Genomic DNA, 72089 nt, shown 5'->3' with positions numbered 1-72089 from the left:
TCTGCAAACTTCTGTGAGATTTTTGGGACACATCATCGAAGGGGGTGGAGTTGCTGTGGACCCTGAAAAGGTGGGCGTCATTTCCCGCATGACCACGAGTGATCTTATGGAGGATGACGGAGTTACCCCTTCAGTAAAAAGAGTTAAATCCTTTCTTGGGATGGTCTTTTATTATCAGCATTTCATATCAAATTGTTCTGCCATTGCCAAACCATTGTTTGCCCTCACTGCTGGTCAGAAGAGGAAGAGTAGAGGAAATGTTGCAAAAAAAGCTGGTACTTTTAGAAAATTGAAGGCCTCCGACTGGACAGAAGAATGTGACATGAGTTTCAGTGCTTTGAAAGAGAAGCTGTTGAATTGCGCAGTCCTGGCGCATCCAGATTTTTCAAGACCCCTGATATTGTCCATTGAGGCTTCTCTAGATGGTTTAGGGGCGGTATTGTCTCAAATACCTCTGGGCGAAGACAAAGCAAGGCCCATCGCTTTTGCGAGTAAAACACTTAGTGCTTCCCAGAGGCGATATCTAGCTCATCGTTTAGAATTCTTGGCCTTAAAGTGGAGTGTTGGCGAGAAGTTTAGTCATTGGCTTAATGGACACACATTCTCTGTCTGGATGGATAACAATCCTCTGACGTATATAATGACTAAACCGAAGCTTGATGCCTGCGAACAACGCTGGGTCGCGAAACTAGCCCCTTATACCTTCGAGATGCGTAATTTAGCGGGCAACAAGAACATTGTGGCTGATGCTCTTATCCAAGACCCTTTTTCAAAGACAATCAGCCATAGGCTGCTCAGTGAACAGTATGAGAGTTTGCTGTCTGAAGCTGATGGAGTCAGTGAGGCAGGGATGCAGGATACCTTTCGACTGAAAGTTCAATGTCAGCGGCAGGGGTCGGAGACTGACCCAGAAGAGATCTTTCCTGTGGCTAGCTCAGGTATTTGTAGTATTGGTGCCGTTCATGCTATTTGTGAAGCTCACGACAATTGGGAGCTGGCAGCAGAATCGAGAGCCGTGCAGTTGATCCAATCTGTTCAGCAGTTTACACCATCAAGTCTGGATATATTACAAGAATTCTCCCTACTGGAACTTCAACAAAGACAAGAACAAGATCCTAACATATGTGGTTGTTCCTTTTGTGATTCGCAAAAGAAGGCCTTCTAGACGTGAGAGAGCAAACCTCAACTTAAGTGCACTTTCTCTCAGCAAACAATGGGAGAGACCTCCCTTCCTGGATGGCATACTCAATTGAGTAATCAAGGACACACTGAGTAAGCACAAGAGATATCAATTTGTGCTCCTTCAGAGTCTTAGAGCCGGAGCGTTGAGTGGCATCCATGATCTCGCTGGACATCAAGGGCAAGCAAGAACGCTCCATTTAGCAAGGCAGGGATTCTATTGGCCAAAGATGGAGCAAGACGTCAAGTCTTATGTTAAATGTTGCCAAAGATGCATTCTCGGTAAGTCGCCTGAGCCATCTGCCAGAGCCCCGTTGGAGAGTATCAGATCCTCCGCACCCATGGAATTGGTATGTTTGGATTTCTGGAGTGCAGAAGACACTAGGCAGAATTATGTTGATGTGTTGGTGGTCACTGACCACTTTACAAAATTAGCTCACGCTTTTCCATGTGTTCCATCAGACAGCTAAGCAAGTGGCCAGGAAGCTGTGGGATCACATTTTCTGCATCTATGGCTTTCCTGAACGTATACACACCGATCAGGGCGCTAATTTTGAGAGTGGTTTGATCGCTGAGCTACTTAAATTGTCAGGAGTGGCTAAGTCACATACCACAGTATATCATCCAATGGGCAACGGAGGAACTGAGTGATTTAATAGGACTCTAGGAACTATGTTGCGTTCTTTGCCCTTCAAAGCTAAACATCAGTGGCCCCAACAAATTCAGACCCTGACATTCGCTTATAACGCCATTGTGCATGAAACAACAGGTTTCTCACCTTTTTACCTCATGTTTGGCCGTGTGCCGAGACTTCCGGTAGACGTGATGTTCAAACAGGTGCTCTGAGATCCTGTGGTGGTTGATTATGGTAGTCACGCCAAGACACTACTCTCTCATCTCCATGAAGCAGCAACTATTTCGCAGCAGCATGTTGTCAAAGAACAGAAAAAACAAGCTCAGGGATACAACAAGAGAGTAAAAGGCACTCACCTAAGCGTTGGAGATTGTGTGCTGATTGTCAATAAGGGAGAGAGGGGGAGGAGAAAACTCGCCGACAAGGGGGAGTCAACCCTCTATGTTGTCATCAACTGGAATCCCCAGACACATACCTACATGGTACAGGATGGAAAAGGAACCAGGAGAGTTGTACATCGCAATCTCTTGTTGGACATCAGTTTCTTTCGAATTCAGATGGAACTCGGAGTGGCCAGTAACCTGTATCTCAATGACTGTGATTATGATGGGGAGTCAGTTGCTCATCTGCAGCCCGAGGATCTTGCAGATTGCTTGGAGAGTGAAAGTTCAGAGAGACGGACAAGCCTCTGGGGATTAGATAAAACGGAACATTCCCTGGTCAAAGCTCATTAAGTGAAACTGGATCTGTGCAGTTCCATACTGAGAGAGAACAGCAGAGTCAAGATGGTGATTGTTCTGAGAAGTTTTGTGATGATGACAGTCATATTACAGAGCCCTGTAATGTTCAGACAGACTGTCTTAGTCTTGATGGTGACAGAGCCACTTCCATAGTGGAGACGAGACATGCCCAATACAGAACAGCCTAGTCAAGAGACTGGAAACCGAGACACTTGGGGTGTAGAAAATAATCAAGAAAGAGTTACACGTGCTGGGAGAGTGGTTAGGAAGGTCAATCGTCGTATCTATGGTGCAAAGACAGTTAAAGATTAAATCACTTACAAACACATTGGGTAGAAAGTCCCAGTCATTACTCACCTTGTTTTAAGAGTTATTCTATAGCCCAAGTTCATATGCTCTGATACACTTGAGTATTATCCCTGTGGCTGTAAAGCAATCTGTTTAATGTGATTTATAGATGTTATACATTTGACTTAAAGATTTGTGGTTTAAAACCTGGTATGGTGTAAAAGGCATCATTTTATTCTGTGAGTTTTTTAAGGCTTGATCACCCTTAAATTTCTCTCAACCTTTTAAGAAGGTAGCATTTTCAGGCTGAAATGGGTAAAGAGACATTTTGGAGACCCCAGTCAAGTGTATAAGTGAAGTTGGTTGAGTCTTTTGGATTTTGGTGAATTCAGAATGGGGTGAATGTAACAGGTATTAATTGTAACGTGTTTTAATTTAGATTCACACAAAATCCTAGTTTTTCTACTACATATGTGAGAAAAAAGAAAATGTATTTTTTTGTGTCTTTAATGAGTTTTGCGGTCGTCGCAGTTGTGACGTCATTGGCGCGTCACGCACGCGCTCTCTCAGTCCGCGGGATGTCTGAGCAGAGCGAGGTATGCATTGTGTGCACTCCTGCTCAAACGAGTGTTATAAGTGAATATAATCACTAATTAACTTATCTGTTTCGTTAAAAATGTAAATGAGTATGCACAAGTATGTAATCTATCCTCTTAAAGGGGTGGTAAAACACATTATTTCGAAGGCTTGATTGTGTTTGTGGGGTGCACTGTAACGTGTTCATGCTTCGGTTTTAAAAATTGCATTATTTTTCATATATTTTACCTTTATTCTACACTGCTCTGTCCCTCCGTGTAAAAACGGTCTGATGGTTTCGGGGATTGTATGAAGCCAGTCCCTCAAAAATACGCAATGGGCTCAGATTGGTTAGCTGGCCCAGTGTGTTGTGATTCGCTAACTGCCTAGTGCACATTTCTCAGAAATGTCACGCCCCTTACCTTCACCAGTAGCCTGTGCTTTGGGTAGTACAATGGCGTCAATAAAACCATACCAATTTGAGCCTGAATCAGACCCAGACAATTTTAGTGAAGATGATCGAGCAGAACCTGTTCAGTCCTCAAGAGTAAAGACTGCGGATCTATAGTGATCGCTACTGAATGGCACCGTTACTTTTGTATTTTTAGAATGATTATAGCCAAATATCTGTCGTAAGAACTATTAACCCAAAGCGAACACTAAACATTGGCTTTACTAGTAGCCAAATCAAACACAGAACCATGTTTAGCATGCCTGTAGATAAACAACACATAAAAGCTCTAATCAAAGAATAATTTACACTAAGGCCAAGTTCACTGTTGAGATTTTAAAAAGTTTGTAACATTAGGTGTTTGTCGGATAATGTTAAGTATGAATGAGCATTTAACAAACTGGTTTGCAGAGCCAAACAGCGTTGTCATCTGTGTACTTCCTTGCTAAAATGGACAATTAACAATACAAACTATTACAGGAAAACACATCGACGAAAAATAAATCATACTTACAGGTTGTGGCCCGTAAACAGCTTCTGTTTTTAAATCCATCTTTCAGGACAAGCCGTTGTAAGAATCCTGCATTGAACTCGTGAAGATTGTGGAAGCTTTCCTCTGTGAAATGTGCATTTTCCGGTCTTCTCCTCTGACCCCTGTCTGTCTCATGCTTTGATTTATCTGCTGCAAATGCGACCGTGTTAGCCTCTGTCTCGTACACACATGCATATATCGTTGTATGTTAAACGCACTGCAACACACCCCTGTCCCTAGGAAGGCTGAACAAAGTGGACCTGCAATCTGGATGAAAATAACAGCGTTTCGTCGGCATTGGCAACAACACTCCAGCCTACTAACTAGCCTACCACAACAACTATTCCCCGCGGTGATACAAAATGGCCTCGCCCCCCTTATTTCATATTCTCGGAGGAGGGGTTTATGTAAATATTGGGGCTGGTGATGTCAGAGACCCTGGAGGAATGTGTAGTAGTCCCTAGCGGCCGTTTGCTGTAGTCCTTAGAAATTGATTTCTTTAAAAGCAAATATCTCCCTTTGCTTTGAACTTTGAACGTTTTAACTTTGCAGATGTTGTTTATGCTCAAACAGCAACATTACACACTAGCTAAAGTTAGAAATGTGAAATCGTGGTTTACCACCCCTTTAAAGATGTTTTTCCTGCATAAGTGAAAGTTAAACCGAGTGAATGCTGTGTCACGTTGTACTGTATGTTAGTGTGAAAGTTGGCCTGTGAAGCATGTCTGCTGATATCTTTTCTATGTTTGACAGGAGAAGACTGATTAACTTTTCACAACATTGAATGCAACATATTTACTGCATTTTCCAACTCATGCAGATGGCAATAAAAGAACCTCTGAACCAGCAATTTGACTCCAGTCTTCATTCATTACACAACACAACACAGAGGGGTAGCCAAGCCATAGTGACCGAGACACGAGAGGCCAAGACCAGCTACAGTAGCATGTGTGTAAGACTGCGATAACATTATAAATCACAAATACATCTCTCAATCAAGTGTCTGTGTCTGTTGTATATACACCTTTTACACAACATTATATTATTTTCAAATACATTTGATTTATATGTTATTATTATTAGGGATTCAAGCACGAAGTGCTGAAACCCTATTGTAGCTGTTAAATTTCCCATGATGCATCATTCTCCGTCTAAAACTGATCGTAGAGATCAGATCGTAGAGACTTTAAACTTTCAGGGCTGGTAGTACTCACAACGACTACCAGCGTCACCAAGGCACGCCCCGATCGGCCTGACTGGGGCGCTACAGCGTGCAAAAGTACGAAATGTCTCATACCTCCTAAAGCGTTAGGCGTGGGCTCAAGTGTCTTATATTGTGGGAATCCTTGGCTCAAGACGGATAAAATGCATAACTCGGATTGGCTCGCCATTCCGGCACCAATTTCGAGAATTTTTATTTTTTTTTTTAAACCTACTTTTGTGAACTCCTCCCACATTTTCCCCCTAATCGGAACCATACCACTGTAGAAATGTTCTTTGGAGAGAGACTATCAATAATTATGAAAAAAAAAATATTTTTCAATTCATGGTCGCTAAGGGAAACCAAAATGTTCAATGTACCATCACACACCTGTACCATCAAGGTCTTATAGAAACTCTCAGACAGGGGTGTTGAGGCAACTTGGATCTAGACTCTGCAGGATAGTGACCCTCCAGGGCCAACTTTGGACACCCCTCAAACTCAAAATTCAGTGAGATATTTTTAACAAATTTGACACACATATGTATGGACACTCTGAGGACACCTAAAAAAGTGGTGGAGATTGGGCAAGACGTGATGCTATAACTGCCAATATTTTAAACATTTTTATTTAATTTATTTAATTAAAAAATTGATTCCTTAGTAAATGGTCTTTTTTCATCTATAATCTAAGTTTTTTTTATTTCTTTGGATCCCCATTAGCCAATACCTAGAGTAGACAGTGGCTACTCTTCCTGAGGTCCCAACAAGTAAAAATACATGAATCCTTAACAATAAAAAGTCAATGAAACATACAATCCCAAAATGAATTTCAAATATCAAAATCAACAATTTACTATTGTGCCATTAAATGTTCCTTTAAAGATTTTTATTATTATTTTACTTCAAATATGTAATATGCAATGGTAAATCATTCCATATTTCCATTCCTCTATATGTTGCAGTACATTTTTTTACAGTAGTTTTTGAAACAAGTGGAAAAACATCCTTTTGATGCATGCCTGGTGTTGAAATTATGACTACTACTACGATGTAAAAGTTGACATTACAGGACATTAGGAACTCTTGGCAAATTATTTCTTATTAAACAAAGCAGAGAGACAATCTTCAAGTACCTTTAATTATTAATCTGAAATAGTTATTCTAATAGTATATCTTGCTTTGGTGAGTGACATTTCAGATATTACTCTGATTTATGGATCACCAAAATGCTTTTGGTTTTGTCAAGTTTACAACCAACGTATTATTCTGTACCTACTTTGACCAATTACAATTCCTCATTCAAAGCAGTAGACAACTGCTTAATTGATGTTGCAGTTAAATATAATATTTCATCTGCATACATGTCTGTCCGTGCACACTTTAAAATGAGGAAGTTTATTGGTAAAATAGTAGTGGTCCTAAACAACTTCCTTGAGGCACACCACATTGCAACTTTCACATCTGAAAAAACTTCCAATATAAAATACACAATGTCCCCTATTAAACTGATAACTTTTAAACCAATGTACAGAATGAAAAAGTAATTGTAATTTATGTTCCTCAATCTGTGCTAAGCAATCATCTGTCATCTGTGTTAATGCTGTTCCTGTTGAGTGTCCCTCTCAAAGTGCATGCTGAAAATGATTAAACACTTAAATTTTTTAAACTATTGTTTCCAATACTTTGCTGAGAACCGTTAGCAAACTTATTCATCATATTTACGTTCACTTGTTTTAATGTAACATAAAACATTTTCTTTTTCCTATTAATTTCCGTTACATAAATTCTTAATTTGCAATTGACCTCCCAGTCCTCCTTGCTCCTTGCAATTTTCTTGGCCGATTCCGATTTCTGATTTTTTGTTAATGAGATCGGCCGATACCGAAAATCAGTTGCTTATGAAACAAAATATTATAAATAGACCTTTTTCTCTTTTTTACTCATTTTTACGATCACTTACGAGCACACATATTCTGAATGCCTTCGGCAGAATTCAAATGAGCCATTTTAATCTAGATTAATCTAGATTTAAAAAATGTATCTATGCCCACCACTAATATATATATTTTTATTTTATTTATTTATTGAACCATTTACATTGTTTTATTTAATTGTATTAAGTTTATTATTTATGATGATAATCATTATAAGTAAATAAACATTTAAAGGCTGTATGCTGTTTAAAAGTAAACATTGTTTATAAAAACAAAGTGAAAAATAATCAACCATCTAGGCATAATTATTATTATTATTAGTAGAGACGTATTATTATTACATAGAGCCGCCGCTAAATCTACTGTAGGCTACAACAGTAGCCTAATATATTCTGTCAATAAAATTTTTTTTAAACCAAACTTTTATTTTGACGGGTTGCCGTTGCCCTTTAGTGTCTGTGTTCATGATATGACAGTTCTCTCAAATGAAACGGTAAATTCTCATGAAGTGACTGTTTATGCGTTCGGCTGGTCATCCAGCACCATGAAGTCCATAATTTCTATGTAATTGAATGTAATTTCTATGTAAACCAGGAGCCATTCTCTAATAAGAGTGTGGAAGACATTTGTATTAATATGCTTATTTTATGCTTATGGAACATGTTTGCATCTTTAACCCGCTCGAGTCGGCGGTCGCGCCAGTGCGATCGGCTCTCTTTTTCTTATCAGTGCCAAAGAGACTCCAATATCTCTATTATCATTCAGGCAAGTGTTATACATCATTATAATCTGTTAAGTTTCTATTTTTTTATGTACAGTCAAAATAAAAACATGTTTTGCTTTTTGCAAAATAAAGAAAACGCACATGATGCGCAATCTGCAGCCTCTCTCTCGAAGATGGTCTTCAGAAAATGACCTCTAGCTTAGTGAATACTTGTCTCACAAACATGAGACATATGTCTAAAGAAACGCTGAAATGTCAGGTTTTAAACAATGTAAACTAAATCGAAAACAAATATTCTGTGTTTATGTAATCTGTTCGAAAAGCGATACATGTCAGTCACCCGTGAGCTACTTCATTATCCGGTAATGTGACCACGCCCACGGATCGTGCGCTCTATTGAGATTCAAATACTGATGATCCCCGCATCAACGCCCACACATCAACTCAAACAAACACATAAAGTGAAGCGCTGTAACGTTACTTCATCTTCATAATTTTGACACGCGTTTGAGCAATAATCCTGGATTTATTCTCCTCATGCAAAGCTGTTCATTTCTAAGAGAAAAGGACTCCGCCACTGATTGTAAGGTCAGTTCATTCTGTTAGCATCTGTGAATATTAAATGCAAAAAGACCGTTTAAATATGAATCCTGTTGCAACAAATGTCATACACGCAAGACTGTTTAGACAAGATTTATTTGGCTTGTTTTGGACAGCCTAGTGTCACATCAATAAAGCTTTTATTCGCAAATGTCTGCTCATATGCTATAAATATAGTACCAGTCAAACGTATTTTGCTTCATATTGATGTTTAAATATTATAGCCTAATGGTATTTTTTTAATTTAATATCAAAGTTTGTCATAAATGATTCTGGAGTTTTGTTTTGTAAAAAGTGATTTTTTTTTTGCTTTGTATAATTTGTATCTTAATTTTAATTATTTATTATTTAATTTATTTTAGCATGAGACTACTTTTAAAAGCATAAAAAATAGTACAAAAATGTTTTTTTTTTAAATGCTCTTAGTAATTTGTGTCTTGTTTCTAGTCTAAATATTTAAACATTCTTAAATCAAGATGCATTTACTAGAATAAGTACAATTTCAACTAAATAAGAAGAGGATTTTTTTTTTTGCTTTCTCAGTCAGGTATGAAGCTCATTCATTATGCAGCATATGTACACTTCAGGCAGCTTCATATACCACAATGCAACACGATTGTGACGTCACCGCATATCACGTTTAATTTACCCCACCACAAACAACTCATGATATTTTTATTATTTTTAAAAACAACCCAAATACACCTATATACATATAGAATGCTGCATTAAACAATTTCGTAAGGAAAAAAATAAATAATAAATCAACTCCATAGGAGTTAGGAAGTTCCAGTTCAGTTCCAGTTCCAGTTGCAAATGATCCTCCAGTAGTGGGCATTCGTGCAACGTAAGCAATGACGCACATCCGAGTGAACGAGACGGAGGGAAGTTATAGAGTGAAGGGCATAATAAAAATGAACTGGAACGCAGCACTGGTGAAGAAGCTGTGAAGTTGGACATTTTATACTTCCTGTTCTTAAAGGTACACAGTTTATTTACTCATACAAGCAAATTAAATAAAACGCCTGCACTTTTAACTTGCTGATACAATAACTCCTATTTTATTAGACCTGGGGCCATATTTATCAAGCCTCTGAGAATTACTCGCAACATTGCTAAGAATTGATTTAAGAGTAAAAAAAAATCTTGGCTTTTTGATGTGACATTTGTCAAGCATTTGGAGTATGTTTAAGATGATGATGAGTTTCAGGTGTGCGTTATGGAAGGTCAAACAAACTTTTTGACAGTGCTGTGTTGAGCGTGCTGTGCAAGACTGTGTTCATGACCAACCGTTTGTTTTGAATTAAATATATGATTTGTTAGTAGTAAGAAATGAGTCAAATGGGAAAAAGGTCCACATTTACATTTTACATTTATGCATTTGGCAGACGCTTTTATCCAAAGCGACTTACAGTGCCCTTATTACAGGGACAATCCCCCTGGAGCAACATGAAGTAAAGTGCCTTGCTCAAGGACACACTGGTGGTGACCACTGGGATCAAACCAGCAATCTTCTGCCAATGGTGTTGTTTAAATCACTCTTTATTCCAAAAAGGTTCTCTCTAAGGACAAATGTCTTAAATTATTGCATAATACTTTCATGTTACAAGTTATTTCAATTTGACCTGTGATAAAGTATGTTTACGAGCTGTTTAATTCATAGAATTTAATTAAAATGACAACATAATTAATTAAAACTAAATCCATACAATGATGATGGAAACCCCTCAAAGGTTATGAAGCACCTGACAGAACACGTTTAGGTTGTACAGAACCTTTTCTTCTAAAGTGATCGGGCTAGAGATGTCCCCAACTAACTCATGACATGATACAGATTTCAATGAATCGCTATTATATGTCAATAAGGTTTTAACTTTTCCAACACCAACAAGCACTATTGCAAAAGCATTGAACTTTCTGAAGGGGTTGAGAAATGTGGTTAGATGAGAAATGAAAAGGGTTTCAGTAATGCAGACAAGCAACACAAACTAATTTCCTTGCTATAAACACCTGAGGCTGCAAAAGGAAATAAGTTTGCACTGACATGAAGTCACTGAAAAATGTATTTTAGTTTCAGCCCAAATAGTTTTTTGTCTGACTATGTAGATTAAACATAGAATGGTCTGTTGGTCTTTACTGGGTTCTCTAATGGCTCATGGTCAAGTGTGGAAGACATTTGTATTAATATGCTTATTTTATGCTTATGGAACATTATGTTTGCACCTTTTAAAGGGATCGTTCACCCAAAAACGAAAATTTGATGTTTATCTGCTTACCCCCAGGGCATCCCAGATGTAGGTGTCTTTGTTTCTTCAGTAGAACACAAATTAAGATTTTTAACTCCAACCGTTGCCGGCACAGACGTGTTCCACCTACATCTGGGATGCCCTGGGGGTAAGCAGATAAACATCAAATTTTCGTTTTTTGGGTGAACGATCCCTTTAAAGACAGTTGGAAATGTTTGTCTCTTATTCAGTGATATAATTGTATTTGCCACAACAACTCAAACAAAATGATTCTAGCTATTTGCTCAGTTTATTAAAATAAAATAAGCTTAAACAACTTAAATCTTTAGGGTTTTTTTTTACTTAATTGCCAATTTGCACTCAATTTTATTATGTTAAAAGAAATGAAATTTGTTTAATTTAGTTTGTTGATTTTTGGGGTTACCCTTATGGTGAAGTATTGACCTTGTGGTTAGGCTGTGGGTTGCTACATGAAATACGTCTGTTCTCAATGAGCTGTAACTGTATTGGAATTCTCTGTTTTAACCTTAATTACTACACTAATTGTAATATAAATAATAAAAAAATATTTTAAGTGGTCATTAATTGACCATCATTTTTGCACAAATAGTAGGCCTATTTAGTACCAAAATATATCCTCAAAATATTAAATAAATATTATTAAACTAAAATATAGAACATTTATTTAATTGAAAAATAATGTAAAAAGGTGTATGGTCACATTTGATCACCAATAAGTATGAGTGTGATCAATTAGTGAGGAATACCTGAGGACTAAATACAAGAAAATGTTGCGTATATCATCACTCTCCATAATAAAATGATACTGTAAATGTGGTTGATGTAATAATCAATGCAAACTATGCTGTACTGTTTACCAAAACTTGCTGCAAACACCTGTATAGTGATGTGAAGCTGTTATGTATTCAAATGTATCAGCGCAGCTTTGTGTGGAACTATTGAGCGCTCCGTGAACCACGTACGTGACCACGCGCGCCGCTGGGAGATGAGAGCATGTCGCAACTCTTTTTTTCCACGCCTCTGGTTTTAACTGTTATGCCACATTAGTGCCAAAACGCTATATTTATTGTTTGAATTTCGTATTCAATTTTAAAAGCTTAAACTTTGAAGTTTCATATCAAAAGCAGGTTTGAGAGAAAGAGAGAGAGACGCATGAGAGATGGAAAGAAAGCAGGGAAAGGAAATGAACGAAAACGCTGCATGTTTTAAATAGTTAAAAAGTTAATGAATAATGATGCGCAATATGTGGCGGCTGGTGTTGATTCTGTGGCGCACCGCCACAAATTAGTCTAGGCTGTGTGGGAAACACTGATGTTATAGAGTGAGCTAGAGGTGAGTAATGATATATAAAAAAAAATCACACTGTTATGTTTTTTTTTAATAATTGTTGTTCTCATTCTGTATGATATTGCCTTATTAAATAAACTTTAAATAATTGTTTTTATAGTCTGAGTTTCTTACAGTTCATGACTGTTTCATCTCTCAGCATGCTTTCGGATTGGTAATGTAGTATATCATATGGTAATACAAGTTGCCAGGATTTATGAGAAACGTAGTACAAAGAAAAATAAAGGGAAACAAAGGAAACAAATGGGTCAATTTACAACAGCCGCCCCCAAATACAGTCATGTATTTGCTATTAATGATCAATTTCAGGTAATGGGATCAACTTAGCAACTGGACATACATAAGTTTTTCCATTAATAACAATCTCCACTGCTCTAACACGCTTATCCTGACTAGGTAGAAGGCATGCTACCCTGCCAATAGGCCATGATGCTCTTGGGAGTTGAGGATCAATAACTAACACTACAGCGGAGTCATTTAGATTCGGATTTTCTCTATTTGACGAAGCTGCTGACCTGGTAGATCATTTTGAATAAAGGATGCCCAAAACTGATCAACAAGGACCTGACTATGACGCCATGATCTACAACCTAGGAGCTTAGTGTTGGCGTAAATCACTTGGGGTAGAGAAAAATCTCGCCTCCCCATGAAGAGGAGATTTGGGGTAATGGGATCAAGGTCTGAAATGTCAGAAGAGGTGTAACTGTAAGAGTGGACTCCTGCAGATGGTTCAGTCTGCAGGGTTGCCAGAAAACTAAAGAAACGTTATCAGAAAGATGGAAGAAAACTCTACATTTCTCGTCTATTTCCACCCACTGCAACTTATACCAACGATGGAGATAAGTGCAGTTACAATAGCAAAATATGTGGGAGAGCGTTGCTATAATGTGACTATATTGTATTGCAATAGGGAGCACTTGAAAGTCAATACCAAATCAAAACTAGTTAGCACAGTATTCGTAATAAAAAGGATTTAATGACAAAATCTGGTTATGGTTACACTTAAAATAGTTTAAAAATGGATGTATGAGATGATAAACGTATACCATTAATCGTACACAACATGAATACAATGTTACCTGAGAGAGAGAGAGAAAGAGAGAAAGAGCAAGAGAGAAAGAGTGGGAGAGAGAGAGAGAGAGAGAGAGAAGAAGAGAGCAAAGAAGAGAAGCCCCAATGACCTCAAGAGCCTGAGAGAAAAAAGAGAGAGCAACAGTTCCAATCTTCTTTTATCTATTCCTTGACCATGTGACTGAAACCAAATGTATTCTTTTTTTCAGACTGACCAATCAGACCAAACTCACACACTGTAAAGGTGTGATCCCATGTGGCCTACAGTTCTCTCTATTGTCTTCCAGATGGCCCTTCTGATAAGGAAATGGGGGTTGACAACAGTAAAGCAAATGTCTTTGTTGGATTTTAAATATCAAATATCTTTGATTATTATAAATTCCTTCATAACCAAGTGGTTTCGAATTTAACACTCCTTCAACTTCTGTAAGAACTGTCCATAGGACTTCCTCTGATACTGTCTGGCTGCCAAGTACCACCCGCAGAGCTGTTTTAACAGAACGGATCTCTTTCCCATTATCCTCCAAAAATGAGGGGCTTGTGGAGGATTAAACTTGAATTTGATATGCTGATTTTACAATTTGACTTGTAAAAGGGGGAAAGAGTGAAATGTAAAGTGTGTAAATAGTTTGATATTATATATTATTTGTGCGAAAGTCTCATTAACAGTATATGATGTCTTTCCTCCCGATCGCGGGGACTTTTATTTCGGCGGAAAGCAGTGTTTCAGAAATTATTCACACAAATATTTTAAATCTGGATAAGGAATAGAATAGCTCTAAGTGTAACCTTTCATTAGAGCTCAAATGTATGTCTGTACATCAAAGCATTCAAGAATATCAGCATTGTATGTGTCAATGGTTACAAAGGGTCATTTGGAGTCTCCAAGTGTCTTTTTTTGGGAAGCGCGCCTAGACATAAACTTGGATAAGCATGTGCAAAACACTCATTTTCTAAAGGTATAGTTATCAAATGTGGTAAGGCTTCATGCTGTGATCCCATTGTGATTTCCAGCTAATACCTCCCAGCTGTAGTCATATGCAGCCATCTTTTTACAAAAAAAATGTGTGTTTAAAGTTTTATTACTCAATTCCAGTATGACTCAGTGATTCTGACTGTTCAGGGACAAACCTTAGATTGTCACCTTTCAAAGAGACCACAACTATGCATATACTCCAAATGGTTCAAGAACAGCATGCAATTTCTTTGGGTACGCTTTTTTAAGGCTTTTTTTACAGGATTTTTAAGGGGTTAACAGGTTTAGGTTTCAAAGAAAGCTCCTCCTCCACAGTCCTTTATGAAACGCAAAACTGAAAGGAGTTTCAAAATAACATCTGCTCAAGACAGTGGAGGAACAACAAACATCCACGTCATCATTATTCATGGTTAGTGAACGCTGCTTCATAAAATATGCTGTGGTGTAAAGTAACTTTTACAAACTAATTACAAATACTCTCATTACTATAATTGAGTAGTTTTTCTCAGGAATTGTACTTTATTAAGTAGTTTAAAAACAGTGTACTTTTAAGTAATTTTAAGTGCTGTATCTGTACTTTTACTGAGTTATTTTCGCGAGACCTGCCGTCACTACATTATGTTATTTTTTTCCTGTCAACGTGACTGGCTAAGACGAATAATCCGTCCTGTGTCACGCGTGTGACTCCCGAGGCACGCGTGCTTTATGAAAGGGGGTTGTTGCTGGTTACTGTATGATGACTGAAATTGTGAAATTGCCAACAATTACTACATTTTGACTGCAGAATATCACATTTTCTAATACACGCACAAATGGTCCGTATTCTGTTAGCGCAGCACAAGCTCCAAAACTGGGTGTTGGTTAGTAGGCAATTTTCCTTTCAGTTAAAATATGCCATTTTAATATGCAATGGATTATCAAAATTAAAAACTGGTTTTTCAGGTAAATTATGTAGCCTAAAGAATTTATTTCATTTGCATATCTTAAGTGAGAAAAACTATATAAATCCAATTGTGTAGACAAGAGTGTAACTATTTTGTTTTGTGTAAAAACAACAATACAAAAACTTTTTGTATATACTAATAAAATGTCAGAAGATAGAATATTGTTTGTCCGATTACAAAACTACCACAGGTTGGCATTAGTTAATGTGTCTGTATGCCTTATCTGTTCCAAAAACAATAATTAATGTAAATTAATTAATTGACTCACAGTTTTCCAAATGAGTAAAAAAAAAAAGTATTATTACTCACATCATCACTAATTGAAAATAAAAGACTTTTTAGCATTTTAGCAGGAAAAAGCAGCTTCATTTGCTGGCATTTTTCAAAAGGAGACACGCAGAAGTCTTTATCTATGGTGCACACTTGATATGCTTGGACATCGTACAAGAAAATATATAGTTAATAATTAAAACACAAGTAGCCTACTATTTTAAATACTTCATTATAAATTCCTTCATAACCAAGTGGTTTCGAATTTAACACTCCTTCAACTTCTGTAAGAACTGTCCATAGGACTTCCTCTGATACTGTCTGGCTGCCAAGTACCACCCGCAGAGCTGTTTTAACAGAACGGATCTCTTTCCCATTATCCTCCAAAAATGAGGGGCTTGTGGAGGATTAAACTTGAATTTGATATGCTGATTTTACAATTTGACTTGTAAAAGAGTGAAATGTAAAGTGTGTAAATAGTTTGATATTATATATTATTTGTGCAAAAGTCTCATTAACAGTATATGATGTATTTCCTCCCGATCGCGGAAAAATCTGGATAAGGAATAGAATAGCTCTAAGTGTAACCTTTCATTAGAGCCCAAATGTATGTCTGTACATCAAAGCATTCAAGAATATCAGCATTGAATGTGTCAATGGTTACAAAGGGTCATTTGGAGTCTCCAAGTGTCTTTTTTTGGGAAGCGCGCCTAGACATAAACTTGGATAAGCATGTGCAAAACACTCATTTTCTAAAGGTATAGTTATCAAATGTGGTAAGGCTTCATGCTGTGATCCCATTGTGATTTCCAGCTAATACCTCCCAGCTGTAGTCATATGCAGCCATCTTTTTACAAAAAAAATGTGTGTTTAAAGTTGTATTACTCAATTCCAGTACAGTGATTCTGACTGTTCAGGGACAAACCTTAGATTGTCACCTTTCAAAGAGACCACAACCCAGATAGCAATGAGTCGGCGGACCACCGGCGGTGATCCGGCGGCTGTAGAAGCGTCAGAATTGCGTAATCGCAAACACGTTTGACGGCGCACCGCCGGCAGCAGCCGCTTTTTAAAAGCGGCAGCCGGCTTCCTACCGCCTTCGTTCCGCCGCCGGCCCGCAGGCAAACCGCCGTTCCGCCGCCTTTATACCAAAAGGCGGCCCGTCGGAGGCAAACGCTATTTTCGAGCGATCTGCCTCCGCTTATTGTGTAATAAATAATATATATTTATTTATTTATTATTCATATATTTGTAACATGCAGTTTATGATGGATAATAATTGAACAAAACAGATAAATTCCCATTTGGCATTTTTATTCCACATTTCAAAGTACAGTAACTGTCAATGATACAAGATAATATAAATTAAATATAAATAAGATGAAATATAAATAACAGACAATAAATAAGCTTAAATATGCCTATAAATAACAAAAAAAAACATTTTTACTAAACAACCTGCATGTTTCCAATTAAATTTTGGTTTAAAAAAAAAAAAACAGCCTTACAAGCAAATTATAACACTTACAATATTTGTTAATAACAAAGAGGTCAGCTCTGGGATGAAAAGAATTACCATTAAACATTATATCAAATAATGAGGATATTTGGTACCAAAGAATGTGCAGGATACCAAATAAATCGAGGTATAACATCACATTTAACAAGCCATTTCTAACAATAGGATAAATGGTAATAATTTAGAGTAAAGCTCTGGAGAAGAATAGAACAGTAGTAGAACAGACCATTATAACAAGCCTGACTATGGGTTCTCCGGTTTTCCCCGACCTCCAGAATGAGGCAGCGCAAACTGGCTTATCTTCAGTGATTTCTTGTGCGCCTATATAAAGGACAAACAACCTCGCCATCCCATATCTATCCAAGGAGCTGCCTTCAAGGCAGGGTCACAGGGAATAAAAAAAAAAAGTAATTTCCACAGTGAACAGTGTGGTTTGGGTGAGTGTAGCCTGAAACTTCTGGCTTCTTTAGGGGTCTTGATATTACTGACTGCAGGATAAAGAAAGGGTTCCAGGTGTCAGTAGTCAGCCTAGGTGTAAGAGGTCGGCTGTGGGTCCCTCTCAGCTGTGCGGCGTCTTTTTCCACCTTCACGATCAGATGCTCCTTTCAGGTAACGCATAACGTTAACCTGGACCGCCTCATCAGTGGCATCCTGGGTTGCCGGGTTCTTCCGGATGGCTCCTGTAGAAAATACAGATCTGTCATTCCATTTGAATGGCATAAGGCCACACACATCTACTTAAATATATAACAAATTTATATATTTCTATATATATATATTACTTTGAACAATTGTCTTCAGGAACATGTCTCTAAAACATGCTTTATCCCCTACATCCATCCAGGTTGTATTAATGGAAAGGTGATTCGAGAAGATACTCTGAAGTATTCGCCACACGGTTGTTTTTAGGTCCCTCCCACATTTGATTGCCAAAAACCGAAGCTGAAAATACAAAAAAGTGTTACAAATTACATATCTCTGAAGCTTCTCATACATAAATATAAAAATGTGACAGGCTGTGGATTCACACTGTAGAATATGCAGTGTACAATCTTAAATTTTACTTTTAAGATTACCCTACAGCATTATAAACAAAATCAGCACACTTACAAATCGTTCCTGGAGCTCTTTATCCTGCCTCAAACTGTTGTCAAGCAACGCCAAATGGGTTGTCTAGGGGGAGTAACAGACCCCCTGGCAGGGATAACTCTCCAAAAGACACATTGGCACTGAAATGTTGCCGCATAGTGTCCATTTTGTTGTCCATGCTACGCACAACATCGCCAAACTCTCCAAGACGTCGCAGCATTAGGGTCTGATCTGCACCTACAGGGGTTCACAGCATAAAAGAATAAAGCAGTCAGTCCTTTTCCCTCAACTACTAAACTATGACATTTACAACTAGGTCTACTACATGTACAGGTGGCCCCAGTGGGAATTAAACCAACAACAACAGGTGTTGTTTGCAAGTATATATATATACACACATATATATATAGACATACATATATATAAATAAATAAAACACAACAACTAAAGGCACAATTTTCCATACTGTTAAAGTTTCCAACAGCTGCAATTTCCTGTTTGTCCATCTCAACTCCTTTCAATATTCTTCTCCTTATAGCCCAGTAACTAGACATTGTGACTAACAATTTATTTACCTTGAAAGCCGAAACGATTGTCCAACAGTAGGTCTCTTGGATGAAGATAACCGATTGTGCTCTGGTCAAGGTATCTGCAAGAAAATGTGAACAAAACCGCATTGTTAACGTTATATACAGAATATACAGTAGCTATGCTGTGGGGGAAAAAACTGGTCAGCCAAATGTGGAACAGTAAAATGTATTCATTCAGTGTAGTGATTCAAGTAAACTGCTTTGTCCTCAAACATAAAAAGTACAGCAGTTCAGAGAAATAACTCATAAATCACCTTAAATGCTAGAAGAACAGTAGCAACACAGCACATGTTAGCTAACACTTGCTAGAACTGACCTAGCAGCATGCTTGTTCGGACTAACACAATCATTTAAATAACCTATATACATCATTCTGTTTTGTTAGAAAACACCAAAAGTTAAACTTAAGTATTTCTAGATGTAAAGCTTTGGCTAACTTACCTACAGTAGCTAGATACATTTTAACATGTAGAACATGCTTGAACTCAGTGTGTAAAAAAGGCGAAACAGCACGTGTTAGCTAACACTGTGCATTGTGCACTAGACTAGCAGCGTGCGTGTCGGCACAAACAAATTAAAACAACCTACCGGTATATACATCAAAAATGAACATAATATTGTGTTACACAAAAAGGAAACGTACTTACTTAAACGCTCGTAGTCGAGGATATTTTCTGATCTCCTCTCTTCAAATACTAAAACCGTGTGATGAGTTGCCGGCCGCTGTTGGTAAATCTGTTTCATATGTTTTTCCGGTTTGTCTTCCGTCTTTTTTAGGTATACTGCCCCTCTCGGCCGGTGGAGGTACTTCTCTGTTTGGTTTCATTTTATTTTTATTTAAATTAGTACATTTATAGACAAGTACAATACAAAAAGTACAATGAGAACAAAGAATAACAACAAATGTAACACTGTAAATAAAATAAATAATAAAAATAAGAATTCTGAGATAGAAAATACTTTATAAAATTAAGGCAGTCACATGAAATTGAAAAGCTTTCAGGTTTCTGTTGTAAGCTTTTTGTTTTGCGACCTCATGTTTGAAAGGGTTTCAAAGTATATTGTAAAAATCAGCTTTATAAAAGGTAATATTAGAGGGCTTCTTTTGAGTTATTCTTGTCTTATGAATGTAGAATTTTTCCTAAATAATTAATAATATATTTTTGTTTTTCAGAAAAATATGGGTTTTGAAAACAAAGTAAAATGTCATGAAGTTCTAAGTTCTACTTTTTTGTCATCTCTATTTTAAAGTCAGTCCAAAAAGAAATAGAAAAAGGGCAATACAAAAATAAGTGTTATCCTAAAATGAACTTTCAAACTTTCTTAACCCTCCTATTATGCTAAAAAAAAAAAAAGTATTACATCCATTATGGGTCAAATTGACCAACACTGTTTAAACACACTCGACATGCAAATAATCAAGTGAAAATTTAAATGTAATTTCCTAAACCTAACCTTATCATGGAATCAAGAGTCAAGAATCTGTTATAAACCCTAATGGCTTTGGAGCAAAAAAAACTAATATTTGATATAATTCACATATAGGCTATTATGATTTTATAATCGCTTCAAATGTGAGAACTAGTTAAAATGCTGTCAGTTCCACTCTATTTCCCAACAAGCCAAACATAGCCAACGTGGCTGGTCGAATTTGAGAGTAGAAATCCTTGTATTTCAAAGCGGCTTGCAGCCAGCCGGCCGCGGTCCATTAGGCGGAGGCAACCGCCAGAGAAAATGAAGACGGCGGCCCGCCGGCTAGTCGGCCGCGGCATCTCGCAAGAATACGAGTTCGGCTATACGAGTTAAGGTAAAACAAATTCAATTATTAATACACACGAGTGTGTATTTACTGCCTGGGATCAAGAGCATGCACAGTCAAGTTCATTTGAAGTTGTTTGTGTGTGAGTGTGAGCGGTTTTCAATCTGAGATCGCTCCACTCTAGTCTGGCTTTTTTCCTGAGGGAAGAAAGTTTGGCATCTGGGACTGGATAATGCTGTCCCGCTCAAGCTGAGGCTGAGCGTTGGCATACATCATGGGTTCTCAGATGCAGCTCGCCGATCGTCGCGACGATCTGGCGGCTAACGAGACTAAACAGCAAGTGCTCTTAGGGATGGCTGGTGAGAGTGGTATGAATCCTCTCAGCCACCTTGACCGTGTATGCTGAGCTGATGAATGTTATGGAACGTGCTGCGGGCAGGCTGCTGCTGCCATGTTGGCGCGTTAGAGGAGAGATCGCTCGTGATAAATTGCACGATCGATTTCTCCTTGGCCATAAACCATCAGCTCAGATGAGCCTTCCATTCCTTCTTGATCTTCTTATAGAGATCGAGAGGGCATGGAAGAATCCATATTCTACCCAATGTTCATCAACATCAGCGTTTTAACTTCGCTGATGTCGAGGGGATAGGGGAATATGGATATGTGTTGAGGCTACCGACTGGCGAGGAAAGTTTGCGAACTTTTCTCGCATTTCGTGGGCATCAACACTGAAGAGCTCAAACTCTGCCTTTCTAAATCACGTTGTGCTTTAATGGCAGGGGCATTCACGGCAGCGGGTCAGGCTGGTGCTGCTTTTCACACCATGGCGGTGTTTCAGGCGTACCAGGCGGACCTGCTGGAGGATCTCGACCAGGGGGCTGGGCTGTCCCCTGAGGCGGTTGCTGAGCTGCGCCGCACCACAGATCTGTCTCTCCGGGCCACCAAGCAGACTGCTGCTGCTATCGGCCGCTCTATGGCGGCTATGGTGGTTACGGAGAGGCATCTGTGGTTGGGCCTGGCTGATATCGGGGAGAGAGAAAAGGGGTTTTCTCTTCGATTCGCCGGTTTCGCCTACTGAACTTTTTCGGCACCTCCGTGGAGGCGGTGGTTGGAAAGTTCAGGGAGGCGAAGGCGCGCTCAGCGGCATTTAAGAATAAAACATGCATACCGCTGAGATCCGCGCCCCCACCCAGGCAGGCGGGACCTGGTCCTTCACGGTCTGAGGACCGTAGGCAGGACCAGAGTGCTAGCGTCTCCTCTTGTGCCCCCCCCCCCTTGGAGGAGCAGGGTACAGAGGAGATGGGATTCCCGCGGGAAAAAGGATCTAAGGGAGGTGATCCAGGACAAACGTTCTCAACGAAGGCGTTGGTGATGGATCACTTCCCTTAAGGGCGATTACATCATAGCCCTCTCCTTTTTCCTTTTTAATGTCTTTTTATGACTTTTACCCAGGCGCTTCTTACATCAGGCCTGAGGCGGGCCTATGGTGAGTAGAACTATGTTCTGATGGCCCGCCCGGACTTGCTCAGTGAGAACGCCCCTTTCAGGCATTCAAGGGCGGTAGAACATGGTGGTGAGAACCGCACAATGAGTCTTCGCTCAGCATGCCGCAGGTGAGAGTGGTCATTTTTGTGTGTTATACTAAAAATATGTATTTCTTACAGACCCCAGGTTCCTGTATAGAGTTGGATATTCATCAGAGAGAACTGTCTATTCCCCTGCTTAGTTAGGCTTTAACACAGCACCATTATCTGGGCTATGTTTGTGATCGTGTGTTGGCTTTCCCTGGTTGGTCAAGATTGGCGCCAGATAGGCCACCTCTTATGGTTATCAGAAGATGGGCCTCCTCTCATTTTGAGAGTAGTGTTTAGGCCGCCGCTCTTTTCTTTGAAATGTTTGCGGATTACTAGGCGGTAGCACACTTTTCTGATAGAATGTAGTGTTTGTCTACCGCCTAGGGTTACTATGTGTCTTCGGTTCCCTAAAGCCACTGCAGGTTGGATTAGTTTGTCTCTGTTACGACTGAGCGCTACGGCGTCAGTTGATATGTGGATGAAGGAGGCGCGTTGCTGAGGCACCGTCACCTTTTTTGTTGTACTTAGATCGGAGGCCTCCTCTCATTGAGAGTCGTTGGTTTTAATAGCAGTCAGTTTGTTTGTCTGGCAGTTATTTCTCGTTTTTTGCGAAACTCGTACAGCTTGTAGGCTTCTACAAGCCTCCCTGGAACGGGTCCCCATAGTAATGGGTAGCTATCATGTGTTAGGCCTCAGCAGGCCTCCATGAAAACTAGGGTAGGGTCTAATATTACTACAACCCACATTTTTCAAATATGGCTGTCCCAGTTAGCAGGAAGGATTGCACCGTTCTCAAGAGTAAACGGTGACAGTGGTAGGCCTTATCAGGCCTCTAGTAGTAAATACGCTCTCCTGAAGGTCGGCTGTCAATTGTAGGCCTCAGTAGGCCTCTTGAACAAGGCGCATTATCAGTTGGAAGGCCTCAAACAGGCCTCACTGGAGGCATGTACCGATGTGCGCATCAGGACAGCTAGCCTGGAGGCTATCAGGTTGTAGGCCTCATCAGGCCTCCCCGAAGGCCCGCTGGTAGGTGTAAGGCCTTACTAGGCCTCCTTGAGGGTGAGCTCTCAGGTTGTGATCACTACCAGAAGCAGGTTGTAGGCCTCATCAGGCCTCCCTGAAAGGCCTGCTGTTAACTCTAAGACCTTACTAGGCTTTCCTGAGGGTGAGTTCCCAGATTGTGGTCGCTCTCAGAGGCAGGTTGTAGGCCTCATCAGGCCTCCTTGAAAGCCTGCTGTTAATTCTAGGCCTTAATGGGCCTCCCTGACTCGAACAAGGTAGTAGGCCTCATCAGGCCTCCCTAAGGTGTTCCTGGGGTCCAGTCATCTGAAACAGTTAGCACGCATTGCAAACAGGTAGCAGGCCTCTCAAGGCCTCCCTAAAGGCTGCTTATCAGGTAGTAGGCCTTAATAGGCCTCCCTTGAGGGCGAGTTCCTTAATCAGGATGCTCGAAAAGCCTGCGTAGCTTGACTGTCGAGTCCCAGATGGTGGTCACTCGAACGAGGTAGTAGGCCCCATCAGGCCTCCCTAAGGTGTTCCTGGGACCCAGTCATTTAGCACGTATTGCAATCAGGTAGTAGGCCTCTCCAGGCCTCCCTAAAGGCTGGTTATCAGGTAGTAGGCCTTAATAGGCCTCCCTTGAGGACGGGTTCCTTAAACAGGATGCCCGACTAGCCTGCGTAGCTTGACTGTCAAGTAGTAGGCCTCCATTAGGCCTCTTTGAGAAAACATGGGTAACCTCAGCAGGCGGTATTGCTGTCAGGTAGTAGGCCTCACTAAGGCCTCCCTGAGGACGGAGTCCCGAGCCTGGATGCTTGGGTTTCCAGCATGGCTTGCGGTTAGGTAGTAGGCCTCTATAGGCCTCCCTGGAATACCCGCTATCAAGTAGTAGGCCCACAGGGCCTCCTTGAAGTTGAAGTTCCTGAGCTAGGCACTTTGATTACCAGTTCTCTGTGAGAACTTGTGGTAGTTGGGCCTATAGCTGGAGGTTACTCGCCAGGCAGGCTCAGCTGCTCCCCTCAATGAGGGTCGTCTATGAGTGCTCAGCCGCCTGAGCCTGGTCAGACGGTCGTAGGCCTCTCATGAGGTCTCCCTGTTAGATCAGTCCTTAGGCCCTTTCGGCCTCCCTACTGCTTTGAAACACAAGCACCTGGTAGATCCTTGATTTGAGCAGGCAGACTCCCCTCGATAGCAAGGGTTGAAAAGCACTACGCTGAGTGTTGCTCTCTTGGATAACCCGTCTCTGAGTTCCGGGCTAAGTAAGACTGCCTGTGTTTCAGTCCCTTAGCTTGGACGCCCTTTGGGCACCATCCAGAGGCTCTATTTTGAACAGACAGGGTTGGCTAAACCGAAGTGTCCATAACACTTAGGGCACCAGGTCAGGCCTCCCTGGTGGCACTCGGGAGAACTTTTTCCCGAGTAGTGACTGGCTGGGGTTCCTTCGGGTCCCCTAGCCACATTCCCTTGAAGGGACCCCTTCATTGGAAGTAGTGGTCCCGGGCCTTCGAGCTGTCTGGATGGAACCCCACGCAGTGCGTTAGGGTTCCGTTTAGTTGTATAGCTTGGGCTATGACCGTAGGGAGTGCTGTCACTGTCAGCCCAGGACCTGAGGGGGAATCGCTCAGGTTTTTCTATGAATTACTTGAGTTGACAGTTGTCACTGCCAATGGGCAGACACTCCCCTCAGCATGGCGGCGTTGGTATATCGTTCCCCATAGCGTCAGCTAGACGCAGCGAGAGTTCCCTTTCGAAAGGGAACGTCTAAGGTTACGTATGTAACCTCTGTTCCCTGAGAACAGGGAACGAGCAATGCGTCGCGTTGCCATGCTTCAGGGCCTATCTGCCATACAGTCCCTTCAGACGAGAAGATGTGTATGTGTTGGCACGGCGCCCTTTTATACTTCCGGGTCGCACGTTGATGACGTCATGGGCTGACGTCGGTCAAAGACTTTGCCGTGATTCGATAGTAGCTTCAGACACCAGTCACGCCGAGGGCGTTCCCCATAGCGTCAGCTAGACGCAGCGCTCGTTCCCTGTTCTCAGGGAACAGAGGTTACATACGTAACCTTAGACGTTTCATCACCGCCAGCGGGACGCACCTATAGCCGACAGCTTAGGGCCGGCGGCAAAAAGAAGCCGTGCCGATATTTTTTGCTATCTGGGAACTATGCATATACTCCAAATGGTTCAAGAACAGCATGCAATTTCTTTGGGTACGCTTTTTTAAGGCTTTTTTTACAGGATTTTTAAGGGGTTAACAGGTTTAGGTTTCAAAGAAAGCTCCTCCTCCACAGTCCTTTTATGAAACGCAAAACTGAAAGGAGTTTCAAAATAACATCTGCTCAAGACAGTGGAGGAACAACAAACATCCACGTCATCATTATTCATGGTTAGTGAACGCTGCTTCATAAAATATGCTGTGGTGTAAAGTAACTTTTACAAACTAATTACAAATACTCTCATTACTATAATTGAGTAGTTTTTCTCAGGAATTGTACTTTATTAAGTAGTTTAAAAACAGTGTACTTTTAAGTGCTGTATCTGTACTTTTACTTTCGCTTATTTATTTTCGCGAGACCTGCCGTCACTACATTATGTTTATTTTTTTCCTGTCAACGTGACTGGCTAAGACGAATAATCCGTCCTGTGTCACGCGTGTGACTCCCGAGGCACGCGTGCTTTATGAAAGGGGGTTGTTGCTGGTTACTGTATGATGACTGAAATCGTGAAATTGCCAACAATTACTACATTTTGACTGCAGAATATTACATTTTCTAATACACGCACAAATGGTCCGTATTCTGTTAGCGCAGCACAAGCTCCAAAACTGGGTGTTGGTTAATAGTCAATTTTCCTTTCAGTTAAAATATGCCATTTTAATATGCAATGGATTATCAAAATTAAAAACGGGTTTTTCAGGTAAATTATGTAGCCTAAAGAATTTATTTCATTTGCATATCTTAAGTGAGAAAAACTATATAAATCCAATTGTGTAGACATGTGTAACTATTTTGTTTTGTGTAAAAACAACAATACAAAAACTTTTTGTATACTAATAAACTGTCAGAAGATAGAATATTGTTTGTCCGATTACAAAACTACCACAAGTTGGCATTAGTTAATGTGTCTGTATGCCTTATCTGTTCCAAAAACAAGAATTAATGTAAATTAATTAATTGACTCACAGTTTTCCAAATGAGTAAAAAAAAAAAAGTATTATTACTCACATCATCACTAATTGACAATAAAAGACTTTTTAGCATTTTAGCAGGAAAAAGCAGCTTCATTTGCTGGCATTTTTCAAAAGGAGACACGCAGAAGTCTTTATCTATGGTGCACACTTGATATGCTTGGACATCATACAAGAAAATATATAGTTAATTAATAAAACACAAGTAGCCTACTATTTTAAACACTTCATTATAATTTATATACTTAATTATAATTTCTATAGTAACTATATAGTTGTGCAGAAAAATTCACTTTAAAGAAGATAATTTGCCATTTCCACTCCCTAATATAGTTCTTCTCACGTTTTGCTTTTGGGTCATTCCATGTCAAATCAACCAAATTTCTGAAACTTTCCCGGCTCAAATTTGTGATTTTGTTCATATTTTTTTTTTCTGAGGAAAGACAAACATGAATAGTGATGAAAGCCAAAGTATTAAATGTCACAGATGTATATTCACTGTTTTGTAGAGGAGGGTCAATATTTGGAGCCAAATTACAAGAGGGTAAAAATGACTTTAAAAAGATGGCAACATTATTTTATTTTTACACAGAGATTGGTAGATCTATTAGTGAAATCTGTTGACTTTATCAATCTTTGTTTAATTATATGCCAACGGTGACCGCTCAAACATGGGGAATAAGCACTTCTGGTGTTTTTGTCTCAAGTTTGCATGCCTGTAACTTAAGAAGTATTACAGATATCTTAATATCCTTTTAGATTCAGATTCTTAACAAACTTTTCTTTTGGTATCTTCATTTTAAAGGCAAAAGTTCAGTCCCAGAGATATGGAGATCCTAATGCGGCTCCATGAGTAAACTGGTCAATTGTACACATTTTCAGTGGTCAAAAAAACTAATTTGGGTCACTTATACAGCTGATACTTTTTTCTTATAAAGAGGAATATCTGAAGAATAAATAATGTTAAAACTAGAAATGTATCTATTTTTTTGTAGTGGGGTGTGTGTATTTTGATTCAATATAATTCAATATCAATTCATTTCATGTACATATATTAGGAAACAATCTTTTGTTGAATGCAAGTTTTAGCACCATTTAAACTTTTCTTGGGTTAAGTTCAGTATTTGCTCACATTCATTAATATTAACTTGTAATACTTTTTAAAAATAAGATATTTTATAAGTTATTAAATTTTTTAAATTTCACTTTTAAAAAAATCTAGTGTTTAAATTATGTCTAAACATTCAAATGCGAAACTTAAAAATAAGCAAGCAGTTATGACCTGCAATACTCATGAGCAACCAGATGCAGATTTGTAGTGATTCTTCCTCCTTCCTGTTTGGTTTTCTTTTTGAATCCATGGTGGATTATATCATACAATCTAGACTATTTAGCTTACAGCTTTGAGCCAATATATATTTTTTTTAATAATTCATAACCATAACTGAAGACTGACTTATGAAAGAAAACACATTATGATGCAGCAACACAAACTCATCCGCTATGACAGCAGCAGCATCAGTTAGGGCTTGTACTGTCTGTGCAGATTAACTCCTGGAGCTGCTCAAAAGTAGTAATCTTGCTAGAAACACACCTGGGCCCGTATTTATCAAGCATCTTAGAATTAGTCACAAGAACAATTGAGTTGAGAGTAAAACAATTCTTGGCTCAAAGCTGCGCTTAAAAGTTAGTTATCAAGCATCTCAATCATACTTTAAGTGAAGTGAAGGACTAAATCTGAAGTGTCAATCTTAGAGTTGATTCACAACACTTTGCTGTGCCACAAACAGGATTTTGGATGATGTCATATGAATGAACCAATCACTGAATAGATGTCCTTATTTAAGAATAATAAGGAGGAGTTTGCATTTAACACACATTTGACAATAAATAATTTTCAAGACAATACATTATAATATACACATTTGAAATGAAAGATAGACACATTTTACACCATGTCTTAATTATTATTTTTTTTAAACTGGTGTGCTGTTAACTGACCTGCCTATATAGCCTAGATTTTTGGAAATAATCAGCCACCATGGATTCCAAGAGAAAACTGAACTAGTGGGAGGAAGAAGCGATCGCTTGCTGAATTAGTCGAACAGCGGAAACATGTTATAAAAGGCAACTTCAGCCCAACATTATCCAGCACTGACAAAAATTATGCCTGCGCTGTCCAAATGATACCATTTGATTAACTGCTCATTGTCAAACATTTCAAAAACATTCTTCCATCATTCAAAAATTTGCGCACGTTTCTGTCTCCTCAGTGCCATCACAAGCCCCTAATGGCAATTCCTAACCACTTGAGGGACCTCTCGAGCTGTCTTAAATAACTTGGAGAGTAAGAGGGATTCTTAGCTTTAAGAAAGTTGATAACTTGCTTTTATACTTAAGTTTGAAAGTAGTAGTAAATTTCATGAATTCTCACCACTGAAGACTAAAATGGCACTTTGAGAAGCTTGATAAATACGGGCCCTGGTCTGTAAAAAGTCAAGGGACAAGAGCCCAACTAAAACAATCCCTGATTTCCATAATGGTGATTTTTCTCCTTTGACTCTGCTTGTTATCATCAGGTATCTTCAATAATCGTCAATCATCCCTCAATTAATCACTTAATTATCTCATTAACTTTAACACTGATTCAATGTCACTCAGGGTGCGAACTATGGGGGAGCTCGGCTCCCCTTAACCCTCTGGAGTTGGTCATGCCGGCACGATCAGGTCTTTTTTTCTTATCAGTGCCAAAGAGACTCAAATAACTGTCGTTTTTTTATCATTCAGGCAAGTGTTATACATCATTATAATTTGTTAAGTTTCTATTTTTTGTGTATAGCAGGGCCGTGCAGAGAGTTCTTCAGAGGCAGGGGCTCAAATGTAAAAAAGGGGCAATATGTAAATATATATATATTAGGGGTGTAACGGTACACAAAACTGACGGTTCGGTACGTACCTCGGTTTTGAAGTCACGGTTTGCTACGGATTCGGTACAGCAGTTTTACAAAATTGCTTTTTATTAATTTTTATTCAACAGTGGTTTAATGAAAAAAAAAATTGTGTCTGTCCTTAAATTAATTCAGTTATAACTAAAAGTTTCTTAAAGATAATGCTGTAAACTATATAGGGAGCCCTTACATATTGCTATTAAAGATTAACAACAGAGCCCAAACTATTAGCCTAAATTCACACTCATAAGCTTCACATAAGGCAGTTTTTGCATTAATATCTAAATCTAATTTTTTTTTTTTTTTTCCCAACTCGTTGTTGAAATATAATCATTTAGTGGCTGTAATTTTCATGACAGGTTTATTTAAACATACATTAAATAAACAAGACATCACTAACAGGCTAAGTGGAATATAATGAATATATATAGGCTAATAGAATGAATATATAGGCTAATATAGTGCATGTATTCGGTGAAAGAGTTAATCTATCTAGTGAACTCACAGCTGTGGACACTGTTGACTTCTGAGGTAAATGTGATTCTACATGACATTTTTTGTTTACAAGTTGTTTTATTGTCTTTCCGCGGTTGAAACACCGATGGAGCGATTACACAACATATGATACGTTTCAGTAAGTTGTAATGTATCCTCAACATACCTTTAGATATTCATTTCTTCAGGAAGAGATGATCGCGTTCACTCGCGCGCCGCTTGAAGTTGAACTGATACGCGTCTCTCTGTCACGTCACATAATAGAGCGTTAAAACGGCATTTATCGTTTGAATTTCGTGATAAAATGGACTGAATACTTAATATGTTCGTGTGGGAACTCGGATTGAAGTGTGTTCCGCGCTTTAAACAAGGCGACTGTTAACTGTTATAGATTGCATTCATAACCGTTCGGTACACGCACGCACCGTACCGAAAGCCCGAAACGTTAGTTCGTCTGTCCATGTAATTTTCAACCGATTTATGAATAAGAACAGAAAATTACCGCTCCACTTCACATGCCCAATGGAATTTGAACTTGCTTTGCCAGATCACCATTGGTTGGTGTATATACATGACAAACGCGCATTGGTGAATTGTGTAATACTTTAAAATATATAATATATAGATTTGTAATTAAATCAACACATTAGCTCTGATTATGGATGAAAAAAAAAATATTGGTTTACTTTTTTTCCCGCGAGGCCACACACTCTCTGAAAGGACCATATTTGGCTCGAGAGCCGCTTCCGAACAGAGGAAAATCAGCAATCAATCAAAACGCACGCAACCCATAGCAACGCGTTATGGCAACGCCACAACAGAAATTGTCCGACTTTTGAGCCGTTCGTTACTATTGTATACATTGTCATCAATGTCATGTTATAATAATCACATTTATTTAGTTTTATTGACCACGATATTATCATTGATATTTGTCTGAGAGGGGCACTTTTGATTCATTTTGAAAAAGGGCAGGGGCTCGAGCACCCAAAGCCCCCCCCTCTGCACGTGCCTGGTGTATAGTCACAATAAAAACAAAATGTTTTGCTTTTTGCAAAATAAAGAAAACACACATGATGTGCGATCTGCAGCCTCTCTCTGAAAGACTTTAATTCAGATAATCTTCAGAAAATGACCTCTAGCTTAGTGAATACTTGTCTCACAAACATGAGACATATGTCTAAAGAAACGCTGAAATGTCAGGTTTTAAACAATGTAAACTAAATCGAAAACAAATATTCTGTGTTTATGTAATCTGTTCGAAAAGCGATACATGTCAGTCACCCGTGAGCTACTTCATTATCCGGTAATGCGACCATGCCCACGGATCGTGCGCTCTATTGAGATTCAAATACTGATGATCCCCGCATCAACGCCCACACATCAACTCAAACAAACACATAAAGTGAAGCGCTGTAATGTTACTTCAGCTACATCATTTTGACACGCGTTTGAGCAATAATCCTGGATTTATTCTCCTCATGCAAAGCTGTTCATTTCTAAGAGAAAAGGACTCTGCCGCTGATTGTAAGGTCAGTTTATTCTGTTAGCATCTGTGAATATTAAATGCAAAAAGACCATTTAAATATGAATCCTGTTGCAACATTAAATGTCATACACACACAAGACTGTTTAGACAAGATTTATTTGGCTTGTTTTGGACAGATTATATTGTGTAAAAGAGCTTACATCAGGAGAAAATAAAAGACAAATTTACACTTATGTAAATGAAAGACAAATGTATAAACAAACACCAAGTCTAACACTTATAACACATCCAACTAACTTCTATGAATAAATAACCTCCTATAAGTATGATAATCCTAGGTGTACTTTTACCTGCCTTTTAAAATTCAATTTCTGTGTTATTCGAATTAATGACATTGGTAGAGAATTCCATGTTTTCATTGTCCTATATACTACTGTACGTTTGAGGAAATTAGTTTTTGCTTTAGGGAGTGAAAATCTGCCTTCTGTTGCCTGTCTAGTGGCATATATGTACGACTCTAAATTGCATTTCAATTGATTGTATCAATCCACTGGAATTTTAAACTTTAAAACCTTCCATGTTGCTAATAAGATTGCTTCAATCATCCGGTCTTCCATCCTTAACCAATTAAGATGAAGATGCATGCTATTAATATTTGTGCCATATGGGCATTGTAGGGCAAGTCGTGCCGCCTTGCTCTGTACTAGCTGGAGTTTGCTTAAATCTTTTTTGGTGGCATTAGCCCAAATTATGTTGCAATAGTCTAGCTGTGAAAAGAAAAGAGTACGTTTTACCATTTTCGTTATTTCCGATGTAAAATATTTCCTGCATCGCCTTAGTACAGCTAACACCATAACCATTTTCTTCACCGTGTTGTCAATGTGTTTTGACCAAGACTGTTTATTATCAAGGGTAATACCCAATAGCTTAGTTTCCTTCACTTGCTGAATAAGTGTTTTATTTATGTACAGTCTAAGCCCTGGTTCCGACCTTAAAGAATGATTTGAACCAAATACTATACTCTTTGTTTTAGATGTATTAAGTATCAGTTTGTTTTCTAAAATCCACTTTCCTATAGTATCAAACTCCTCTTTCAGGATGGCAGTCAATACAGCAGATGTTGGTGCAGATGCATATACTGTAATATCATCTGCATACATTGTTAATTTAGCGCTTTTTAAAACGAGTGGTAAATCATTAGTAAAAATGGAATACATGAGTGGTCCTAGACAGCTCCATTGAGGAACTCCACATTCCACTGCTATTCTCTCTGAATAGCTTCCATTTAAAAATACTCTTTGCGATATGTTTACTAAATAACTTTCTATCTAAGCAACTGCTGAAGGTCTGAATCCATAACACTCCATAATAAAACCTGCTCCACATAACATTTTATTATCCAAATCCCTATACCAGTCATCTGTCATTTGTACTAAAGCTGTGCCTGTAGAGTGTCCCTTTCTGTAAGCATGCTGAACATTTGTCATCAGATTATTGTCTGAAAAGTATCTGTATTTGATCAAATTCTGCCTTCTCTAGGATCTTGCCGAGCTTCATATTGATGTTTAAATATTATACCCTATGTTGTTGTTTTTTTGTTTGTTTTTTTAGAAAGTGAATTGCTTTCTTTAAACTGAATTTCATTTTGTATAAATTGTATCTTAATTTTAATCAATGTTTTTAATATATTTGATATAATATAACAGACTGGTATAGTAAATATATTAGTATATTTGATACCAATATAGCAGACAATAGCCTTAGCGCTGGCTCATGCATTTCACGTGTTTCTGACTGAAGCTCAAAATTATATTTGATATTTTTTTAGCTCTTCTTTTAAAAATATTTCTGATTGAAATCTTGTTTCTTTTTTGGCAGATAATTTAGCTTGCTTTAAGTAAAAACTTTAAGTAAAAAAACATTTTGATTTTTCCCCCAGAAAACTTTTTTTTTTTTTTTACTGTTACTGTACTTATCTAGTAAACCTAAAATCTAGTAGGCCTACCTAAAGCTCATTTATTATGCAGCTCATTAGTATGCAGGTCTTTGTTTCTTAGGAGTGATCACATTATTATTCATGGGTGTTCACGCCTACTCGCATAAGGTCTGAGTAAAGAAAAAGTGTTTTACAAAATGTAAATAATATATTGTTTTATGTGAATGAGTAGGCTCAATGATTCTCACATCATTTTGAATGCAAAAACACCCAATAATCAACATATCTATTATGTGTTTTGTTTATGCATAAACATTATTCTCTCAAAAATACAAGCATGTACATACATGTTGCTCACATATTATGGTAGCCCAGTTTGTGCTGAATACAGTGTAATTACACTTTTGCCATTGATATGTATATAAGCAACTGAAAAACACTTGTCAGAGCATGTCAAAACTTCTAAAGGGCCCCAAAACCGCTCAGACTCCTAGGGGTTAATAAGACATGGGCTCCCCTGAAAAAGTGATTTGTGAAATTTTGGGGGTCTCAAAAAATATTGACAATGTGCTATTTTTAAGGGCAGTTTCAGTTTTGTGTAATGTAATCATCGTGGATTATTATGTGTAAAATATATATATATTGCAAAGTAAGAACTAATAATACAACTAAGAAACAAATGTGTTCAAAGTTGCACAAGTCAGGATTAGTCTAAAAATGTGTGTTAAACTCACAGCACATGCAGTAATGAAGCGCAGCATTCTGAACAGGACCGCTCTGAGACGCCAGTCATGAGCTGCTCGTGTGAACATTGCGCTTTGCTTAATATTTATTTTAGTTTCAGATTGTTTCTTTTAAAAGTAGACATTTCAAGCTTTCTATACACATATTTCTCATGTCTGTGAGGCAAGTATGCTGTTGAGTTTCGGTTTATTTATGAGACATGTTCAAGAGCAATCATGAATGCTTCGGCGCCTTCATGTCACGATTATTGTCTGCTATAGCCTATTTGCTTCTTATTTATTAAATACAGGCAATTGGCTAATGAAACATAGATTAAAATGAAGATACAATTGATAAAAAAACTAAATTCCCTTTAAAGAAAGGCTTTCTACCAAACAAAACATAATATTGTGGCGAGATTGACGAGCGAGAGACATGGGAGGAGCGAGCGAGATCGGTGTGCGTGATTCAGAATGAACGTCACCTGTGAGGCACACCGGTCTCGAGTCCTCTCATAAGGGAGCACGGAGGCATTTAAGGACGAGCGACACGAGTGAAGGACGAGAGAGGACCAGGCCTGGATTTTAATTTGTATTTTGTTTTCGTTTTGTTATGTGTGTGCGTGTGTGCTTTTACTTTCATTTTGTGTTAATTTGCTTTATTAAAGTTGTTGAATGTCCGCCGGTTCCCGCCTCCTTCTTCCCACATGAACAAACTCCGTTACAAATATTAAACAAAATATAATAACCACCAAAATCATTTCTGACCCACGCTCATCTTTGCAATTTGCATAATCAGATGATATTTAAAAATAACATTATACAAACCCGATTCCCAAAAAGTTGGGACACTGTACAAATTGTCAAAAAAAGGAATGCAATAATTTACAAATCTCATAAACTTATATTTTATTCACAATAGAATGTAGATAACATATCAAATGTTGAAAGTGTGACATTTTGAAATGTCATGCCAAATATTGGCTCATTTTGAATTTCATGAGAGCTACACATTCCAAAAAAGTTAGCAACAGGACAGGTAGCAGTAAGAGGCTGGAAAAGTTAAATGTACATATAAGAAACAGCTGGAGGACCAATTTGCAACTTATTTGGTCAATTGGCAACATGATTAGGTATAAAACGAGCCTCTCAGAGTGGCAGTGAAGAAGGATCCGGGTACTGAAATGGCCAGCCTGCAGTCCAGATCTTTCACCCATAGAAAACATTTTGCGCATCATAAAGAGGAAAATACGACAAAGAAGACCCAAGACAGTTGAGCAACTAGAAGCCTGTATCAGACAAGAATGGGACAACATTCCTATTCCTAAACTTGAGCAACTTGTCTCCTCAGTTTCCAGACCGTTATAAAAGAAGAGAGGATGCTACACAGTGGTAAACATGGCCTTGTCCCAACTTTTTTGAGATATGTTGATGCCATGAAATTTATAGTCAACTTATTTTTTCCCTTAAAATTATACATTTTCTCAGTTTAAACATTTGATATGTCATCTATGTTGTATTCTGAATAAAATATTGAAATTTGAAACCACATCATTGCATTCTGTTTTTATTCACAATGTGTACATTGTCCCAACTTTTTTGGAATCAGGTTTGTAATATTTAAGCATAAATATTAAACAAAATACATTGTTTAATTTCTACAACAAGTATAGTAGGCTACAGTACAGATAATTGTCATGTCTGAGTGGGATTTGAGTGAACGTCATTTTACTGGTGAGTGGTTCATGAGTGGAGTGCTGGTATAGAGCGGATTATTGAGCTCAGCGCCACGCCGATCTTTTTTTGCGCCTGATCTAAGCTTTAATTGTGATTTAGAAAAAATGAAACAATAAATAAAAACAAGTGGGCTCCCCCAAAGGCCACGGTATAGTTCGAACACGGGTGTTACTCTTTTTTTTAACACTAACACTCTTGAGTTTGGGCTGGTATTTATCAAGCCTCTGAGAATTAGTCACAAGAACACTGCTAAGAAAATTATCGGCACAAAGCTGCGCTTAAAAGTTAGTTATTAAGCATCTCAATCGTAATTTAAAAATGTGAAGTGTAGGACTAAACCTTAAGTGCCACCATTAAATTAATGTTTATTGTATTTTTAAAATGTCATGTGTGTTACTATAAAGGTGTTTAGTGTTTGTGTGAATGACACTGTGCACCTTCTATATATTAGTGTTGTCCTTCTAAAAGCTGCTTGTGATGAGTTTTGATTCATCATGTGACTCTCATCACCGCTGTGTTTGGTGGTTGTCAGTATCAAAGGTACATAAAAGATATTAGTATTTCAATAGGTTGGTAATTTAATAATATTTTGGTTAATTAAATATGTAAATTTAACTTAAATCTGTAAAATCTAAAATGTTGCTACCATATTTTTTACAGTACATTTCTGGCAACCACAGCTAAATATTTTTTACAGTGTGTAACTCTCAAAAGATGCATTTTAATTCCCATTTCAATTCCTCTTTAAAAGTCAGAGTAATGAATAACAAAAGGAGATTAGTTTGAGTTCAACAAATTAAAATAAAGGAAGAAAGAATTTCGAAAAGATACTTAAATACAGTAACAACATATGTTTGTACTTTGCTACTTACTACTAAGAGATACACACATGAAAACGGCATGTTTTTGCTTCCACTCAAGAAGGGGCATTTAATACTATATGAGCGGTATTTTGAGCTATATGAGCGGTATTTTGAGCTGAATCTTCACATACACATTCTAACACCTGAGTTTTTTATTCTTGTAAAAAGTAGCATTATAGGACTTCTTTAACAGATGAGTTTGACTCAGAAAGTCCTGATCCGATCACAGTTTCATTTTATAATCCAAATAACATTTGAGTGCTTGAGTCCACATGTTAAGAGAGAAACTAAGTCAGGTCTTTTTCTTTTTGTCCTGCAGCTGTGAATCGATCGGTGAAGGACGATGGGGTCTGTTAAAGAGCTGCTTCTAAACACACTACAGGATCTGGGAACAGACGAGCTAAAGAAGTTTAAATGGTTCTTGATAAATACTAAAGGAATACAAAACTCTGAAATGGAAAATGCAGATAGGTTTAAAACAGTGGATAAGATGGTGGACCATTTTGGACTAGAAGAAGCAATGAATACCATGGTGGAGCTCCTGAAGAAGATAGATAATAAAAATTTGGCTATGCAGCTGGAGGAAAAACACAAGCAAGGTAACAGGTTAAAGTTAAAATGAAATTTCTTTTTAAATATATTTGAAATATGAAAAGGTAACACTTTATAATATTGTTCAGTTGTAAGTCACTTCTATGTTATTAGTTAATGATGAACTAATCATTTACAAAACATGACTATACATTAGTCATGATTAATAAGTGATATGCTAACAATTTATAAATGTTTTGTTAATTTATACTTAAAGTAATTTATGAATTATTAGTGAATAATTTACAAAATATTACTGTAACTTATTAATAAGTGGTATGCTAACAAAATACAAATGTGCTGTAAGTTGTCTTTAAAAGAAATTGTAAATCAAACAGATCAATCGTAAATGGTTGAGGAGTTATTAGTTGATACACTATTTATCACTCATAAATCATTGAAGTATTTATGTGTAGCGAATTAGCTCTGAGGGGACATATGAATAATTATTCATAACTCATTATGATTATTCATTGATTAATTATGAATATTTGAATCAGTTAACTAGATTAACTTGATGTAGCTACATTAACATTACAATCGTTCAATCAGTTCGTCCTATGGACGTTCAGTATCAATTATTAATTAATTCTTAGGAAAGGATATTTTTCAGGGTCACAGAAAAATAATAATTTCTTTAAATTTACCTAAGCGCTTAGAGCACATAGCAAGATCGATCATTTAAGGGACAATATGTTTGCAGGCAGGGAGGCAGGACCAAACATATATTGTGCACAAACTTAAAACTTAGAACAAGATTAAAACTGACAGAAGACATACATACACAAAAGATATACAGGACAAGAGGCAAGGTTAAAGTGGATGGAGGAAAAAGGGACAGAACAGATGGATGAAGCTATGCAGAGAGTCTAAACCTTATGAAGAACCCGATTTCTGTTTCGTACTTTACTTGCATTTAGCCTGAGCTGTAGAAGACCGTCCGAGGTGAAATCGCAGGAGAAAGCCTTGATGGTTCCGTCCGAGGGTTTTGCAGTTGCTATCCATTCCTTCCGTGATGAGCAAAGGAACAATGGTGAACTTGCATGGTTGCTTTGATTCCATTGAGATTGAGAAAGTTGCACAAGCTGTATGTTTGGCATTTGGTTTCCTGTCCCACACACACACACACACACAAGGCTGTGTGTGGAGGCCTTATCTGGTCGTTAGGCCAGCTGGCTGAGATGAGGTGTTGTTTCAGCCAGGAAGTAGTAAAGAGAGAGTGGGAGGGGTCTGCCCCTTTCTTTTGAGCTCTTGGGAGAAGTCCCGCCTTGAAGGTCAGTGAGCCAATCGTATTCAGGCTCTTGGAGGGAAAATTTTATGATCCTTTGTCTCAAGCAAATCCTTTGCCAATTGGTTGCTGCTGAAGGACCTGTTAAAGGTTCTTGTAATACCAATATGTTGCACAGGTATCGACATCCTATACACAATCATTCAGATCTTGAGATTACAACTTCGTAGACACCAAACATGCCATACCGATGATTTTTGTTAACCAAAGTATGCAATTCTGAAACATAAATCCAACAGAGATTGAATTAACACAGACCAAACCCTATAAAAACAAATCAGGAGATGGATATATGTTTATATATTTCTCAAGTGGTTATATATATATAGGCTATATGAGTTTAAGATGGTGTATTTGTCCTTTTCAGAAAGAGTCTCAGCTCTCTCTGCAAATCCCTCTCGGTCGTAAACAGTGCCTTATCTGATGGTAGCTCTGGGACCTTTCTCTGTTGTGTTGGGGGAAGGTCCGCTACTAAGCACAAAGCACCTAAATATATCAGTTAAAAGCAACAGGCGATTATGTGTCTGATTTGCCTCAGTCGCTACATAATTCCCCCCTTTCGATAGTTGTTGCCACTCTTATGGACAACAGCGAGCGATGTTGAAGGTGCAGAAAGATCAGACACACCCCAGCAGTGTTGGGCTCTTGTTGTTTGCGTCCCCTGGAGTGATGGTCGTTCCATGGCAGAGAAGGCAGACAGTAGCCAAGTTCAGGTCTCTGATGATGAAGTCCGTTTGTGTGGCGCAGGTGTCTGCTTGTGGTTTCAGGAAGTGGATAGGGGTCTGTGTGGCCTGAAGAGGGTTTTAGACTGACCTAGTGCTGGTGGCAGGAGGGTAGCAGGTGGTTGTTAGCCTCTCAGTCACGAGAAGTCTGAAGGATTGAAGTTCTGCTCTGCTCTTGTGGCAGTACTGACGTGAGCTCGCCCTGAGCTGTGTGGGGCAAGTAGTTGGAAGCTTGTCCTTTGCAGTACTCCTCTTGTGAGTCCTGTTCAGGAAGCTATTTTGCTGGTTTCAGCAGCTCCAGTAACTCTGAGATAGTCGTGTCCAGCTGTCCTTGTGCAGCCTCCGCTTGACACCTGTTTGAAGGGTTTGGTGGAGGATGTTGTCGTCGACGGCTGTGGGATGTCCTGTGCTTGCTCTGTCCAGCTGCTCTCATGGTTCAGCAGCTGCCGGAGCTTTTTCAAGCCTTTTGATTCTGGTTTGAGCCTCAGTTTCTAGCTGGTTGGTGAGGCTTTGAGCATGTGTCTGCTCCTTGCTGGTCTCTGTGATCTGCTGTGTGAGGTTGTTTTTACCTTCTGTTTCAGATCCATGAGGTGGAAGCTAAGGAGGTGATACCCTTGATCACATGTCTCGCTGCAACTCTAACTCGGGTCATGTATTGTTAGTCCTCTTCTCTCATTGTCCAGTTGCATTGGCTCTGGTGCTGTAGGCTTTCCGCAGCCCTGGGTGGAACCATGTTCCTCGCAGTTGCCCGTCAGTCCTTTAGGTCTCCCGTCTGGGAAGATGGGCTTAGCATCTGCAACATTTTGACACACTAACTGTTGAGAGTAGGGTTGAGGGACATATGCATAACCCTAAAGAGTTAAAAGCTAAAGGTTCAATGGGTCAACTAGTGATATAGCATACAGCTTGATGTTTCTGGCATAGCTTGCTATGGAAATGTGTCTGCTATGATTACTATCTTAGCTGTGGGTGTTAGGCTGCTAAGATTTGAGTGGTTCTGAGGGTGTTTCTGAAAGGTGTAAGCTGAGATTTAATAAATGACTTAAGATGGTTCTTATGGTCAAATTATTTCTCAGAATCTCCTAACGGCTGTTGTGGAATATTTTAAGTTCTCTTTGAAGAAATTTGGAAGAAGTCGAAGTTCCAGATATTTAATTTTATTGCATGAACAACAAAGTGAGATGCCAGCTGAACATCTAATCTTTCCATAGTAAAACTCCATGATTTATCCTGTTTTCTTATCTCCCCTCATCCAATGGGCACCCTTCCAGCCCTCCTTTCTCCTCTAACTCCACCTTGCGATTACACAATTTGATTTACCACCTTATGATTTTGCAACACTTAAATGCAAAGCTCTGCATCTTTCAAGATTTATTGTGGAAAAAACCCAGAGCTCCTCTTTACATGTGAGGTACCATTCTCTTAACGCTCCACCGGTCACCTAGGCCTCACTTCCGTGCCCATACACCAAATAATGCAATCTCCCACTAGTTTTCCATGTTCTTTCAGGACCCTCTCATTACAGAAGGCAGAAGGCCTAGTTATAATCTTATTGATACATAATCTTGTGTATATCATATAATCAGTTTAATCTTATAATCAATGTAATTCTCCAACACATCCCCTCTTTGGGACTTTATTATAGTCCCACACCTATGCCCTCTCACCAAAGTATGTCCTCACAACAAGTCCAGCCTTCTGTTCCTTATCCTACCTATGGCCAATTTAATTCAATGGTTTAATTCACAGGACCGGACACCAGTAATCCTGCCAAGAGATTTCTTTTTATTGTTGTAAGTCAGACATAGGAGAAAGAGACAATTTTCTGAGGGATGGTCTTCATTCCAGCTTTCTCTCTCTGTCTTCCTGGACACCCAGTTGGATTTTATAGGTTGCTTAAACAGTGAATTAATTGTTTACCAGAAAAAGAGGTTGTTTACGCTATACCTCGTGCTTTCACGTGGCACAATATACCCTTGAACATATGCATAGAGAAACTTGTTGTTCATTGTTCAAAATATGTCTTAAAGAGAACTTGTGACATGTCAAATGCATTGGTAGGAAAACAACAACAATACTTCCTTACAGAAAACTTCAGTCACATGTGCATAATTGGAAAACTTATGCTACATATTCCTGTCTCTCCATGTCTCTCACACTTCATGTGCTCAGACTTACTCTGACTAAATAATAATGCAATAAATAATAATAATAATTATGAATGATACAACACAAATGATAATGAATATTAGTAAATAATATTAATACAAATGCACACTAAATAATAATGATTAAAACAAATGATAGTGAGTATTAACAAAGAATAATAATACAAATGCATAATATAAACTGATTATGAATACTAATAAAGAAAAAATGTAATAGTAAAAATTGTATCTACAATCTCCCTCCTTCTGGAACTACGGCCGTCTGTTCCACACCATCACCTGCAGGTGGCCAACCTATTGAAGTGATAGTGAGAAAGAAGAATAGCAATCTGGCACATTTACATGATGGACTTGTATACTCATGTTAATTAATGTGCACTGTCCCTCTTTTAAAAATAGAAATACATATCGCAATTTGAAATTTCTCAAATCTAATTTGCCATTCATCTGTTCATTTAATTAATTAATTAATTAATAATGTTTTTACTTATGAGATTTTCAAATGACTGTAGATCTCAGCATTATCTCGAATTCATGACCAACAATATTAACTTCACGTAATCCCTGGTAATGACAGCATTTGTGACATCATGAGTTTTGTAATTTTTTGATTACTATTTTAGATCTAGCCCTAAAAAGTTTACTATTGTCCAAGGTGGAGTGACCAGCACCATAGCTTAATAATCCACATTTTGTCCTTGAACACATTATGTCCCCATTTTTTTCTGATTGAGTGCTCAGTAAACGCAGATCCCAAAATCTCTTTGTATTGGACAGCATCAATGATCTAATCATGCGTTTACCCCTAATTGGTTAATGCAATAGTCCCTTACTGCATGTATTAAGTCCACTGCCAGCTTTAAGCAGATAGAGAGTGTTAGCTTAACAGAATACAGAGAACTGCTGTTGGACCAGTGAATAATCAAAATCCAATTAATATTACCAATCAATAAATCTGAAGCGGTCTCTGTAGTGATGATTGAAAAGGTATCACCAGTGCTCAGGATGAAGTCGTTCTGCTTGGATCAGCAATCAGCTAAAACAGCTATAGAGACTGTCTCTCTCTTGCAGACCGATTTGTAGATTGGCTAGTCTCATGTTTAGTAACAGCCAATTCTAACGATGGTCTTTTCTCAAGGGCAAATCTCATTTTTTACATTAACAACATCCACACTCGGCATTGCAGAAGTGTCACCTTCATGAAAGTGTCACGTTCATTCTTGGTGGGTAGTTCAAACATCTCATCTGCACTGCAAATTCTTATTTGGTCCACATGCCTTTTCACTTTGTATGAAAGAAGTCCTGTACAGCTTTCCACAACTGCTGGAATCAATTTCCACAGCTGTAGTTTCTCACGTAAACCGAATCTCCAACTTCGAAACTTCTGAGTTTGCAACTTTGATTTAACCCCAGAACTTTGGTCGTCACATCAGGAAAGCGTAAGTCAAATGTGGATCTCAACTTCCTTGACATTAACATGTGAGCAGGTGACAACCCAGTTGTTGCATGAGGAGTGATTCTATAGTTAAAAAAGAATCTTGCTACTCTTGTCTCCACTGTGTAACCTCATTCATTCCCTCCTCGAAAGTTTGAACAGCACGTTCAGCTAAACCATTGAAAAAAGAATGGTAATGAGCTGATGTTAAATGCTGAATGCCATTTCTCTTCATGAAAGTTTTGAGTTCTTCACTTGTAAATCATGTTATATTGTCTGGCTCCCCCGACTATGTTCATTTAGGTTAGATTTAGGTGTCTTTGTTTCTTCAGTAGAACACAAATGAAAATGTTTAACTCCAACCGTTGCTGTGTGCCAGTCATATAATGCATGTCAATGGGAACATTTTAGAGTATGAGAGCTATGGGAGTAAAAAAAACATAGACATACGAATCCATATTAAACCCTTCGGCTCGTGACGATACATTGATGTCGTAAGACATGAAACGATCGGTTTGTGTGAGAAACCGAACAGTATTTATATATTTGTTTTACCTCAAATACAACACTATGTACAATATGAACATTCATTTTCACATTCATAGTTATTTGGTATCAAAGGAAGATAAGTAATAAATAGGTTGCTTTTAAAAGTTGACCAAGCTTCAACCTCAAATACAACACTATGTACAATATGAACATTCATTTTCACATTCATAGTTATTTGGTATCAAAGGAAGATAAGTAATAAATAGGTTGCTTTTAAAAGTTGACCAAGCTTCAATAAATGATTAAGTCCAAAGTAGGTCACCTTTTAAAAACAACCTATGTAACACTTCCCTTCATGTTGTATAGTGATCATTTACATATTTATTGCTAACACTTATGCCATGAACACCTTGTAAAACTTTGAATTGTGTTTATATAATCCCTCCATATTTGTAACACAGACTTCAGCATTCAGCATCAAAACACAACAATGGTAGCTGTACTAAGTCAAGAGTAAATCTGAAGTAAAAGATTAAGTACTCTCTACAGTTATTTTTAGTTACTAGAACTCTTGTGTATGTGAACTATGATAACTAAGCATTTGTTAGCACAACATACTATTCCTATTTAAATAATTTGATTTTATAGTGTAGTAACCTAGACCTTCCTCTTCCTCTTTCTATCCTTTAGATCCTTCTGTTTCCCCCAGTGAGAGTTATCAGCACATTGCTTCTTTTAATCTGCTTAATCTGTTGTCTCCCCGCAGTTTCTACTTCATCCTCATCGCCAAAATGTAGTATCTTCAAATAGATGACACTACTACAGCTATTGAGTTGAAGTTAACACTTTACTTTCTGTTTGCAGCAATCACACCAACAGATATAAACCCTCCCCCACCGCAAGGGACATCTTCTTCAACTAACTCTCCAGGTAAGAACACAGCACTTACAAAACAACACCTAGTGGTTATTACAGGATACTACAAGGTTGCAAATTATTAGTCTTTCAATGTGCCTATATTTATAGATTATTACATTACAGTGGTTCCTAAACTTTTTAGAAAGTCGTACCCACTGAGGCATTAAACATCCTTCTGTGAACTCCCTCTCTTTCAATTAGAACGCAGTCATGCCTTTTTGATTAAGGCACAATATTTGCCCCCTTAAATTCCATTACAGGTGAATTTTTACATTTATAAAGTCAACGTTTCAAGTCAATTATTCTTAATATTCCATTAATTTTATTATCAATGTAATACAAAAAGCAAGGAATGATGGTAAAAATGAAGTGATACTTTGAAATATTAAACTAAAACTGCCAGGTGGCGGCAAGTCTCTGCCTTAATGAATGAGTCATTGAATTATTCATTAGTTCAGTAATGTCACTTAATATTACCTTTTTATCTCTGTGCACAGTCTGTGTATATATTTGTTCTCATACCCTACTTTTACAAAGGTACACAGCAAAAACGTCTAAGGTTACATTTGTAACCTCTGTTCCCTGAGAACAGGGAACGAGCGCTGCGTCTAGCTGACGCTATGGGGAACGCCCTCGGCGTGACTGGTGTCTGAAGCTACTATCGAATCACGGCAAAGTCTTTGACCGACGTCAGCCCATGACGTCATCAACGTGCGACCCGGAAGTATAAAAGGGCGCCGTGCCAACACATACACATCTTCTCGTCTGAAGGGACTGTATGGCAGATAGGCCCTGAAGCATGGCAACGCGACGCAGCGCTCGTTCCCTGTTCTCAGGGAACAGAGGTTACATACGTAACCTTAGACGTTCCCTTTCGAAAGGGAACTCTCGCTGCGTCTAGCTGACGCTATGGGGAACGATATACCAACGCCGCCATGCTAAGGGGAGTGTCTGCCCATTGGCAGTGACAACTGTCAACTCAAGTAATTCATAGAAAAACCTGAGCGATTCCCCCTCAGGTCCTGGGCTGACAGTGACAGCACTCCCTACGGTCATAGCCCAAGCTATACAACTAAACGGAACCCTTAACGCACTGCGTGGAGTTCCATCTAGACAGCTCGAAGGCCCGGGACCACTACTTCCAAAGAAGGGGTCCCTTCAAGGGAATGTGGCTAGGGGACCCGAAGGAACCCCAGCCAGTCACTACTCGGGAAAAAGTTCTCCCGAGTGCCACCAGGGAAGCCTGACCTGGTGCCCTAAGTGTTATGGACACTTCGGTTTGGCCAACCCTGTCTGTTCAAAAACAGAGCCTCTGGATGGTGCCCAAAGGGCGTCCAAGCTAAGGGACTGAAACACAGGCAGTCTTACTTAGCCCGGAACTCAGAGACGGGTTATCCAAGAGAGCAATACTCAGCGAAGTGCTTTTCAACCCTTGCTATCGAGGGGAGTCTGCCTGCTCAATCAAGGATCTACCAGGTGCTTGTGTTTCAAAGCAGTAGGGAGGCCGAAAGGGCCTTAATGACTGATCTAACAGGGAGGCCTCATGAGAGGCCTACGACCGTCTGACCAGGCTCAGGCGGCTGAGCACTCATAGACGACCCTCATTGAGGGGAGCAGCTGAGCCTGCCTGGCGAGTAACCTCCAGCTGTAGGCCCAACTACCACAAGTTCTCACAGAGACCTGGTAATCAAAGTGCCTAGCTCAGGAACTTCAACTTCAAGGAGGCCCTGTGGGCCTACTACTTGATAGCGGGTATTCCAGGGAGGCCTATAGAGGCCTACTACCTAACCGCAAGCCATGCTGGAAACCCAAGCATCCAGGCTCGGGACTCCGTCCTCAGGGAGGCCTTAGTGAGGCCTACTACCTGACAGCAATACCGCCTGCTGAGGTTACCCTTGTTTTCTCAAGGAGGCCTAATGGAGGCCTACTACTTGACAGTCAAGCTACACAGGCTAGTCGGGCATCCTGTTTAAGGAACCCGTCCTCAAGGGAGGCCTATTAAGGCCTACTACCTGATAACCAGCCTTTAGGGAGGCCTGGAGAGGCCTACTACCTGATTGCAATACGTGCTTAAATGACTGGGTCCCAGGAACATCTCAGGGAGGCCTGATGGGGCCTACTACCTCGTTCGAGTGACCACCATATGGGACTCGACAGTCAAGCTACGCAGGCTTTTTGAGCATCCTGATTAAGGAACTCGCCCTCAAGGGAGGCCTATTAAGGCCTACTACCTGATAAGCAGCCTTCAGGGAGGCCTGGAGAGGCCTGCTACCTGTTTGCAATGCGTGCTAACTGTTTCAGATGACTGGACCCCAGGAACACCTTAGGGAGGCCTGATGGGGCCTACTACCTTGTTCGAGTCAGGGAGGCCTATTAAGGCCTAGAATTAACAGCAGGCTTTCAGGGAGGCCTGATGAGGCCTACAACCTGCCTCTGAGAGTGACCACAATCTGGGAACTCACCCTCAGGAAAGCCTAGTAAGGTCTTAGAGTTAACAGCAGGCCTTTCAGGGAGGCCTGATGAGGCCTACAACCTGCTTCTGGTAGTGATCACAACCTGAGAGCTCACTCTCAAGGAGGCCTAGTAAGGCCTTACACCTACCAGCGGGCCTACGGGGAGGCCTGATGAGGCCTACAATTGACAGCCGACCTTCAGGAGAGCGTATTTACCCCTATTTAACCTGATAGCCAGCTAGGCTAGTAGTACCTTGATGCTTAAGCATTGTCACCTGCCTTACTAGAGGCCTGATAAGGCCTACCACTGTCACCGTTTACTCTTGAGAACGGTGCAATCCTTCCTGCTAACTGGGACAGCCATATTTGAAAAATGTGGGTTGTAGTAATATTAGACCCAACGGCTCGTTTTCATGGAGGCCTGCTGAGGCCTAACACATGATAGCTACCCATCACAATGGGGACCCGTTCCAGGGAGGCTTGTAGAAGCCTACAAGCTGTACGAGTTTCGCAAAAAACGAGAAATAACTGCCAGACAAACAAACTGACTGCTATTAAAACCAACGACTCTCACTGAGAGGAGGCCTCCGATCTAAGTACAACAAAAAAGGTGACGGTGCCTCAGCAACGCGCCTCCTTTACCCACATACCAACTGACGCCGTAGCGCTCAGTCGTAACAGAGACAAACTAACCTGCAGTGGCTTAGGGGACCGAAGACACATAATAACCCTAGGCGGTAGACAAACACTACATTCTAACAGAAAAGTGTGCTACCGCCTAGTAATCCGCAAACATTTCAAAGAAAAGAGCGGCGGCCTAAACACTACTCTCAAAATGAGAGGAGGCCCATCTTCTGATAACCATAAGCGGTGGCCTATCTGGCGCCATCTTGACCAACCAGGGAAAACCAACACACGCTCACAAACATAGCCCAGATAATGGTGCTGTGTTGAAGCCTAACTAAGCAGGGGAAAGACAGTTCTCTCTGATGAATACCCAACTCTATACAGGAACCTGGGGTCTGTAAGAAATACATATTTTTAGTATAACATACAAAAAAGACCACTCTCACCTGCGGCATGCTGAGCGAAGACTCATTGTGCAGTTCTCACCACCATGTTCTACCGCCCATGAACGCCTGAAAGGGGCGTTCTCACTTTCCGGGCGGGCCATCAGAACATAGTACTACTCATCATAGGCCCGCCACAGGCCTGATGTAAGAAGCGCCTGGGTAAAAAGTCATAAAAAGACATTAGAAAGGAAAAAGGATAGGGCTATGATGTAACCGCCCTCAAGGGAAGTGACCCATTACCAACGCCTTCGTTGGGAACGTTTGTCCTGGATCACCTCCCTTAAATCCTTTTTCCCCCCGCGGGAATCCCGTCTCCTCTGTGCCCTGCTCCTCCAAGGAGGGGGGGCACGAGAGGAGACGCTAGCCCTCTGGTCCTGCCTACGGTCCTCAGACCTTGAAGGACCAGGTCCCGCCTGCCTGGGTGGGGGCGCGGATCTCAGCGGTATGCATGTTTTAAATGCCGCTGAGCGCGCCTTCGCCTCCCTGAACTTTCCAACCACCGCCTCCACGGAGGTGCCGAAAAGCTCAGTAGGCGAAACCGGTGAATCGAGGAGAAAACCCTTTTCTTTCTCCCCGATATCAGCCAGGCCCAACCACAGATGCCTCTCCGTAACCACCATAGCCACCATAGAGCGGCCGATAGCAGCAGCAGTCTGCTTGGTGGCCCGGAGAGACAGATCTGTGGTGCGGCGCAGCTCAGCAACCGCCTCAGGGGACAGCCCGGCCCCCTGGTCGAGATCCTCCAGCAGGTCCGCCTGGTTCGCCTGCAACACCGCCATCGTGTGCAGGGTCGCACCAGCCTGACCTGCTGCCGCGTATGCCCTGCCATTCAACCGCGAGGTCGTTTTCAGCGGTTTGGATGGCAGAGATGGAGCTCTCAGTGTCGACACCTGCCCAGAGACGAGATAGTTCGCAAACGTCTCGTCTATGGGAGGCATCGACACATACCCGTGCTTACCCACTCCCTCGACATCAGCGAAGCTTGCCCGCTGATGTCGGTGAATGCGGGCAGAGAACGGGTTCTTCCATGCCGCCTGGACCTCAGTAAGGAGGTCCGGTAGGAATGGAAGGCTCATCTGAGGTGCTGGTGTATGACCGGGGAGAAATCGATCGTCGAGCCGTCCACGAGCGACCTCTCCCCCAGCGCGCCGCCAGGGCAGCCTCAGCCTGTCCGTGGCGCGCTCCATAGCATCCAGCAACTCGGCATACGCGGGACAGGGTGGCTGAGAGGGTCCAGGCAGGTCCTGGTCGCTCTCATCATCCTCCTCAGCCATCTCCTGCCCGTCCCGAAGAGCACCCGCTGCAGGTCTCGGCGGGGAACCATCGTTCTCCACATCGACCTGCAGGTCGCTCTCGTCAGCCGTTTGATCGTCCGAGAGTACCACACCTCTCTCCAGACGATCAGCGAGCTCCATCTGGGAACCCCATGAAGTGCGCCGCCGCTCCGCCTCAGCGCGAGCGGAACTCACATCAGCAGCCCCAGATGTTGCGCCCTCTTCCCTCGAGAAGAGGGCCAGACGAGAACGGAGCGTTCTAACAGGGAATTGCTCACAGTTTGCACAGGCAGCTCCCTCGAGAACTGCCTGTGCATGCTCTTCGCCCAGGCAATAAACGCACAGAGAATGTGTGTCTCCCGGTGTCAGAAACCTCTGACACGGGTCGACACACTTCCTAAAGCTCTGCCTCTTCTCTGTGCGTTTCATCCTTTTCCTTAGTTAGTAATACTTTACCAGATCTGCAGATACCGCTTCAAACAAACAGTCCCTGAAGACGAAAAAGATGTGTATGTGTTGGCACGGCGCCCTTTTATACTTCCGGGTCGCACGTTGATGACGTCATGGGCTGACGTCGGTCAAAGACTTTGCCGTGATTCGACAGTAGCTTCAGACACCAGTCACGCCGAGGGCGTTCCCCATAGCGTCAGCTAGACGCAGCGAGAGTTCCCTTTCGAAAGGGAACCCCAGTGTTAAATTAACACTCCTCAGTGTAAATATGTGTCCACACTACAGGGTGTTAAAAGTAACACTGAAGTAGTGTTAAAGTTAATGAGATAATTAAGAGATTAATTAAGTGATGAGTGACCATTAGTGGTGAAACCTGATGATAATGAGCAGAATCACTGAAGGAAAGAGAAACACAAGAACTACAACTGACTTCAGCCACAGCCTGCTGGGCACACACTGTGCAATTTCAACATTCAGTTAGAAGAAGGAACTCGACTGTCAAACTGCAGTGTGCATTATCTCTCTATCTGTGTGTTTAAAAGGAGAAATTGCAGAAAGTATTTCAGTGGATCAGGATCAGTTCTCCTGTCCAGTGTGTCTGGATCTTCTGAAGGTTCCAGTGACGATTCACTGTGGACACAGTTACTGTATGAGCTGCATCTCAAACTGCTGGGATCAGGAGGATCAGGAGGGAATCTACAGCTGCCCATTATGCAAACAGACCTTCACACCAAGACCAGCCTTGGGTAAGAATGTGATGATTGCTGAGATGGTGGAGAAACTGAAGAAGACGAGATGCCAATCTGCTCCTGCAGTTCCTCACCTGTGCTTTGTGGATGAACACAAAAGTAATGACACTGTATCAATTGGAGTGGCAAGAACAGAGAAACAGGTACTCCTTTATATTGGATCTCATAAGTAAAAATTGTTCATTTTTAATGTGATTTTTCTTGATTTATCATTTGGAGAAACTAGTGTAATTGATTATTTTAAGATGCTGTACTAAACACATTGATGATCAGAAATGTTTCTTGAGCAGCAAATCAACATATTACGATGATTTTGAAGGATTACAATGATTTTGAAGGATCAGACTTTTGAATGGTAGTGTTGATTTTTAGGGGCCAAGCACCGAAGGTGCGGAGTCACCTATTGAAATCGTTGAATTTCTTAGTAGGGGTTCAAGCACGAAGTGCTGAAACCCTATTGTATTTGTGCTGGTTATTATTAGGGGTTCAAGCCTGAAAGGCTGAAACCCTATTGTAATTGTTAATTTTTCCATGATGCGTCATTCTCCATCTAAAACTGATCAGGCAGACCAAACCGTAAGTCGTAGAGACATGAAACTGGTAGTACTCACAATGACTACCAGCGTCACCAAGGCACGCCCCGACCGGCCTGACGGGGGCGCTACAGCAAGCAAAAGTACAAAACGGCTCATAACTAATAAAGCGTTAGGCATTAGGCTCAAGTGTCTTATATCCTTGGAATCGTTGGCTCAAGGCGGACAAAATGCATGCCTCGGATTGGCTCGTCATTCTAGGAAAGATTTGGGGTATTTTGGCTTTTTCCAAAGACCGGAACCAAACCAGCGCAGCAGGATTCTCTGGAGTCTGAATGTCAAAAGTTATAAAAATAAAGTGCAAATATGGGTTCACGGTCCCTAAGGGCCGCCAAAACGTTCGAGGTGTGAGGAGCCACTTTTACTTCATTGGCCATAACTCGTCAACAGAACGAGATATTTTCACCAAACTCAGCACGCCTATGAAAGAGCTCATTCTGTGGCCGCATGAAAAAGTACGCAGCGACTGGCCACTTGGTGGCGCTATAAAGGTTAAAAAGGTGTCAAAATGATGTATTTCAATGGAAAATCCCATTATATGGCTGAAAGCAGCCCTCTTCCGGCCTGATTTGCATACAGCTTCACCAAATCGGGCATGCACATGCGTCACGTGATCCCAAAGAAGCTTGCAAACTTTTATGGCCATTTAATGGTGGTTTAACTAAAAAGGTGAAAAAATGGACTGTATTATCCTATGCAAAATGAGCATTAAATGACTGAAAAAAGGTCTGCTCTGCGCAAAACGTCACCAAATTAGCTGAGCACGTGCGCCATATTATTCTAAAGAAGCCTGCAAGCTTTTGTGGAGATCGGGCTACCAGTAGAGGTACTGCAGTTTAAAAGTTTTTTTTTTTTTTTTTTTAAACACAGCATTTCCATGATAAAAAAAGCTGAAAATGCGAAAAACGACCTTTGACCTCTCCGATGCTCATGTCAAAACGCTTGATAAAGTTTTTGTAACCAGCAGCTCAAAAATCAAGCTCTGAGCTTTTTAAGGCCCTTTTTATGCCCTCTGTTATTAGGGGTTCAAGCCTGAAAGGCTGAAACCCTATTGTAATTGTTAATTTTCCCATGATGCATCATTCTCCATCTAAAACTGATCAGGCAGACCAAACCGTAAGTCGTAGAGACATGAAACTTTCAGGGCTGGTAGTACTCACAACGGCTACCAGCATCACCGAGGCACGCCCCGACCGGCCTGACGGGGGCGCTACAGCGAGCAAAAGTACAAAATGGCTCATAACTCCTAAACCGTTAGATGTGGGCTCAAGTGTCGTATAACCTTGGAATCATTGGCTCAAGGCGGACAAAATGCATGCCTATCTCCCTTCATGCGACAATTTCGAGAAATTTTGTTTTTTTTGAAAAACCTACTTTTGCGAACTACTCCCACGTTTGTTCCCTGATTGGAACCAAACCACCGTAGAAATGTTCTTTGGAGAGAGACTATCAAAAACGACACCTCTAGAGACTACTAGAGACTTTCAGACAGGGGTGTTATGGCACCTTGGAGCTATACTCTGCAGGACAGTGCCCCTCCAGGACCAACTTTGGACACCCCTGGTCTATAACTTCAAAATTAAGTGAGATATTTATAACAAATTTGACACACAAATGTATGGACACTCTGAGGACATCTAAAAAAAAAAGTGGTAGAGATTGGGCAAGACGTGGTGCTATAACTCCCAAAAAACTTAAGAAATGTTATTAAAAAAAATATTCCTTAGAAAATTGACTGTAAATTATCTTTTTTCATCTATAAGCTAAGTTTATTTAATTATTTGGATCCCAATTAGCTGATACCTAATCAGTGGTTACTCATCCTGAGATCCCAACAAGTAAAAAAAATACAGTAATCCACAACAACAAAAAAGTCAAAGAAACATACAAACCCAAAATTCATTCCAAATATCAAAATCAACAATTTACTATATATTTTGCCATTAAATGTTCCTTTAAAGATTTTTATAAAGTTAAAAAATTTGTTTACTTAAAATATGTAATATCCAATAGTAAATTGTTCCATATTTCCATTCATCTATACGTTGCAGTCTGTTGTTTTACAGTAGTTTTCGAAACAGGAAGTAAGAAACATTCCTTTGATGCATGCCTGGTGTTGAAATGACAACTAGTACTACTATAAAAAAGTTGACATTACAGGACATTAGGAACTCTAGACAAAGAAATATTTCTTATAAAACAAAGCAGAGAGACAGTTTTTCACCAGTGGCCAACCTAAAGTTTTGTGCATTCTTATTATACTAGTCCTTCTATTTCTATTACAATTTGTGAGTCGTTTGGCTCTGTTTTGGACTGATTGTAATTTTTCCAAGTCTTTACTTGATGCACTCACACTCGTTTGCACAATTTAAGAAAGTGTTGTGGTAAAAAGTTTGCACATCTCTTAATAACTCCATAACTGTTTGTAACCCAGGTAACCCTGGCCACCAGTAAATGAGTTAAAACTTCAGAGTTCAGAACAAAAACAAAAAACAAAAAGTGTTCTAGAAGAGTAAGAGATTCAACCAATCAATGATTGTAGACTTGGACACACGGGGTTGAATGCTTCATTGTTCATAACTGGAATACATGAGACTGGTCTGTGTGAAAGTTTTGGGGAGAAGGAAACGGTGGAGCATGTGATATATGATTGTAAAAGGTATGAAGAAGAAAGAAAGGAATTACTGTTATATTTAAACAAAAAAGGAAAGGTAAATAAGGATTTGGAATATCTATTAGGATATGATTTTAATAGAGATAAAGTAGGATACAGGACATTAATAATATATTTATATAATACTGGGTTAAGTGAAAGGATTTAAAATTATAGAACAAAGATGGTCTAGTCTATTCTGGATCTTAGGAGACCACAAAATTAGACTGGAGGAGCTGAACACGCAGCGCCAGGTGGGTCCTGGGAAGAAGGAATGGGATAGAGCATTGATAATTTTTATAATGAGTATTTGTTTAGTTATGTAGGTATGTGGGGAAAATAGAAATGAGTAAAAACTAGAACAATTTGATAAATAAACTGTGACTGCATAACAGCAAAAGTATGTGGCGATATGCACATAGTATGCAATGCGCCAGGAAACAGAAGAAGAAGAATCAATGATACCCCTTTTCCACCAAGGCAGTGCTGGTGCTAGTTCGGAGCCAGAGCCTAGTTTCAAATCGGTTCTTTGTGTTTCCACACCCAAAGCCCCAGCTCCGAGCCAGGAAAAGTGGTTCTTAAGTAGCACCAAAACATTGCTGGGCTAGAAGTAAGAACCGATTACGTCAGGCACTGGCGAACAAGATGAACACAAACGTCTCGGTTACGTATGTAACCCTCATTCCCTGAGGAGGGAACGGAGACGTACGTTAGTGACTAACGAATGGGGGTTTCGCTGCGAAGCCAATTATCTTCGAGAATTCAACAGCGCCCAATGGCAGTGCCAATGCCATGGGCATGCGGAATTTGCATGCGTAACTCCGCCCCACCTCGTGGGTATATAAGGAAGTACGCTGGCAACATCGCATTATGTTACTGCTGCAGGAGCCAAGACTGAACTCTGCGTTCCAGGCAGCACAGCTGCCGTGGCAGAGGAAACGTACGTCTCCGTTCCCTCCTCAGGGAACGAGGGTTACATACGTAACCGAGACGTTCCCTTTCGTTCAGTCACTACGACGTACGTTAGTGACTAACGAATGGGGGTTCCAATACAATAACGCCACTCAGCTGTCATCCAGTGCCCTGCGTAAGTGTGAGTACCCTGTCGTAAGACTAGTACGGACGAAGGACTCCCACTTATCACAGGATTACCAAGGTACAATGGGAAGCATATCCCAGTGAGGGAATGCCAAGATGCCTACCCGTGGGGAGGACTTAGAGAATACACATATGACCTGCTGAGGGCTGCATATGGAAGATCTCTAGGGTACCAGCCGAAGGTGGATTTTTAACCCTAGGGGTGGCAGGGACTTGCCAAGGGAAAGACACCTGCTCACTGAGGAGGCTTACGGTGGGAATACTCGTGTGGGGGTCGCCGGAGGGGAACCATGCACACGGAGCACCTGGCCAGACATGAGGGTCTGGGCTCGAAAGGGCAGACTGAACTGATGTCGGCGTCAGCAGTGCTGGAGGAGCTCAGGGCTCTCGGGGAGCTCACCTGAGGAAAAATATTGCACGTATCCAGTCCTTGGAGTGGAATGGCGAGCAAGCGAAGACACCTGAGCCAGGCCCATTACCGGCCACCCGTAGGGGCGAGTACATAGTCGGACACTGGCTCTACTCGGAGATTGTAGAATCTGGCGAATATGTTAGGTGTTGCCCAGCCTGCAGCTCTGCAGATGTCTGTTAGCGAGGCGCCATGCGCTAAAGCCCAAGAGGAGGCCACACTCCGGGTGGAGTGTGCCCTGACCCCAAGGGGACATGGTCGACCTTGCTGCTGGTAAGCCAAAACAATGGTGTCCACTATCCAGTGAGACAACCTCTGCTTTGAGAGAGCTCTTCCCTTCCGCTCTCCACCATAACAGACAAAGAGCTGGTCTGAGGTCCTGAAACATCGCGTACTGTCTACATAAGCGCAGAGCACGCGTACTGGACAGAGCAATGCCAAGGCTGGGTCTGCCTCCTCCAAAGGCAGCGCTTGCAGGTTCACCACCTGGTCTCGGAACGGAGTGGTGGGAACCATGGGCACATATCCGGGCCGGGGTCTCAGGATCACGTGAGAGTTAGCCGGCCCGAACTCAAGGCACGCTTCGTCAACCGAAAATGCTTGCAGGTCCCCGACCCTCTTAAGAGAGGCCAATGCGGTCAGCAGAGCCGTCTTCATAGACAAGAACTTAATCTCAACCGACCGCAAAGGCTCAAAGGGAGGCCTCTGCAGAGCACTTAAGACTACTGAGAGGTCCCAAGAGGGAACGAGAGGAGAGCGAGGAGGATTCAGTCTCCCCTCAGGAACCTGATGATCAGGTCGTGCTGACTTACCTTTTTGTCTCCCAGGAGATTGTGGTAGGCAGATATTGCGGCCACATACACTTTAAAGGTGGAAGGAGACCACCTTCCACCCCCTCCTGGAGAAACGATAGCACGGACCCGATCGGGCATTTCCAGGGGTCTTCTTGGCGGGAAGAGCACCATGTGACGAAGAGGTTCCACTTCAACGCATAGAGGTGTCGTGTAGACTCTGCCCTAGCGGAAGTGATGGTAGCGACCACCGCAGGTGGAGGGCTACTCAAACCAGCCGGACCTCAGATGCTTCTGACTCCATAGAATGAGATGGCGGGCGAGTTGAGACATACAGCGGGAGCGTAGACCGCCCTGGTGGTTGATGTACGCTACTACGGCCGTGTTGTCTGTCCTGACTAGTACATGTTGACCCCTCAGCAACGCTCGGAAGCGGTGCAGGGCGAACCGTACTGCCAGTAATTCGAGGCAATTGACATGCAGAAGGCGCTGGGGTCCTGTCCAGGAGCCCGCGGCTGCTTGTCCATTGCACATGGCACCCCAACCCGTGGATGACGCATCTGTTGATACAACAGTATGCTGGGAAACTCGTTCTAAGGACACTCCGGTCCGTAGAAACTCGAGGTTCGACCACGGGGTGAGTGTCTGTAAGCAGGCCAGAGTCACTTGTACCCGGAGCGTGCCAGACCGCCATGCCCATCTCGGGACTCGATCGCGTAGCCAGTGCTGAAGCGGTCTCATATGAAGCAATCCGAGCGGCGTCACCGCGGCTGCAGATGCCATATGCCCCAGGAGCCTCTGAAATAGTTTCAGTGGAACCGCATTCTTGCCCTCGAGTTGACGAAGGGAAGTCAGCAGAGACTGCGCGCGCTCGCTCGAAAGCTGCGCGCACATGGCGACCGAGTCGATATCCATACCGAGAAAAGAGATCCTCTGCGCGAGGCAAAGTTTGCTCTTCTCCCAGTTGACCCGAAGGCCCAGACGGGCTAGGTGATGGAGCACCAAATCTCTGTGTCCGCAAACCTGCTCTCGAGAGTGGCCAGTATGAGCCAGTCGTCGAGGTAGTTCAGGATGCGAACCCCGTGCTGCCGAAGGGGCGCAAGGGCTGCCTCGGCAATCTTCGTAAAGACGCAAGGGGACAGAGATAGCCCGAATGGTAGAACCGCGTACTGATATGCCCGCCCCTCGAAAGCAAACCGTAAGAACGGTCTGTGTCGAGGCAAAATGGAGACATGGAAGTAGGCGTCCTTCAGGTCGATCGCTGCAAACCAAACGTCTGGACGAACGCATTCGAAAAGGCGTTTCGCTGTCAACATCTTGAACGGAAACCGGTGAAGGTAACGGTTCAAGATGCGGCCGTAACCCACCGTTCTTTTTGGGTACAATGAAGTACGGGCTGTAAAACCCGTAGTTCATCTCGGCTGGAGGGACAGGTTCGATCGCACCCTTCGCCAGTAGGGTGGCAATCTCCGCTCGCATGACGGGGGCATTGGCCCCGATCATAGTGGAACGGACTCCCCGGAAGCAGGGAGGAACCTGCGCAAACTGAATCGCGTAGCCGCACCTGACGGTCCTCGCGACCCAGCGGGACAGCCCTGGAAGCTGAAGCCAGACTTCCAGATACTGCACCAGCGGGGTCATTCGGACCACAGACGTACCCGGTGTGGGCCTGCAGCGATGCAGCGTCACCGGCCCGGACATGGGAGGCTGAGGGGCGTCCCAGTGTGGGGGCATGGTTAACTGCTGCTTCCTGACAGAGGAGACCAGGGAAGGACGCACGTTCCACTGGGGTCTGCTCTGCCAGGAGGCTGGCGACAGAGTGGGATGCGAGTGGCGGGACCCGTGGGTGGCGCGCACTGTCATCACCGGACTCTGTGGGCTCAGGGATGGGAGTGTTAATTCTTTCTTTGACCAAATTAGGGTGCTGCTGACCCGTGGGCAAGCAGCTGAACAAAGGATTCTCCCCCGGCCCTCCACCGGGGAAAGGAGTGGTCCTGCTACCATCTCCTGGAAAGAATACTCCATCCCTGAGCCATCCGTCTCAGGAACGCCGCTTGGCCTGGCGTTTAGCGGGGCGCGGGGCGGGCTGAGTGGATTGTGACGCCTTCCTTCGGCGACCTCTGCCACCCGGCCCGGGTGAAGGCTGCTGCTTGGGCCGGGCGGGAGGGGCGGGAGCCTTAGGAGGGCGTCCTCGGCGTGGAGCAGACTGAGGCGACTGTGCCGGCGGCTGGGTGGAGGCAGCAGCTGGCCGCCGGGGCAGTACATGTTTAATGGCCTCAGTCTGCTTCTGGGCGATTGAGAACTGTTGGGCAAAGTCCTCAACCGCCCCGCCGAAGAGGCCGGCCTGGGATATGGGGGCATCGAGGAACCGGGTTCGCTCGGTGTTATTTTACTTTATAATGTGTTAAATGTGGATATTTTCTTACAAAAACCCATCGATTTGCTTCAGAAGGCCTTTATTAACCCCCGGAGCCACATGGAGCACTTTTATAATGGATGGATTCACTTTTATGGACTGCCATTATAACGCTTGGAAGAGCCAGGACATTTTTAATATAACTCCGATAGTATTCGTCTGAAAGAAGAATGTCATAGACACCTAGGATTACTTGAGGTAAATCATTGGCTAATTTTCATTTCGGGGTGATCTATCCCTTTAAATTGTCTCAGATTATCCTCACCCTGCATAAACTGCATAATCTGTCGCTTCTGCTACTGAAAATGAAAAGTATATTTAATTTTTACAGTAATTAATTACACATTTTAACTTGTACGTGGTAACAAATAAGCATCTTTTGTTATAATCAACTCACTGAATTACTGACTCAACTGGTTCCTCGAAAACAGCTTGTCATTCTGCAGAAGAGAACAAAAACTATTATATAGTAAACATAAACAATATATTAAACCAACAAAACATTAAAACATAAATAGAAAACTTTGTTTGTGAATGAATCGCCATTGATACCAAACCAGCATATGCCAGACCTCCAATGATGAGCGAATAACATGTGTCGAATTAACGAATCTTAAATATTTAAATACAGCAAAAATGTACAGGCTCCACTGATGATATCAGTCACAGGCACAAATATGAAACAGATTTTTGTGTAGTTTTTGCTAAGTGTCCAAATGAAAAATAACTACAAATGGAAATCAAAAGATTGAACGTTATCCCTGATTTTACGTTAACGTTACCTCAGTAACGTTACAGCTCTGTAGCGTCTTAGGGTTACATATATTATTAAATACAGTTTTGCTCAATAGGGAATTATGGGTATTAATATTTAGGGATTTATGATTAATCACAACAGGTTATAATCAAATCATAAATCTCCAAAATCACCCAAAAAGGGGGATACCTAACCTAGGTGTATGTATGTATGTATGTACCTAGGTTAGGTTATATACATATACAGTGAGGAAAATAGGTATTTGAACACCCTGCTATTTTGCAAGTTCTCCCACTTAGAAATCATGGAGGGGTCTGAAATTGTCATCGTAGGTGCATGTCCACTGTGAGAGACATTGTTAAAAAATCATACATTGTGGTTTCTGGATTTTTTTTGTTGTTGATTATAATACCCAAATGTCAAAATATTGATAGTAAGGGGGTGTAAAATCCAATCAAAGTCAGGTGTCAGTAATTTATCATGTGTTTTTTCATATAAATGTCTATAACTCCAAAACGAAATTAGATATTTTCACCAAAATTGACACACACATGTATGGGCTCACTCCGAGGACACATAAAAAAATGGTAGGATTGTGCCACTTGGTGGCGCTATAATAGAACAAAACATGAAATTCCCATTGACTACAATGCAGTATTATGATATAAAATGCTATGCTTTACAAATGAATTGGTGTATCATTACGAAACTTGGTTTGTGCCATCAGCACCATGCCTTTAAGGTACTTAAAAGTTTTCAAAACAGCACCGCCATGTGGTCCATACTTATAATCAAAAGGCCTCTTGAGGCTTTATCTCTGCAATGACATATTGACACTATATTGACACCCTGCTTTGATATATTGACACCAATCTTTGCAAGTGTCCTTGTTCCCTTATTCTGACCACACCACATCAATTTCGTAACTGTGCCACCTATTGGTAGCTTGCAGCTATATTTATTATCATTATTCCGCCGAAAGTCTATGGCAGCTCATAGAACCGCTTGCGAGAAATTTGACACACAGATAGAAGACAGTCCCAGCATTAACCACACCAATTTTGGAATCTCTAAAACAATCCCTCTAGTGCCCCCACCTGTCCAAAGTTTGACTCATATTTCTGCTAACAACTTTTGAACCATAAGGGCTAGCAACACAATTATTGTTTGCTCTGATTCCTTGGCTCAAGCCAATTCGATTGCACCCTATGATGTCATTTTCCGTCATAATAATTTTCCCACCATTTTTAATTAACCGAAAAACCTACTTTTATGAACTCCTCCTAGGCCGTTGCTCCAATTTGCACGAAAATTGAACCAGATCATCTTCAGACTATGCTGACGAAACCGTATTAGACTCAAGATGATTAGTAAAACTGTTCTTGAATAACGCTCGAATGAAATTGACAATGTGCCCACGAAAGTCAGGCTCTATCTCTGCAACGCTTTAGCATATTCTAACCAAACATGGTTTGTGTTATGCCAACCATGACCTGAGGCTGCCTGCAGCGTTTCGGCGCAGTGCCACCTAGTGGTCCAGAGATAAAAAACGATTATATTTTTGATTATAACTTAAGAACGCTGTAGCATCTTAAAATGCATTTGATTGCTCATTGTTGCAGTTGGTCTAACCCTTCCAGCCATGTTGGCATGTCTTGTCTTCTTCTTTGCGCTTGGCCCCTTTAATGGCTGCTCGCAGCTATATTTTATTTTAGTGTTGGTTAATCTAGTGTTGTCAAAAGTTCCAACTTTGGTACCAAGTCGGTACTGAAATGTTAAAAATGTCATCAAACACGTCTGTGATTGGCTGCGATGATCAGCGCTTCAAAAACATGTTGTAAATAAACATCAATGATGCCTTTTACATGCGCTTATCAGAGGTGTAAAGTCCAGGGGTCAGAAAGTAAAAGTCCTGCCATATTTTTATTCCACTCATGAACTCAGTTTGCTGATTTCACTCATTAATTCTACCTCCTTACTTTCCCCTTTTGTTCACATTTTAAAGTCTCTGCTGCCCTGTGGTGGACAAATTGAGACACTGACAATCACAAGATCTCATCAGAGGAGGATTAAACAACTCCACAAAAAGCATTACCAGCTTCGCACGCTTCACACATTACTAACCAGACTGACTTTATTTCTGTCAGACGTCTACAGAAGCTCTTATTGAGAATCAACAGAGTTTTAAGGGTCAAGAGCCTAACTAAGGCAAACACTGATCACCATAATGGTAATTATTATTTTCAATAAAACATCAACACCTTAACCTCTGTGAAGCTGGTAATGCTGTTTGTGGAGTGGTTTAATCTAGTAATGTGTCGTTCATGAACAAATCTTCAATATGACTCGAGAACAATAGGTTGTCTCAGAGAGCGATTTGTTAATTCTGTGTTGACTGTGCATGCGCAACATCCCATATGTTCTGTACAGGAAACAGAATTGATTAGTTCACCAGTCTCGAGTCCTCGGGTTTGAGTCATTCGTTCATCAAGTCTCAGCCCATAGGCAAGGCTATGCAGTCGCCGGAAACAGAAAAGATTAGTTCATCTCTCGAGTCTTCTCGTTCAAATCGTTCGTTCAAGTCCCCATAGGCTGAATGCAGAAACAGTTCATCTCTCGAGTCTTGCTCTTTTGTCAAGTGATGTGACAGCCGTGTTGGATACAGAAATTAGTTATATTCCTTTACAGTCTACGGTTAATTCACAATTCCTTACAAACAAGTGAGTAGTTTTTTTATGTTTGTTAAGTTCAGTTTTTTTAGCTAGTTTATTGATTTTTCTATGAAGCCTAGACACATTGGGTTGTTCAGAACGGATAGGCAAATGTTTATTGCACATATTTTCTGATGATTTTATAATAATAAATACAGTGAGGAAAATAAGTATTTGAACACCCTGCTATTTTGAAAGTTCTCCCACTTGGAAATCATGGAGGGGTCTGAAATTGTCATCATAGGTACATGTCCACTGTGAGAGACATAATCTAAAAAAAAAAAATCCAGAAATCACAATATATGATTTTTTAACTATTTATTTGTATGATACAGCTGCAAATAAGTATTTGAACACCTGTCTATCAGCTAGAATTCTGACCCTCAAAGACCTGTTAGTCTGCCTTTAAAATGTCCACCTCCACTCCATTTATTATCCTAAATTAGATGCACCTGTTTGAGGTCGTTAGCTGCATAAAGACACCTGTCCACCCCATAAAATCATTAAGAATCCAACCACTAACATGGCCAAGACCAAAGAGCTGTCCAAAGACACTAGAGACAAAATTATACACCTCCACAAGGCTGGAAAGGGCTACGGGGAAACTGCCAAGCAGCTTGGTGAAAAAAGGTCCACTGTTGGAGCAATCATTAGAAAATGGAAGAAGCTAAACATGACTGTCAATCTCCCTCGGACTGGGGCTCCATGCAAGATCTCACCTCGTGGGGTCTCAATGATCCTAAGAAAGGTGAGAAATCAGCCCAGAACTACACGGGAGGAGCTGGTCAATGAAAAAGAGCTGGGACCACAGTTTCCAAGGTTACTGTTGGTAATACACTAAGACGTCATGGTTTGAAATCATGCATGGCACGGAAGGTTCCCCTGCTTAAACCAGCACATGTCCAGCCCCGTCTTAAGTTTGCCAATGACCATTTGGATGATCCAGATGAGTCATGGGAGAAAGTCATGTGGTCAGATGAGACCAAAATAGAACTTTTTGGTCATAATTCCATTAAACGTGTTTGGAGGAAGAAGAATGATGAGTACCATCCCATGAACACTATCCCTACTGTGAAGCATGGGGGTGGTAGCATCATGCTTTGGGGGTGTTTTTCTACACATGGGACAGGGCGACTGCACTGTATTAAGGAGAGGATGACCGGGGCCATGTATTGCGAGATTTTGGGGAACAACCTCCTTCCCTCAGTTAGAGCATTGAAGATGGGTCGAGGCTGGATCTTCCAACATGACAATGACCTGAAGCACACAGCCAGGATAACCAAGGACTGGCTCTGTAAGAAGCATATCAAGGTTCTGGCGTGGCCTAGCCAGTCTCCAGACCTAAACCCAATAGACGGAGGGAGCTCAAACTCTGTGTTTCTCAGCGACAGGCCAGAAACCTGACTGATCTAGAGAAGATCTGTGTGGAGGAGTGGGCCAAAATCCCTCCTGCAGTGCAAACCTGGTGAAAAACTACAGGAAACGTTTGACCTCTGCAATTGCAAACAAAGGCTACTGTACCAAATATTAACATTGATTTTCTCAGGTGTTCAAATATTTATTTGCAGCTGTATCATACAAATAAATAGTTAAAAAAATCATACATTGTGATTTCTGGATTTTTTTTTTAGATTATGTCTCTCACAGTGGACATCCACCTACGATGACAATTTCAGACCCCTCCATGATTTCTAAGTGGGAGAACTTGCAAAATAGCAGGGTGTTCAAATATTTATTTTCCTCACTGTATATTACAACATGCAGTCAATAATACGACTGTAATGTTGTATATGTTGCGAGACACTGAACGGGGAAGCGGTCACGTGAAAAAAGAACGAACGACTTGAACAAGAAGACTCAAGAGATTAACTAATCTTTTGTGTTTCTGCATTCAGCCTATGGGGACTTGAACAAACGACTCGAGAGATGAACTAACCTTTTCTGTTTCCGGTGACTGCATATTGCATATGGGTCTGGGACTTGATGAACGAATGACTCAGACCCGAAGACTCGAGACTGGTCAACTAATCACTCCTGTTCCGGACGTATGTATTGCATATGAGGCTGTCACGGCCCAGATCAGACACGATGACCGAACTAACGGCTCATATCCGAAGACACGAGAGGTGAACTAAACTTTCCAGGGAACAGATGTGATTAAATGTGAAGTGACAAAAGAAAGAACGATTTGGATCGGGAGGTGAGGTGAACTAACAGACTGCATACATAGACTGAAGCAACTTAAACAATTAATTAATTATTTATTTCTCAAAGTTTGGCCATGGCTGCATTAGCTTATAGTTTACTTTTTTTCCCAAAACTACTAAATGTGTTGAAAAATGTAGCATGTAACTTTTTAATTAGATTCTGCTGAAATCTACCGAACTTCCCACTACTAGTTTAATCCTCCTCTGATGAGATCTTGTGATTGAGTCTCAAGTTGTTCACCACAGGGCAGCAGAGACTATGAAATGTGAACAGAGGGGGAAAGTCCAGTTTCAGAAGATAAAAAGTCCTGCTCTGTTTTGTTCCAAACACCAGGATTTGCTAAGTAGCTCAGTTTCTCAGCAGGAGGTAGAATTAATGAGTGAAATCAGCTGAACTGAGTTCATGAGTGGAATAAAAATATGGCAGGACTTTTACTTTCTGACCCCTGGACTTTCCACCTCTGGCAATGCAAGTAATCGCTCCGGCGCCTCCATGTCACAATTATTGTTTGCTATATGTGCTTCTTATTTATTAAATCCAGGCAATTGGCGGATGAAGCATTGATTAAAATTAAGTCACTTTAAAGAAACTTTGTACAAAACAAAACTTAATGAAGTGGTCAAAATCATGTCTGACCTTCACTTTTCATAATCAATATTGCCTAGATGAAATTTAAAAATAACATTATAATATTTAAACATAAGTATGAAACAAAATACATTGTTTAATGGCCACAACAAGTATAGTAGGCATTAATACAGATAAATGTCATGTCGGAGCGGGATCACGCTACACCCCTAATTGCTGGATAAAGTACTTAGCTACTGGAAAAGCTACAGTTTTAAAAGTAACTGAGCTAATGACAAGCTACTGAAATATGTAGTTAAGCTAGTAGCATCGCTACTTGTAGCTCGCACTGCCCAACACTGGTTATAATTCAATTACAATTTACTATGGCAGTATAAATTATAGATAAATAGAAAATCGAAAAGAGTCCTCCTACTAGCAAGCAATACACTAAGCAACACAACAGAACTGAGTACTCACAAAAACACTTACGTGATCACGCTCCTTCACTGCCCAGGCGCTATTGTAAAATAATTCAAAGCTTTTTACTGTTGTGAGATTATTATTATTTTAAATTACAAACCTAAATAAAGATATAGGCTAGCCTATGTTAAATAGCTATTAATATGATTTTCTCTGCTGTTGAAAATTACTTAATAGCTTAAACGATCAAATATTCTAGCCCACACTGTTTGAACAGTTTCTCAAATAAGACATTCCCAGCAAACAAGTAGATACATAGAGCATAGAGCAAAATATTATAGACCGTTTTTTAACAGGTTGACATTGCTGTCGCTGGATAATTTATCATTTATATTAGTCATGTTATATATGTGCAGTATTACCAATTAATCTCAGTCGGTTAATAATATCACGGTTGTTGTCTGTGCTGGCATATCACAACACCCCTTAACCAAAACAAATCATTTAAGTAAATAAAATGTTAATTTCTTTAACAGGGAGAAAACGGGGACTGTGGAGAGGTAGGAGTCAGAGCAGGTCAACATCAGGAAAAGACTACAGAAATTAATTTATTTCACAAACTCCATCTTGAAGACAGGCGCCAAAATAAATTGAGAGCTGCAGATTTTCTTCAGCTAACTGAGAATTCATTACAGTCCCATGAGTGTTGTGCTGAAGAGGATCTGATTCAGACTTTCATACAAAAACTACTGATGATGGACTACAGAGCAAGATACATCAAAACTAAAGAGACCAACAAACAGCATCACACAAAGCGAAAAGACAATGAATCATTTGAAGATGAGGATGATTTGTACAATGAACTTTCTTCCTCCAATGATGGAACAAGACAATTTGATCGAATCCACCCGATGGATGTTCAGATGGCCGTGTTTCATTGTGCTGATGGTTTCCTGAAGCAGCTGATGGTCACTAAACTGTCCCAGTGTCAGTACGCTCTGCCTCTACTTGTTCCTGATCCATTCACACAACAGATTGAGTTTCCTCTCTGGACATTCAGACAAATCAACAAGAGCTGGAAAACAGCTGATAACACAGGTAAAATCCAGCCGATCTACAAGGCAGAAACTCCATTGGTGTCTTTCTTCAGGTTTGGCTCTGTGTCTTCATCCAAGTCTCAGCTGATGAACAGTCTGATCAATGAGAAACACAACACGTTCTTCCACAGGAACTGCCCAGGCAGCAGCAGAACCAGAGTCCTGATGGATGGAGTGGTGGAGATCGCCTGGTTCTGCCCATCTGGATCATATGATGATAAATTCACTGAGTGTGTTGCGTTCTGTAATCTACACGGTGATGCAGGAGACCATGAGAAACAGCTCCAGATCCTCACAGAAATGGCCTCAGTCAATGTTGTTCTTCTATCAAAACTGGACAGGGAAAACAGAAGCAAAACATTTGAAACCCTCTATACAAACTCAAAGCCACTAATTTGTCTTTTTTCTGAGGAGGAATCCACTGTAATTGAGACACGAAAAGAAAAATACAAGATTGGTTTGAAAGACAGAAATCAGTCAGAAATATCTGAAGAGATCAGAAGAACTATAAATTATTGTATCTCAGAACCCTCTTTCACTTTCAGACTTGAAGATGTGTCCAAACACTCAGACATCAGAGTAGATGAGGAAGATGATGAAGACTGCAGGAGAGGAAGAGAAGCAGCACAGCAGATGATGAGTTTACTGGAGGAGAAACATCTGACAGAAATCAAAGAATCATTTCTGCCCTGTCAGGGGAAACTGTGGCATCAGTGGAGTCAGAAGAACAAAGAACTACATCGACCTCGAGGTGATGAACAAGAAATGGAAATCAGTACAAAACAAACCGAAATGAAGAAAATCCGTCAAAAGCAGCATGAATCTGACATTAGTGAGTTAATGTTGTTCTTTATTGAAGAATTTAACTCACATGCTGTAAATAATATATTTTTCCTCAAATGGCTCGGAATCCTCTTTGATGAATATACATTAGCTGATCCGTCTAAACTACATCATAAGTATAATGAAAAGTGGTCAACAGTCTTAAAACTTAAAGAGAGTCGTGATTACCCTGAGCAGCTTAAAGTTGAACAAGCAGAACTCGAGAGAATATCTGAGGAACTTGAAGCTGCAACCTTTGGTCTGGAGCACATAATGAGGGAGATCGGTCAGATCTATGAATCATGTTCATCTGTGAAGAAGAACAAGAAAGACCTGCAGTTTCACTTCTCTTCTCTCCCGAGTCTTGCAGCAAAGATGATGATCTCTGGATTTCCACTGGAGCTGATGGATGGAGATGCTGCTCATGTTCCTCTGGTCTGGATCTCTGCTGTTCTAGATCAACTCATCCAGAAACTGGGAGACCAGAGAGTCTTTGTGCTGTCAGTTTTAGGGATTCAGAGCTCTGGGAAATCCACCATGCTCAATGCCATGTTTGGACTTCAGTTTGCAGTCGGTGCTGGCAGGTGCACCAGAGGAGCTTTCATGCAGCTGGTCAGATTGTCAGACGAGATGAAAACACAGATTAACTTTGACTATATTCTGGTTGTTGATACTGAGGGTCTTCGTGCTCCAGAACTGGCTGGAAGATCAACAAGAGATCATGTCAATGAATTGGCCACATTTGCTGTTGGTCTGGCAAATCTGACATTAATCAACATCTATGGAGAAAACCCATCTGAGATGCAGGACATTCTTCAGATTGTTGTTCAGGCTTTTATGAGGATGAAGAAGGTCAAACTGAATCCCAGATGTGTGTTTGTGCATCAGAACGTCTCAGACGTCACAGCTGGAGAGAAAAACATGGAGGGAAGGAGACGACTGCTGCAGACACTGGATGAGATGACAAAACTCGCAGCTAAAGATGAAGTCTGTGATGCAGAAACTTTCAGTGATGTCATTAGATTTGATGTTGATAATGATGTGAAGTATTTCGCTCATATCTGGGAGGGAAACCCACCGATGGCACCACCAAACCCAAACTACTGTGAGAATATTCAAGAACTAAAGGAAACTATTAAAACTCATGCCTCAAAATCACATGGGATGATGCTGAAAGACTTAAAAGATCGTGTTAAAGATCTCTGGGAGGCTTTACTGAATGAACGATTCGTCTTCAGCTTCAGAAATTCTCTGGAGATTTCAGCCTACAGGAAACTGGAGAAAAAATACAGCAAGTGGTCCTGGAGTCTTCACAGTGCCATGATGGAAACTGAGAACAAACTACACAACAAAATAGAAAATGAAGCAATTCATGAGGTCGAGGAAACTGATCTTCAAAGAGAACTGAAGGATACAAGTGAAGAGGTGGAGAAATCAATGTCTGAATTCTTTGAGAAAGACAAAGATAAAGATATACTGATTCAGTGGAAAACAAAATTTGAAATTAAAATCAAAGATGTTCAGGAAAACATTGTGAGAGAAACAAAGAGGAAATTAAATGATATTCTTCATCAGCGAGACCAGAAGAAAATGATTGATGCTCAGAAGACACAACATGAAAACACTCTCTATGAAAAGAGCAAAGAACTTGCCTTAAAACACAAAGACAAAACAAATGATGAAGAAACACTGAAGAAAGAGTTTGATTTGTTCTGGAAACAGCACAGTGAGAAGATCATCAGAGACACTCCTTCAACAGTAGACATTGACATAATGAAAGATGTGAAAAGACTCCTCATTGACGTCTATGAAAGTGCTCCTGGAGGCCACTTCAGGGACAACATTTTCTCTGTGCAAAGTTATTCAGACTATGTAAAGTTAAATAAGTCCAGTGGAATTACCAGTGGTGTTAGAAAGCTCTTTAAGACAGCTAAAGAGATGTTGGATATTACACCAGAGGATGAAGCCCAAATTAGATCATTAGTCTCAGATGTTGAACAGCAGACAGACAAAATGATTCAGTCATTCAACATTTCAAAGATGGGCTACAACATCAGCTACATTCAACAACTCACAGGTTACATCCAGAAGAGAGTAACAGAACATCAGGAAGGACCAGTAAAATATGAGTTTAAGAATGAATTCTTCATAGATTTGGTTCTTTCCATCTGTAATAAAGCAAACAAGATGATCACTGACCAACACAGAAAGTTCAGAGACGCCAATGATCCTGAATTATATATTGAGAAGAAGAGAGAAGAGTACTATAGTATTTTCCAGAAATACTGTCATGGAGCAACATCAACTGCCATTTTTGGTGAGATAATCTGTCAGAAACTGAAAGAGCCCATTGAGCAGAGCGTCTACAAGAAGACTGCCAGAGATCTGACAGATGAAATGAGATCAGACTCTCAATCACTGAATGGAAACAGATCAAATCTGGAGAAACACATCCTGAAGACACTGGCAGAAGAGGAGGACTTTGACAAAATCATGAACTACATTCATTATCCTAGAGATCACTTCAAGAGTTTCATCAGAGATGAAGTCAGTCGGTACATCACTGATAAGTTCAGTGTCAGTGTTTTACCCAAGATGAAGGAGAACATTAAACTCCTGCAGCAGAAGATCCTGAAAGCAGCTCATGAATCTACTGAACATGTTCAAGTGAACAGTGGAGATGCTGGTTTGTGGTTGAAGAGTCTCACACAGCAGCTCTCAGATGTGCTGATCTTCTCTGAAAAAGACCTCCATGGAGTGAAACATGATGATGTTGATGATTTCAACCTCCTAGAAGATGTGATAAGACAAGAACTTCCTGCCATAATGTCTGATATCAGCAGTAGATTCAACACAGAGACATTTCCAGCAAAGCTGGACTGTAAGTTCAGGCCAGATGAGATTCTGATTGCTCACTTCTGTCAGTGCTGTTGGGTTCAGTGTCCGTTCTGTGCAGCCATCTGCACCAACACCATAGAAAACCATCATGGAGATCACAGTGTTCCTTTCCACAAAGTGACTGGAATTAATGGGATGGTATACAGGCATACAACAAACCTGTGTATTTGTATCTGCACAACGGAAGTAGCAAGTGATCGATGTTTTTATCCCAATGACTCTGATGATTTACTCCTCTGGAGAGAATACAGAAGAGCAGGAGGAGTTTATGAAAACTGGAGCATCACCCCAGATCTCTCTGAGCTGCCCTACTGGAAGTGGTTTGTGTGCAGATTCCAGAAAGATCTGGAAAAACGCTACAATAAAACATTTAAGAACTGTGGTAGAATACCAGATCAGTGGAGCGAATATTCAAAACAGGAAGCTATCGAGAGTTTGGATAATACATATAATTGAACTGTTATGTTATGAGGTTTCTTTTTCTTTGTGTTTTCATAATATTTGTGTGGTTGTTCTTTTGAGTTTCAGATCACTGCTGATTTGTCAAGTATGGTGCTGCCTGCCAGTGATAGTCGGGTGATCAGCAGGTTCTCCTTTTAAAATGCCTCTTTCACTCGTCAGAAGTTCTGGCCTGGTTTTCTTGGCTCTTTGAGTGTTTCTCTCGAACGTGTGTTTCATTTAAAATGTGGTAGTAATGTAGGAGAGACCTGCCCTTTGTTTGAAACTCATTTATTCTATGTTTTTGCTAAGTATAGTTAGGTAAGGTTGATTGTAATTTTCCCCCCTTTGAGATTGGTTATGTATGTTTAATTTAATTAGATTGGTTTGATTGTTATTTTGGGCTTTGGGTCTCTCTGACGAAAAATACCACCTTATTGATTTATTTTGTTTATTATTGATTTTTTGTTAAACAAATTATACTATACTGTTAACAGTTTTAGTGTGAAATTACAGTATATTTCCGGCTAATAATTACATGACTTTGACAGTAATTTCACAGTAAGACTTCGCTTGTGTCTAACTTGCATATGTACCTTGAAAGTACCCAGCATGCATTGTGACATGAATAGATTATGCTGTGGTTTCTTGATTCTTGTTGGTTTAATATGCAAACTTATTTTTGGTTCACTTTTAGCAGCTTGTGTTTTTTATCTATTTTGTAATGTTCAGAATTTATCTTTTTATTATTGTTATTTGTTTAGTGTCACCATTGTTGTGTTTTGAATGTGGAGTATTGATGTCTATGCATCATTAGGTGATGGAAAAAAATAAAATAAAAAAACCCCTCTGTGTCGCAAGATAATGTCACATCTTTAAAAGAATAATCTTAGCAGCTGCTTCACTATAGTGAAATCTCAATCTACAAACAATTATGAATTTGAAATAAGATAATGGTTCATCTTTTTGCTAAATGAATGGTAATGATCAGAAATTCAGCTGGTGCGGAATTAAGAAAACTGTCCCATGCAGGACTGTCAAAGGTGTTTCATGTGTGTGTGCATATTGTTAGAATAATGATGAAATTGATTCTTTTATTCCCAATATATATCCAGGGATAAGGCCTAATATAAAGAGGTCTTACTCCCAATATGTAACCAAGAATAATGCAAAATGTAAAGAGGCCTATGTTAACCACACAAGTATGTTATGCATGGTTTTATGATGTTGAAACTATATAGAAAATATAGTGGAGGTTTTATAGAGAACCTTTATGTCAGACTTTATAAGAGTCTTACAGAAAATATAGTGGAGGTTTTATAGAGAACCTTTATCGTGGACTTTATAAGAGCCACAAGTAGAATAAAAATAGCAAAGTGAAGTAAAGAGTTGTTTATGTGGCCGAGAAACTTTTATAAGAAGTTTTTATTGTTCACAACTTTTATGTATAAGCTGTTTATAAGGCCGAAAAGCCTAAAGGAGGTTTTTCTTATACAACTTTCATAAATGACTTTGTAAGCATGGGAAAACACAGAAACATAATGTTGTACAAATGTTTAGCTTTGGTTCAAGTGAATACATGACACAAGATTCTGTAAAAATGTTTTATTTGGTTTTATAGTAAAGACACGGAAGCAAAGACTTTTTGTAAAAATGCTTTATTTGGTTTTATAGTAAAAGCTCAAGAGACATTGTTTGGTAAAAAGTATTTTATTAGGGTTGTTGTAAAAACCACACTAAGACATGTTTTGTAAAATATGTTTTATTGAAGAGATAAAGAAAGACAGTGAGCCATATGTATGAAGGTCATTTATTCATGTAAAAAGAACAAGCAAATGAAATGTAACCTGTATAAGCATGCAAGCATGTAACAAAGTATTAAACGAAGAAATAGGTTTTACCCAGGATGATATCTTGCAGACAAGACGAAGGAGGAGATTAAGGATCCAAG

The 72089-nt window shown here is 40.5% G+C and overlaps 1 protein-coding gene across 1 annotated transcript; it reads left to right on the top strand.

Moving 5' to 3' along the window:
• Positions 1–36990: 36990 nt before the first annotated feature.
• Positions 36991–70156, top strand: LOC307122426 (interferon-induced very large GTPase 1-like; the record flags this gene model as incomplete). Its single annotated transcript, XM_079846412.1, has 4 exons — positions 36991–37246; positions 44205–44270; positions 50051–50400; positions 65420–70156. 4 exons carry the CDS (start codon positions 36991–36993, stop codon positions 70154–70156), a joined length of 5409 nt encoding a protein of 1802 aa, XP_079702538.1.
• Between the last annotated feature and the right edge of the window lie 1933 nt (positions 70157–72089).

The sequence above is a fragment of the Gobio gobio genome (assembly GCF_949357685.1).
Source record: "Gobio gobio genome assembly, contig: scaffold_113, whole genome shotgun sequence".
In the NCBI taxonomy this organism is placed as follows: domain Eukaryota; kingdom Metazoa; phylum Chordata; class Actinopteri; order Cypriniformes; family Gobionidae; genus Gobio; species Gobio gobio.
The sequence above is the reverse complement of the archived record's forward strand: the minus strand, read 5'-3'. Positions and strand labels throughout refer to the sequence as shown.